Consider the following 72,089-nt stretch of genomic DNA (forward strand, 5'->3'; position numbering starts at 1 on the left):
TTTTGCCTACCAAAAGCCTTTCTGCCAAAAAGCCAATAATTGATTGTCCAAGAATGCCCAGTCTGTGGCTGTTTGGCACATCATACGTGAAGCTACCCAAAGAATAGAGGCTTATAACTCTTTTGCCTGACTATTCCTCATAATCCCATCTTTTATAACAGATTTAGCTTTGAGATAATGTTTTCCTCAGAAACTCTTAATTCTTGCCTCCTTGTCCCGGAGTATTATAATTTCCTATTATGGAAGGGTTGAGGTGCCAAAAATTCCATAATTTCTGATTTTCTATCTTCAAGGCAGTTTTTTAGGATGGATGTTATTCATAAATAGTATTAAGCTAAAATATGGACATGAAAATAAACTTTCATTAGTCTTCAAAGATGTAGCATCATTACATAGTTATGCAGTATCTATGCCTCCCTATATCATACATTAATATACATTAGGAGCTATGGTTAGAATGCAATATTGCAGGCTAACTCTGTCCACAGCCAGGAGTTCAATCCTGACCAGTTTAAGATTGACTTGGCCTTCCATCCTTCCAAGGTCAGATAGTTGTGGGCAATGCGCTGACATTTGTAAACTGCTCAGAGAATGTTGTAAAGCATTATGGAGCTGTATATAAGTCTAAGTGCTATTGCTATACATTCCAAAAGCATTCCACAATATTCTATAAAAAACAACAACAACCACAGAGTGTTTTTAATGTGAAGCTGATTTTGTTTACACCTGAAAGAAAAAGAAAAATATAGTCATGTGTTGTATTGGAATGATAAACCCACATTATTAATTTGTTTCTTGTCTTATTGCCTTAAAACATCTCCTAAAACATCTCCAGACTATTACAGAATTTTAGAACTAAATTATTTCTTTTAAATCCATTTTATTAAAAATGCAATGCAACAAACAAATGGTGTGGAAAGATTTTCCCTTGTTTTCATCTACTGGAAGTCTAGATTTTTGCAGCCCAGATGCAGTAGTCCTATTAAAACATTATTTGGAATGCAGGAGTTCTCAGAATGTCTCTGTCCCAATGCCACATGAGCGGGGGAAAGAGGGATAGGATAATAGAAGCATTAAAACATTTTTTTCAGAGAGGAAGGACTCAATTCATTTTTAAATTCACAAAATAAACCCTCTACTATTAGAACAGTGATATGTAACAGACAGCAGTGAAACAGAGGAACAATTGACATAATTTTTCTCTGCAGAATGGAAAAAGGGTGAATAAATAGTATAAATGAAGACAATGTGGACACTGCAGTTCATACCAACTTTTTTTTAAAAAAATGTTTCCTCTGGTGTAAAGCCACAACAGCATAAACTGGATCAAGAGCACTATGGACAAAGAGGGAGATCCTAATATTTTGCTTAGCCCATTTTTTAAAAAAAAACTCTGAATTTCCCAAAATGGGTATTTAAAATAAAATAAAATTTATAGTTGTAAATACAGGACTTTTAAACCATTCTTGTCTGTCCGTGGGTGAATGAATATATCTGTATGAAAGAGAAGAGTAAAAGAGAAGATAAGGTAATAGAGAAGTGGAAAATGTAACCTTCAGGTCTGCATAAATACAGGTCTATTTATCAGAAAATGGTCACACATTAGAGGTAGTCCTCAACTTATAACCATTTGTCCGATGACAATTTAAAGTTATACCATGTTGAAAAAAGTAACCTATAACCTGTCCTAGCACTTACAATGGTCACATGATCAAAATTCAGGTGCTTGGAAACCAGTGTGTATTTATGATAACTGCAGCATTCTGGGGTCATGGGATTTCTATTTCTGACCTTCCTTAGGAATTTCTGGCAAGCAAAGTCAATGGGAAATGCTGGATTCACTTAACAATCACAGCAAAAAAGATTGTAAAATCAATTGTGTCACTTAATGATCATATTGCTTAACTATGGAAGTTCTTATCTTAATCATGTTCATAAGTTGAGGTCTGCCTTTATTTCAGGCAAAAGATATTCACTTCTCATCAAAGGATTTTGAGAAACTCCTGGGTTTCTTTGCTACATGTATACCCATATTTTGTTTATTTTTATGACAAGGTGTACCTGGCTTTCTCTTTCTCATTCAAAGCTAATAAATAATGGACAGTGACACATGAAACCATTACAAACTAATAAAGTATGAGATGGATTTGAGTCATTACTTCATTCTCTGTTGTTGATACTGATACTTTTGCCAACATGCTGCATTGATAATGGGGGTAGGGGCTATGGATGATGCTAATTTGAACTTGTTCTTTCATGCATAGAATAAAAAAGTTGTGTGAATGTTCATGTGACTCACACAGTCTCAATCAGGGTAGCTTATTTATTTATTTATTTATTTATTTAATTTTATTTATATACCGCCCTTCTCCCGAAGGACTCAGGGCGGTGAACAGGGCAGATATATAAAAATACAAAAATACGAAAGTTAAAAAAGAATTAAACATGTGCCCAGCTAAAAACAATAAATACATATAATAAAATGAGAATAAAAAACCCAAACCATCCCCCATCAGGCCAGGCCGGCTTGTTCAAATAAAAATGTCTTCAGATCGCGACGGAAGGAGCGAAGATCGGGCGCCATCCGGAGCTCAACTGGCAACCGATTCCATAGCTCCGGGGCGCCCACAGAGAAGGACCTCCCCCTGGGGGCCACCAATCGACATTCTCTGATTGGTGGCACCCTGAGGAGGCCCTCTCTGTGGGAGCGCACAGGGCGGAGGGAAGTTGATGCCGGCAGCAGGTGCTCCCTAAGGTACTCCGGACCCATGCCATGTAGGGCCTTAAACACCATTACCAGTAACTTGAATCTCACCCGGAAGACAACTGGCAACCAATGCAGCTCACGGAGCAGAGGTGTAACATGGGAGTATCGGGAGACTCTCAACACAACTCTCGCGGCTGCATTCTGTACCAGTTGGAGCCTCCAAGTGGCCCTCAAGGGCAGCCCCATGCAGCTTGATGGGGATTTGACTTTGGTGTTTATTCAGATTTTCTCTATTGAGATTGTCAATACATACATTTTTGTCAAATGTATGAAAACAATGGCTGCAAGGCATGGTAACCCAGATTTTCGAAGCCATCACAAATCCAGTAACAACTCTTGTATGAAGTCCCTACAAACAGTTGCCACAAGATGACCTTGTAAAATCCCTTGATATTATATCATATCTTTTGATGAAATGTCAACTGTGGATCTGGTATTTATCAACTCAAGACTATTATTATTACTATTTTTAAAAAAAAAGTTCTAGAAAAGTGTTCTACAATAGGTTTCTGAAGACTGCTGCAAAATTATTCTTTAATGCCCTCCCTCTACAAATCATTTTTGTCATTTGTGGGTGTCAGTCCATGATTGATTCCTTATCTGACAGCTCTGTCACCACCTTCTATGTCTTAGATTCATTCCCTGTCAAACTCTGGGCACATCATTTAAATACTTCATAGTTTTTTTTAAGACTGAATAACTGACATCTTTTATATTTCATTTTCAATAGACTATTTTCCCTTGAAACTTAATAATTATTTTTAAAAAAGGAAATAAAATTGGCTGAATAATTTCTTTGATCAGTAATTGATTTTTCGGGGGAAGGAAGAGAAAGATATTAGTCATTCTTCAAAAGACCTGCCATGTACTAAGATTTATTGGTGTTAATATTACTTTCAGGTTTAGTAAAACTTAGCCTGAAGATCTCCAAAAGTTCCAATGACATAAAGCTATCATGGCCACTTGATAATTTTATCAAAAGCACCTCCAGATAAGACGTGCTGAATTGCAGTTGGAGATGCAATTTATGGCCAAAAATGTTAAATTACATTTCTCTCTTTCTTTCTCTACCTCACCATCTACTAGAATTATACATTTTCATGAGATAATAAAAGTTTCAGATGTAATTTAGTTTTGTTTCATCTCTTATGGAAGAGAAAGCAGAGAATTCATAGACCGTTTGTCCTATTTAGAAAATGTTTGGAAGAAAAACACTTATTTTCATTTGAAAAGACATAGTTCAAAGCATTATGAGTAAACATTACAATAGAAATGCAAGTCCATATAAGTTTTAAAAACTTGATTTTACATATAGATCCTTTTTGAACTCTTAGGAGTTTTCTTCAGTACTGATCTTCAGCAATGTCAGTCATTGCATGAAGAAAATACACAAATATATCCTAATAAATAATGACTAGGAAAAAAGGCTCTTTCTCCTTTAGACGTAAGCTGTCTTCCAAGAAGTTTCTTTCAGTACTATGGTGGTTACCATGATTTTACCATTGCAAGATTCACCCAAGAGAAAAAAGTAGATAATGCAGGGGAGAGACATGTTAGTCAGTTTAACCACTTCATACAATTGTTGAAGGGAGCTATATATAGTTCACAATAAATTAAGATTTTTAATAAAATCTGCTAGACTCAAAAGGTGCTACTACACTCCTTCAGATCCAAAGTAAAAAAATATAATATAATAATAATATAATATAATATAATATAATATAATATAATAAATATAATATAATATAATATAATATAATATAATATAATATAATATAATATAATATAATATAATATAATATAATATAATATAATATAATATAATATAATATAATATAATATAATATAATATAATATAATATAATATAATATAATATAATATAATATAATATAATATAAAGTTGGAAGTGACCCTGGAGGTCATCTAGTCCAACCCCCTGCTCAGGCAGGAAACCCTATACCATTTCAGGCAAATGGCTGTCCAGTCTCTTCTTAAAAACCTCCAGTGTTGGAGCATTCACCACCTCTGGAGGCAGGTTGTTCCACTGGTTAATTGTTCTAATTGTCAGGAAGTTTCTTCTTAGTTCTAGGTTGCTTCTCTCCTTGACTAGTTTCCATCCGTTGCTTCTTGTCCTGCTTTCAGGTGCTTTGGAGAATAGCTTCACTCCCTCTTCTTTGTGGTAGCCCCTGAGATATTGGAACACTGCTATCATGTCACCCCTCACCCTTCTCTTCATTAAACTACACATACCCAATTCCAGCAACCGTTCCCTATATGTTTTAGCCTCCAGCCCCCTAATCATCTTGGTTGCTCTTCTCTGTACCCTTTCTAGAGTCTCGACATCTTTTTTACATCGTGGTGACCAAAACTGGATGCAGTATTCCAGGTGTGGCCTTACCAAAGCATTGTAAAGTGGTATTAGTACTTCACTTGATCTTGATTCTATCCCTCTGTTAATGCAGCCTAGCACTGTGTTGGCTTTTTTGGCAGCTGCAGCACACTGCTGGCTCATATTGAAGTGATTGTCTACTAAGACTCCGAGATCCCTCTCACAGTTACTACTATTGAGCAAGGTACCACCTATACTATACCTATGCATTTGATTTTTCCTGCCTAAATGTAGAAGTTTACTTTTTTCACCATTGAATTTCATTTTGTTAGATAGTGCCCAGTGTTCGAGTCTGTCCAGATCCTCCTGTATCTTAAGCCTATCTTATGGAGTATTGGCTATTCCTGCCAGCTTGGTGTCGTCTGCAAATTTGATGAGTTCCCCATCTATCCCCTCATCCAAATGTTGCCCACCCCATCCCATTCCCAACATTTCAGAGGAGATGGCAGGGGAAATATAGATAGATAGTCCTTGACTTACAGCCACAACTGAGCCCAACATTTCTGTTGTTAAGTGAGACATCTGTAAAGCAAGTTTTGCCCCATTTTACAATCTTTTTTGCCACAGTTGTTAACTGAATCATTGCAGTTGTTAAGTTGGTAACACAGTTGTTAAGTGAATGTGACTTCCCCATTGACTTTAGTAGGTCGCAAAAGGTGATCACATGGTCCCAGAATACTGCAATGTTCATAAACATGAATCAAATGCCAAGCATCTGAATTTTGTTCAGTGCTGTTGTAACTTTGAAAGGTCACTAAATGAACTATTGTAAGTCAAGGACTATCTGTATCAAATTGGTTCCTTTCTATTCTTTCAACAGTAAAAGTGTTGGAGCTGTTAAATAGTCTGGTAAAATTCTTAAACAGAATTACTTTTCTAGTAAAATGATTCCCAGGCCATCAAGACTGAATTAATAAGTGGAAGGACAGTTATATTTGTGAATATTATAGGAAGAAGAGACTCTTTACACCTGCTTCCTTCAATTCCCTTAAAAACAACACTCTGTTCAGTACATCAAGCTTTGCTGATTCATAAAAAATGCAAATAAATCATGTTAAAACAAGTGATAACATTACCAATTATTTTATATCAAAAAAATTGAACAAACCAAATGTACAGGCACAGATTAGGTGAAACCAATTGCAGTAACTGTGAGAGGGATCTTGGAGTCCTAGTTGACAATCACTTAAATATAAACTAGTAGTGTGTGGCAGCAGCCAAAAAAGCCAATGCAATCCTAGGCTCAATAACAGAGAGATAGAATCAAGATCATGTGAAGTATTTGTTCCTCTTTATAAAGCCTTAGTAAGACCACAATTAGAACACTGCATCCAGTTTGCTCACCATATTATAAAAAAGATGTCAAGACTCTGGAAAAGGCAGAAAAGAGTAACAAATATAATTAGAGGGTTGGAGGCTAAAACATATGAAGAATGGTTGCAGGAATTGGGTATGTCTAGTTTAGTGAAAAGGACAGTGTTCCAATATTTGAGAGGCTGCTACAAAGAAGAAGAAATCAACCTATTTTCTAAAGCACCAAAAAGCAATACAAGAAACAATAGATGGAAGCTAATCAAAGAGAGAAGCAATCTAGAAGTAAAGAGAAATTTCCTAACAGTGAGAACAATTAACCTGTATAGATTACTGCAACGGTCTCTACATGGGGCTGCCCTTGAAGACCACCCGGAGGCTTCAGCTGGTGCAGAATGCGGCTGCACAGGTTGTGGTGGGAGCATCCCGATACTCCCATATTACACCCCTCCTGCGTGGGCTGCATTGGTTGCCGGTTGCCCTCCGGGTGAGGTTCAAGGTGCTGGTTCTTACCTATAAAGCCCTACATGGCTTAGGCCCGGGATATTTACAGGACCGTCTGCTGCCAGAAATGACTTCCCATCGCCCTGTGTGCTCACACAGGGAGGGTCTCCTCAGGGTGCCGTCGGCCAGACAATGCCGGCTGGCGACCCCCAGGGGGAGGGCCTTCTCTGTGCCTGCCCTTTGGAATCAGCTCCCCCAACAACTTTGGATGGCCCCAGTTCTCCAGTCCTTTCATCGTGGCCTAAAGACATACCTTTTCCAACTGGTCGACCTGGACTGACGACGGGGTTTTTAATTTTGTTTTAATTTTTATTGGTTTCTAGTGGGGCTTTGTAAAATTTAATCTCTTTTAATATTTGTATTTACTGTTTTTATTGTTGTTTTATTGTTGTTAGCCGCCCTGAGTCCTTCAGGAGATAGGGCGGCATACAAGTCCCATAATTAAATTAAATTAAATTAAATTAACCAGTGGAACGGCTTGCCTTCAGAAGTTGTGGATGCTCCATCAGTGGAGACGTTTAAGAAGAGACTGGACAGCCACTTGTCTGGAATGGTATCGGGTCTCCTGCTTGAGCAGGAGGTTGGACTAGAAGACCTCCAACATGCCTTCCAATTCTATTATTCTGGTTGCATGAACCACAGTTTATATTTGAGAGCTAGAGTAAGAGATTGCAATAAGCACATTATAATGAAAATTATATGTCCACACATTTAATCTTTCTTCTCTCTCTGTTAAGGAACATATTTTTCCTGCCTCATAATAATGGACATTTTGGAAACACATCTAGAGAGGGTTCAAGAAAGGGAGGTTCAGGGGCTCCATGCAGTTTAAAGGTCACCTACTATCTGTCTATGTTCTATAATGAATCAAAATATTTTACCTTATTTAAATAATTTTCCTGAAAAGAAAAAAAAGAAAGCACTAAGCTTTCCATCAATCCACTGAGATTTAACAAACTCAGAATTAACTCAGTCACTCATGCTGTTTTATAGGAGCCATTTTCATTTCTATTTTCAAGGAAAGATGGATAAAGCTGCTTTCTCTGGAGCAAGCACAGGTTGCAAGTTGCAAAACAGATTGTGGGACTAATAATTGACAGAAAATTTCATGAAATCCTGAACATATCTCACAAAGTATTTAATTTTTTTAAATTTGAGTTTCAAAGAAGGGAAATATAAAACTACAAGGTGAAGACATCAAATGCATAGGGACATCCCCATTTCAGAAAAACCTTTTTATAAATCAAATGCTGCCTCTCACATTATAGTGTAAAGACAAGGGATTGCTTCCATCACTCTTTGACATGTCCAGAAATGTAATTTCAGGATGATCAATATAGAGCTTGGGAGAAAAAGCACATATAAAGCAAAATTTGTAGAACAGCACAGTAAACCTTGTGCTTCACTCTGAGCTAACCAAATCTTTTTTTTCCTAGTGAAAGGGAGAATTTTGTCCTTAATTTTCTGTATGAAATTAAGAAGAGGAACTTAGAATAGAATAGAATAACAGAGTTGGGAGTGACCTTGGAGGTCTTCTAGTCCAACCCCCTGCTCAGCAAACTAGAAAGCTCTTACTATTTGACCTGGAATGTCAGTAATGTAGGAACCATAGAAATAAAGAAGTGAGACACCAAAAGCTGGGTAAACCAGACCTATAAGTTTATGAATTTGCATCATTGAGATCTGCAAAGGGAAATACCTGTGCTAACATTCTGGAATTAACAAAATTTAATGCCCTTTTGATTATGCTTGTAGAAAAAGCTTTTTTATGCTGGGAAAGATGGAAAAAAAGAGGAAGAACACCAGCAGTAAGTTGGATGGAGTCAATCACAGTGGCAAAGAGGGTGCTGTTAGAAAACCCAAAGAACCATGTTATGGAGAACATCTGTCCATGTGGCTGCTAAACTTGATGGCACATCATAAGTCAGTCTTCTGATTACATGTTTAGAATTCAGAAAGTATCACCTGAGCTACAGTCCCTTATGTAAAAATGGTTTCTTGGAGCTTTTAGGAATTCATTGCTACTTTTATGCCTTATCTGAAATTTCCCTCTAATAGAATAGATTTTCTTAAATTATTCAATCTAAGTAGCTATGGCTTTTTTGTGGGTTTGTGTACATATGTTTCACAGCTGCATTGCAACCCTTTAAATTTAAAGCATTGTAGCAAGTTCTACAAGTTTGCTCATGCACTTTCTGGATTATAGTTTGGTCTTCAAATCCAGATCTCTGTACAACCTAATAATCATGTGGGAATGATCACTCTGGAAATGACTTCAAAGATAGATGTCCAGGCTTCATAGTTTACATCTCTATCTAGAAATTATGTCAAAAAGCTTGTCAAATCCTAGTTCATAATGATCAAAGTAACAAGGTATTATATGTATATATGTGTGTGAGACAGTTCTTTTGGATATGTGTGTATTGCATAATTTCAGACTGTTGCATACAAGACAACAAGAAAAAGACATTTGTGATAGAATCAGATAATCATCACATCTAAGTAATATTGATACACTATTGTCTGTTTTTATGATTCAGTTGCTGTGTTTGTTCTGGGGCACATGCAAACAAAAGACAATACAATTTGTAAAACAAACAAACACATCTTCTACAAGAGTAGTATGTAATTATGACATATGACTGCTCTATATGTGTCATATTATGACAATGGGAATGTGTTTTAACTTTGTATCCTTTAAGAATATTTATAAAGGCATTTACAAATCTTTTAACTTTGCAGATCAGCTTTCCAAGTGTGAACAGAATACAATATGTTAAATAAATGAAGCAATCTGAATAAGAAGAAAATTTATTTGTCTAATTAGTATTTATTTATTTATTTTTATTTTTATTCCATTTATATCCCGCCCTTCTCCGAAGACTCAGGGCGGCTTACAAGCTTAGCAGTAGCCTTCATTCTATGTATATGCCTGCTTATTAGGGCTTTCACACACACCCCAAGCTGCATTATTACAAAGTCAGCTTAATTGCCCCCAACAATCTGGGTCCTCATTTTACCTACCTCGGAAGGATGGAAGGCTGAGTCAACCTTGAGCCTGGTGGGACTCGAACCTGCACTAATTGCAGGCAGCTGGTGTTACTTAAGGAGGCACAGGCTATGGTGAACTAGGCATTGCTGGCTCCAATGAGAGGTTCTGTAAGTCATCTTTCTACAAAATGTACTGTGCCCTACATACATCTCCTAGGAACAACCAATTGGGTAATGCTTTCACTTTCCAGAAGAAAAAATCCATCTCTAGTCTGACTTACTTAGAAGAAAGGGATAATTCTTTTTTCTTCATTGCAGAACATACATTACCATGAAGTCAGTGCCTTTCAGCAGAATGAGTATCACTGAATTAATTTAGAATTCAAGATTTATTGTGCTTATCAAGGTCAAAGAAGTAGGAGGAAGTTTAAAATAAAATTAAAGATGTGTGTGGGGAAAGAAATTGACAATTATTTCTGAATAGGATATTATTATATTATTTCTTCCTCAGCATAGGATTACCTGTAAACCCATATTAGACATACTGTGCAGATTATAATCCTTAAAAAATTAATGCTGTATGGCATTGTAGTTTTCACTATACTTTCCTGATCTTCAACTGAAATTTCTAGCAGTTGAAACTTCCTTTCTTCCCAGCCAGCCCTAGAGGAGAACTGAGAAGAAAAGACAAAATATATAAGGAAAATGGATATAAGACCTTGTCTTTTCAAAGTGTGTCTATGACTATAACTTTCCTATTCCTAATAGATTTCTCAGAGATTCATTTTTGAAGACTTCAGATGACTATCATTTATTTGGATTGGTAGGTCAGGTTTTACTTAAATTCACAGTTTGAATCTCTTAGAATAAATCATTCTACATAAACTTGAAGAATTAAATCGATTTTGATCTGTACTTCCTCTATTTTAAGATGTCAGCCATACAATATTTATAATTTCAGTATCAATTATTTTTTTTTAACCTCTATCAGTACCTGTTCCTTATAATAACATTTTGTGTGATGAAAATATCTGGTTTTCACACATTTTAATGATCTCTAAGCTGGTATTCTTATGCACCGGAATAGCATTTTTGGATCTCCTTTAAATCTTCTTTGTTCTGTCCTATGATCTGCTTTTGTCTATCACTATCTTATGCTCCTTTGCTCATACAACAAAGGTAACACTGTTTCTTGAAAATTCTCTCTTCCTTTTTCCAACTTGTCCTGTGGTCTGCTGGAGACAGGAAGGGAACAGGTACACTAAAAGCAAATGTACAAAACTTTTGTGCAACTGCATCCTTGATTCCTGCATGTTCTTGTTTAGGCCTATTCCAATGGCTTGCTGAAGTTGGGAATAATGCCTTTGTTTTTCGTCAAAAAGCCTTATGGTATCTTATAAAGAAGTTAGCCTATTATCCTTTCACTGTATGCTTGTATTATAGCAAGTTACCATGATTTCTCTAAGAATTCTAGCATATTGATTGACAACTTGTTCAGGCTAGCATGCTGTAAGTAATTACAGTGCTGGGATACTGATATGAGGAGCAAATATGACTTATAGTGATTTGTTTCCACTCTGTTGAATTAGGGGGCGGCCCTGCAGTATTGGAGAATCTGGCTAAAATGCAGGTCCGGTTCGGTGCTGTAAGTAAAGCATCATACTTTCTAGTCCTGTCTACCTATGGCAAAAATTAATAAAAATGGATTTTTTTCCTTTAGAACCTATGTTATAAATTTGCTGACTATGTTGTACCTTAGCTCTTTATTTTTTTGTTAGATTATTATATCCCATTTTATGGAAAAGATATAGTGACCTATCCACTAAACATATTTATAATGTGGATTATTGAATGTGATTTCCTCATTATGGACTTCAACTGTACTAGTGTTCTGCTGGCCATTTCATCTTTCTTCATTTTGCAAGAAAACCATGAGATTTTTATTTAATATTAGTATAAGTTAAGTGTCACCTCTGAATAATATAGGTAGAAAATAGTAAAACTCAGCTGCATTGTTCTTTCAGTCTTAATATAATCTTAACCAAAGACAAAAAAACAAACAAACATTAACCAAGTTAGTTATCATTGTCCCAGGTGAATATGCAATGTTCAAAAGACAGCCTCAGCTTTGCTTATCAGATAATTTTGATCAGAGTTGAGAAAGATAAATGCCACTATTAACTTCAACCCTAAGAGCAGAGCCATTCAGCAAAATGTTTACTTATTGTGGACCAAAGTAAAGTGCTCTTTGCATAGTAGCAGAAAATAAACTGCAATAAAAGAAACTTTTTTGTTCTAGTGAAATGAAGATGCACTTTGTCAATCACAGACTATTGAGCGGCCTGTCCAGCCTTGGCTGCAAATATTTAAAAGAGACTAAGTGGATATTTGATCATGCTGTGTCTTGTATAGACGAGTTGCATACAGAGGCTTTAGAGTTAAACACTAGCAAAACCACCATAGTTACTAAGGAATTCTTCTGTAATTATTACAAAGATGGTTTGTCAGTTTCCATAATCATAGATGCTTTAATTCAGAGTTACAATAGGGTTATCTACAATTGGGAATAAAAAAAGACTTTGAACCTGAAAAGGAGACTTCATATTCTAATAGCCAATGAGTGGATAGAATCATTCCATTTTTGCTCCTAAGCTCTTTATGGAATTACCCCCAGAGCAGCTAGACATCAGTAGCTGCTGATGTTCATACTGTATAATATTATTAACCTAAAAATAGGTTAATAATTTGCTCCCACAGAGAAATGTACATTCTCAAAAGGGTGTAAGAGCAAGAGAACTCTGATGTGTATAAAATTTGTAGATGCAAATCTGTATACACATATGAAGATTTAGAAGTTATTTCAGTTCAAGTGGACATGCAAAGCATAATGATAGAAGGATTCTGTTTTCCCAGTCTATTGTCCCTTCATTACTTCTGTTCTCACTTCTGTTCTCTTTTTTAATTCACATATGGACTGGGATGCCTTTACATAGAAGAAATCTTTAAATGCAGAACTATCCACTAATAGACCATTCAAATAGGCGATTGTGTCTTATACAATAAGATGTACAATCACATTATGAAACTTCACTTGATGTTATTTGAATATCAGTCATTGGATAGAAATGGATGCAGAAGAATAGAATATTTGTCATTAGATCATTTAGGAGGAAGGGAGGAACTGGAAGGACTGCCAAAGGCTGATGATAATATGTGGAGAGTCATGTGTGAAGTTCAGTGCTAGATTAATTTGTTTACTAACTTTTACCATTTTGTTCTAAAATAATACTAATACTAATGTTGGAAGGTATCTGGGAGGTCACCTAGTCCAACCCCCTGATCAGGCAGGAAACCCTATACCATTTCAGACAAATGTCCAGTCTCTTCTTAAAAACTTCCAGTGTTGGAGCATTCACAGCTTCTGGAGGCAGGTTGTTCCACTGATTAATTGTTCTAACTGTCAGGAAATTTCTCCTTAGTTCTAGGTTGCTTCTCTCTTTGGTTAGTTTCCATCTGTTGCTTCTTGCCCTGCCTTCAGGTGCTTTGGAGAATAGCTTGACTCCCTCTTGTTAACATTAATATCACTTAATAAATTTATATGGAATCCTGATGCTTAATACTGTCACACACACACATACACACACAATAAACACAACTGATATACATGCACATATACATTCCAGTTAAAATTATTGCTGCTCATTTTTCTACATTCCCCTTTTTCTATCTGAGAACGTCCTTATCAATCTTCATGCAACAGCTAAAGGACAGTATGGCAAGGCATTTTGGAATAAATACTGCTGGGAAACAGTTTTTAATAAAAAGACATCCCATGAAATTCTGCACACTTTCCCTGGTAAGAATTACTTTTTGGATAGGAGTCACAGGACAAAGGGTCATAAAGTATAAATAGAAAACAAGAACAAACTTACAGAATGCAGTCAGTAAACATGTTGCACTGTTTCACAAATAGTCTTTTTTTTGCACCATCCTTTGAGGCTCCAAATCTCCCCATTTGCAATGGTTTATTGGCTACAAAAGTCCAATAATGGCACCTTGAGATTGCTAGAAATGTAGTTTTGGACAACAGTCAAGAGTTGTAGAATTGGAATACATGTTCATGTCTTTTGGCAAGATAACAACCTTTCTATAAGCAAATGAGCACTGCATACTTAGCAGTTAATTGTACAGTGGAACAGTAAAATGGATGCAGAAAGGACAGCTACATAAAAGCGGAGCATTGCTTCATCCTTTGTGTAATCATCAAAGAAAGATGGTGAGATTTGTGACCAGAGCTAGGAGTATATATCTGATTTCATCTGCTCAGTACTGAATGCAAATGATTCTAGATCAAACTCATTGGCTTTGAGGTATGCAGCATTTTCATGAGGAAATGTAACTCTGTGAATGCACATAAAGATAAGAGGCTGGCATTTCTCAAATTCAGTGTTGATTAACCATTTACAAGCCTAAGGTGAAAAATGGGGAAAAAGCTACCATGAGACTTAGTAATAGAGATAGTTCTAGTTAGCAGATATAGGCTGAAAAAGAAGTTAAGAAGAGAAATAGGTTTCACTTCTGCTTTTATTGGCAGGAAAATGGAGTAGCTTATTTACTTTTCTTATCTCTTTGCAAACAAATATATATCCAAATCTCTGTTCTTTAAACCATTTCTATTTCTGGGCAGGGTAATACATTTCCTGGATTTCCTTTCTGCAACAGTGGCAGCAATAATCTAGTTGTCTGTGAAAACAAGTCTGTTATCTGGAAGCTGATTTTTCTCTATTTTAGGGGAACATTTGTCTCTATTTTCCCCCTTTGAACTAAATTAGATTCCTTTTGTGTTTATATACAGTCACATTTATGAAATTACAAGACATATCATGTAACATGCTTGAGTAAGGAAATGTACATATTTAAATTGCAGTGCTGTGCTTTACTGCAGCTGGAGGAAAAAAGCAGTTATAGTCTCCTATCCAGCTGCCTTATTCTTATTGTTCATCTGAAGGACAGACTACAAATGTAATTATTCCCAGAAAGCAGACATGTCAAACTTGCGATGTCACGTGATGTTGCGTGATGTATCGGGACAGTTTTGCCATAAAGGAATAGACTGAAGTTATTAGGAATTTTACTTAAGATCAAAAGTAGTTTACATGTCAGTGCAAAACCCTTTTTCTAGGCAAGAAGTAGGAAATATTTGACATTTCAGATGTTGCTGAACAGGGCTGTGGGAAATGGACTTGAAGAAAAGACCCACTTGAAACTGCTCTGCAAAGCAACGTGGTCCTTCTGCTTCTGAGAACAAATTGTAACAATATCCATTGGCCTCTCTTTTTCCACAGAGGTTACATTGAAGGAGAAGCCTAGGGTCCCAATTCTAGCTGAACTTTTCTAGATTAGGCAGCTTTTGCAAATGCTTTGGGATTGCCTGAAGTACACACTGAAGATTGCCAGCTTGGATTGCTTCCAGTACTGCTGAAGTATTTCTATGTTGGTCAAATGGAACACATACAATATGGCAGAAGCAGTGGAAAATCCTGAAGCATTTGCCAAAGCTATCAAGCCTGGAAAAACTTTATCTAGCACCAGGGAAGAAGGATCTTCTCAGTCTTTTCACTAAACACAAGATAGCTTGAAAACCTTCCAGGTTGAGCATCTTCCATGCACAGTACAAGCTGTTATAAAGCCACTTCACCTGGAAATACTTTAACTAGGGCTGGAAAATGAAGTTCCCACAGTACTGACCCAAAGTGGTTTAAAGTCATCTAGATTTGAAACAAACTAAGTTGCTGCTTCTCTGTAGTAAAGCAACTCATATTGTTCCCATGGTATAGCTGTTTCATCAAAATGAACCTAAGTGTACTTTATATACCTATTGTTGAGCTTCAATATAGTAGCTCCACTATTCTTAACTATTGGCTATGCCTCCTAGGTATACTAGTCAGATTAAGGAAGACTGAGCAGACTAAAACCTAGCTGTGACAAGGCTAAACATTATATTAATCATTCATCTAGAATATAGGAAGGCACACACTTGAAAAGAGCCAATATATATTTTATCTCTTACCCTGTTTATATCAATATGATTATGATGTTAGTACTCCTAGACTGTTATCTACACTAGAACATGTGTGTATATCATCACGCAATTAATGCAATTAATTTAGATACTGGTAAATGTTATGGAGGAGAGCCACTTTGGAGTAGTGGTTAAGGATATAAGCCAGAAACCAGGAGACTGTAAGTTCTAGTTCTGTCTTAGGCAGAAAGCCATCTGGGTGACCTTGGGCCAGTTACTCTCTTTCAGTCCCAGGAAAAAGGCAAATCACTTCAAAAATCTTGCCAAGAAAGTTGCAGGCAATCACAGTCACCACTGACTTGAAGGTACACACACACACACACACACACACACACACACACACACGTGGAAAAGCTGCCTTAGGCAACAGCAGAAAAATCTACCAAGAAAATTAATTAAATTAAGCTTATACACTGATATTTCTGTCTAATCAATACATTTTTAAAATAAAGATAATATGCCTTTCTTTGCTTCTTTTTTGACTTGACAAGTGGAGTGGTGGGAAAGCTGAGTAAGGAGTCAGATAATAACTATGAAAGCATCTGGCTTTAGGCATCAAGGCTTCCAAGCATCATGGAAGGAACCAGTTAATTCATGACAGAGGTGACAGGAAAAAGCAATGGGTTTTGAACTACTTTGTGGTGAAACCACTGCTGTTGTGGAAAGGGTCCTGAGAGGGCCAGTAAAGAGACATTCCAGCTTAGAATCAGTTTGGGGAGAAAATGTCTGAAGTCAAACCCTTGTATCTTTTCCTTTCCCAAGGGAATATGGATAGTCTGGTGAGATTCTTGTAGTAATCTGCTTGGGTCTATCCACAAGTGGATCTAGTTGCTTGTGTCTGAGATTTTAAGAGTCACTTGTGCATTTGCACTGGAAGTGGTCAGTGATTTGCCTGATTTCATTTTAATCTGCAGTAAGGATCCTAAGCTAGACTTGGTGAGTTACTGCTAAATCAAACTTCAAAGCTGTACTATGTGAGGTAAGTAGAAGCAAATTTGTGATGTTGTTCTGTCCTGGCTGGGGAATCTTGACACCTCTCTCTGTTTTCTTCCTTTAAACTTGCCATTTGTTTTCTTAACAGTCTTTCTTCATGTGCACCTAACCATGACATAAACACACAGGGACAATATCTTTTTTCAGCTGTGTTTCTTGAAGTTGCTTTCATTACATCTCCTTGAATATGAGAGATTTAAGTCAGATATACCTTAGAGGGAACAACAACAACAACAACAATAACAACAACGTTGGAAGGGAACTTTGAGGTCATCTAGTCTCTGCTAACTAGAAATAGAGGCTGTAGAAGCAGGATAGGGATCTGCAAATTTCACAACTGTACTTTTCTGTCACCTCAGAGATGAGTAGGAAGCACTTCAACTCATCAATGGGATAGAAAAGCCAAAGGCAATTCTCTGTTACTGAAACACTCCCTTCTAAAACCTCTTCTTTTTGTTGTTGTCACATTATAAGCCTGAGTCCAAATTGCTTTTTATGGCAAACTAACACATATAACATTAGAACTGCCAGAAACAACAAATATGAAATATTAACTTCTGTATCTGTAGTGGTTGACAGGCTCATTCATCTCCCCCCCCTGCCACACTTTTAGATATTCTGTCCCCCCCCATACTAGAACAAGTAAAGAAAGAAGAAATTAAGTAATGTTGATAGATTATTTTACAATTTTTTTACTTATAGTTGCATAGATGAAATAATGGCAAGTTAACCCCTTGTTAATCTTGATCACCATTCAATTTGACATTTATTTGTTTATTGCAATCACTCAGTCTCTTTCCCTTCTCCAGTGAGATCTGACCTTCTGCTCTTCTCTTTCATGCCCTATGTGGAACTAGAGCAAACAGTCCTTTTTCTTTTATGATGCTGCAGCTCTGACAAGCTGGTGGATAAGTTGCTTTTTTGTTGGCAAACCTACCTTTCCTTGCTTTCTGGTTCTGAATCTCACCATCCTTTTCTTAGACTCTGTCAATAATTACTGCTTAGAATATATTTTTCCTTCTTCCACAGCTATAGCACTATATAATCTGGTTATTAATATTGGGAAAACTCCTGGTTGCTAAATATTGGTATACTGTACTAGCTTTTCACCTTCACCATTTGCAAAAGGTTTCTAAATGTGGGAGGGAAAATAGCCTTATGCTTAGAAAGAATTTGTGCAGATGATCAGATAGCTGCACACAATGCAGCTAAACATGTGAATTGACTTTTTATTTCATCTGTCTTTTGTGTGGCTCAAAGGATGTCAGACATCTCTTGAAGTACGCTACACTGGAAGCAGGTATAAAAATGCACAGCAATCTGATAAGTGGGTTTGTTGCTAATAAAGCTAATACAGATAGCCCTTACTTAACAACTGGTCATATCAGATGCAAGTCCTGTTGATAGTGAATTCAAGATCTAAATTCTCCTGCTTTTTTCCTGCCTGTATTATGCAGTGGACTTGAAAATGCTCATTTCTGGGCAGGAGAGACAGATTTTACTTCTTCTTTTTTCCTAATAAACTACTGTGATTTCAATAGTAATACATAGCCAACTATGGCTTTGCTTGAAAAGCTAACCAAGGCTGGACCTGGATTTGGTTGTGAAACTGTCTGGAAATCCCTACAGCTGAAGGCTGGAGTGGGAAGTTGTTTTTAAAAAAGAAATAATGGACAATGTCAAGTCATTCTGTAGTTTTGCCAGAAACCTACATGAATTAAGGTCATGCAGTTTGCTGTAAGTTGAATTTGACCTGAAGGAGATTTTAAGTTCACTGATCAGGTAGAGACTTTCTTCAGTATTTTGAGGTTGGCCAATGATATAATGAATACACATACAAATCTGCTTTAGAAGTTTTGACAACTGGAATTGCTATTTTGTGGAAATGCCCATATAGTATTGAAGGAAACAGTATCACAAAGGGTACTGGAATCATACTCGTCAAGAACTATAGGAAGTAAATCATGCCTTCCAAGCACCCTTTAGTCTAGACTACCATTGCATCCATCTAGATGGATTCCATTATTCCATCTGGAATAATGAAAAAGAATCAAAGAAAAGAGAGACAAAGGACAAGAGCAAGAAAAGACAGTGAAAGAGGGACAGAATGATATGCTTAGCATCATTGTGCAATTTCAAAGGTTGGCAAATATGGATGTTTACTGTCTCATTTTTAGATATTAGTAACCTCACACAGTCCTATATGACAGGATAACTAATCAAATGCATAGATTAAACACATCTCTTCTGAATGTCGAATCAATGAGCCTTACTTCTAGGAAAATGTGTAGAATATTATAACCTAATAATGCAAGTTGGTCACTGCATAGTCGTAGTAATTTAATTTCTATTTTCCAATGCATTTCAAATTATATCATGTCTGCTTTCTTAGCTTTTATCAGCCAAAGTTAACTGAATATCCAAATTTATTTGTTGTTGTTGTTGTTGTTGTTGTTGTTAGTTGCGAAGTCATTCCTTAATTGTATTACAGGAATATTTGCTTCCAAACTATGTTTCTGTCTTAGTCTTCTGGATATTGAATTTTGATGAATCTGAGGCCTATATTCCTCAGATAACAAAACTATTTTCTTTGATATATTTATAATTTAGTTATTAAATAGGAAATAAAGTTACTATGGGTCTGAGTGGGGTTCCTTCTTTGTGTATCTTGGGCAGATATATTCAAATGCTGTAGTATATCTATACCTACAAATATCAGAATAGTGCAGCCATGATATTCCCTGTGACACTATGGAAGTAAAAGTTGTACTTTAAAGAAGCAAGAAAGGAAGAATGCTGACTTTTTTGTATTGTCTCTCTTTTATTTGTTTATAGTATGAAATACAAAAATACAAAAACAAATAGTAGGAAAGATAGGGGAGGAAAAAGTTTTGGGAGGAATGCAGAAAAGAAGGGGAAAAGAAAGAAAAAGTCGTTGACTTCAGACTCCCTTTGGTGCAGTAAAATAAGATAGTAACATCAAACCTCAACTTTTTACTTTACATAGCAGTATAAACTATATCAATAAATCTATCTAATTGGTAAAACCCAAAATGAAAGTTTCATTTTTTCCCCCACATCAAGCACAAAATCCAGAAGTGGTTTCCAAATAGAAACAAGATACTTATGTATTTTCTTTTCTTTTATCAAAGCAGTCAATTTAGCCATCTCTGCTAACTCCATCAACTTTTGCAGCCATTCGTCCATTGTGGGGATTGAAATGTCCTTCCATTTTTCTGCATAAAGTAATCTTGCTGTCAACATACATAACATCAAAGTTCCAATTTTTTTCCAAGTCTTTTTCCATTAAACCCAAAACAAAAGTTTCTGGCTTTATCTTTATATTCACTTTAAGAATATTCTGTATTAAAATATGAATCCTACTCCAATATTTCTTTGCTTTATCACATGTTCACCACAAATGATAAAAAGTCCCTTCTTCACATTTGCATTTCCAACATTCATTTGAAGTACCTTTATACATTCTTGATAACTAATCTGATGTTAAATACGAATGATACATCATCTTATAAACTTTCAAATTATAATTTAGTATAAATTTTAAACCTTTTGTCCATATGTTATCTCATTGTTTAAGCTTTACATTATATCCAAAGTTCCTTGCCCACTGAATCATACAATGTTTTACATATTCACTTTCCAAATTCAAATTCAATAGCATTTTTTTTTATTCCCATTTATATCCTGCCCTTCTCCGAAGACTCAGGGCGGCTTACAATCTAAGAAGCACAAATCAATGTTCTTAGCAATTTTATAAACCTTAGCAATAATATATTCATCACTCCTTGTTTAACTCACCATTAATAACAGCTTTTGCTTGCTGACTCTTTTGAACTTTGATATTGGAGAAAAGGATACCTTAGATAGCCAAGAAAACAATAAAAGGATACCACAGATAGTCAAGAGAACAATAAATTGATCATCCAACCAATCATCTCAGAATTCTCACTTGAGGCCTAAATGACAAGCCTCAAATTATCCTGCATGTCCTATCTGACACATTATATGAAGAACTAGCTCTCTAGACAAAGCTCTAATGCTGGGAAAGGTCGAAGGAAAGAGGAGAAGAGGGTGACCAGCAGCATGGTGGATAGATCCAGTTACATGATGATGGAGGCACCACTGGAAGAGTTGAAGGATGACATTAATTACAGATCTGCATGGAGAAAATCTAAGTGATCACTGAGTGTCAACGATGACTTGATGTCATATAATCTGTCCTGGAAAGAAAGACAGTGGAATGCCTTGCCTTAAGAAGTTGTGGGAGCCCAAACACTTTTAAGAAGAGACTGGACAACCACTTGTCTGAAATGGTATAGGGTTCCTGCTCAAATAGAGAATTAGACTAGAAGACCTCCAGGTTACTTTCCAACTCTGTTGTTCTATGTTATGTTATGTTATGTTATGTTATGTTATGTTATGTTATGTTATGTTATGTTATGTTATGGGATTAAGACTTTTTATATGCATATATTGCATATAGCTGTATGTTTGCCTGTGATAGAGTGATTTGCATATGTGAAAGGAAAGAAGGCGGATTTTGTAGTAAATTGAGGAGCACTAGGGGTTAGGCGTGGATTTCCAGGCTGCACGTGGCTTATGGGCCATTGATTATGCTTCAATGTGTATTTTTTCAAGAGAAAAGTATCTAATCTTTCTTGAACTGTTTCTGAAGTGAACTATTTGCTGCTCAAAGTATTGAATTTGAAACAGCTTTGGTAGTGAAAGTTCTCAAGACTTACCAGATATTATTCTTTTATTCCCACAGACTTCTTTCTCAGCAAATGAGCAGTGCAATATTTTCAATAGTTTACAAATACTGTGTAGAGCTCTAGATGTATAGTATATATTACTGGATCAAGTCACCCTCTTTCCTCCCATATATACATACCCCACAATTTGTTTATCCTGATAAAGACATTGGAAACATTCAAAATATGGCATCTATTTTTTGTTATTTTTTTTAGAGGGAGAAGGGTATATGTATATCCAGATAAAAACATTTTTACTTCTTTCCAGCCTCTTATAGTTTGACTTTCCTGGGCATGCATACATTATCCAAAATTGGATTCATCTAACAGTAAAACATGCATGCATACACTCACTGACTGTCTTATTAGAAAGATGAAAAAGTAGGGGAGGGGAGAAGGAAATGAGAAAACATCATACACATATTACATGGCAGCATAGCCTTTTGTTTCTCAGAGTACAGGCAATGGTTCAATGCCTTAAATAGGGTGTGAGAAGTTAACAAGGCAGCTAAAACTGATTGCAAGTCAGATTTTTCCATTTGGTGGCCATAAATATGATATATACATGCCAATTTAACTTCTGCTTTTAAAGCTTTAAGTATGCAACATGGAGGAAAGCTGGCTACACTTACATAATGAAATACAATTACTATGCTTTAAAAAAACGATGGGTCAGATTACTGAAGATGCATAGGAAATGAATATGCTTTATGTGAAATGGTAAAAGAGTAAATAAAGATACACAAAATTTTACAAATATTCTTATTTCTTTGTAACAAAGCCAGTAGAATCAGATTAGAGCAAGCACTTTACTGTTTGTCTATGGTATAAGTTCTTTCATTTCAGATAAGTTACTATAGGAATAAAATATTTTAAGTTAATATCATCAAAGCAAGTTTGGAAGATTCGGCGAGACCTGGCCCACAGAATCACCAAGAATCAGACATGACTGAATGGATAGCATCACCGTCAATATCATTTTTATCAGTTCTTATTGTTATTATTTTCACCTCTGATTGTGGGACAGGAAGCTCTTCTCTTAAATTTCTGGTAATTTGGAGCTTGGCTGAGTTTTAGTTTGACATTAAAAAAAGACAAGCTACATCTTCCGAAGTCTTTATGATTTGCTATGTAGATTAGAAGATAAATGACAAATTTTAAAAGATGACAAAAAAGTACTGGATCATTGCCATTACATGACCTGATTGGTTTTTCTTAAAATAAATAATCTCGCATACATAATACCTACTCAATGTTTCCTCTTGATTTTTAAGTAGGGGTAAACTATTGACAAAAGTTAAGAAGCAGAGTTAAGTTTTTATATTTACAGTACAATACTTGTTTCATTTGAGAAAAAAAATAAGTTCGCTTGATATTGACTCTCAGAGTTACCCTGAGGTAAAATGGATGGTCTATAAATTTTATAAATAAATAAATACTTTGCTACTGCAGTCTTAGATTTATTCTTTTGGTTCATCACTGAACATTAATTTAGTTCATTTATAAAGGAATTTTAACTTTAAATATAGGAAAATTATATGTAGCAAACTTTAACATATGCTCATACATAATAAATATGTAAATAATCCAACAAACAATAATCCACTTTCATGTCTAGTTGGTCTGTGATAGATGCTGTAGCTTTGTAGCTGCTGTAGCTGCTGTAGCTTTGTAGAATTTTATCAGAGAAAAGTGCTAATGACATTTGTGATAACTCCAGATAGTAATCTGTATGTTCTTTCAGTGACAAGTGAACATAATCATAGGGTGAATTCTGAAAAGATAGACGTGTGTATTTCACACAGAGGCCTAATTTTTTTTATAAAAGCAATCTTTTCAACCTTGCAATTTCTTCCCTCACAACAATTCTGCTTCAACTGATTTTTCAAATCCCAAAGGAGCTTAATGTTGAGCCTGCTTTTCAAAGCATTTGTTGAGGGTCAGGTTTCCATGTTCCTCTAGCAAAGAATTAAATAACCCCTTAGGGATCCAATATACTATATTTATTCATTAATGTGTTATAATATGGTGGATCTTTTCAACTTTTTCTCTTTACTATTCAACACTCCAATGCTTCAGAGATGCTTATGGTGATCCCTAGCTCATAATCAAGATTCCAGGCCAAGTCCTTGATAATCCTATGAAAGGTGTAGTTAGCAGAAGATCTGAAGGAGATGTACAAATTTCCTAAATCCTTATGGATGCTGTACTTATGGAAGAAATTTTGGATTTCTATTGGAAATTGTAATCTCATTATAATGATTTTGTACTGAAAATTGCTTTGACAATTAACCCTAACCCTTTCAGATATTGAAAGAAAACATCTTTCTACATGTGTATACTTTTTAAAAAAAATCTGCAAAAGGTCTAATTAAAATGCAGGCTAATTTCATTTGTTCAGTTTAGATATTGTACTGGAAAGCAAATCCTAAAACAGTTTATTTTCCCTTTTTGAGCTGATAATTACAGAAAATTGTCTTCTTCTGTGCCACATTTTGCTCCTGTAGTAAAGTTTTGATTTGATACCAGTATGGACAGGAAGGGTTTTTCTTTATCTTCTAATGAAATATCCCAACAGGAATGGTTTAAATCAACAGTAACATCCTTGGGGATTCTATGTATATAAATAATTAATAAATCTTAATTATTTTGTTTTTAGCAACAGTGTACTGAATCTGATATTATGCTACAGTTTCAGAAACCTGAGTTAGTGCAAAGTGTACTTGCTGCATTAGGAATATCACCACCAAAAAGAGCTGTCAAATATTTTTTTTAAAAATGAAGAGACATCTAAATCTGATTAGTATGGTGCAACCATCTAAACATGCATAAGATAGAAATTATATGTGATTACTTCACAGTCTACATTTTAATTGAATGTTTCATGCTTGATTTTTTTAAAAATAAAATCATTTAATTATGGAAATAGGAAAGCAATTTCAAAAGTGAAGTTTAAATAACATGCAACACAAATTAACAAAAAAGAGCTAAAAGGGACGTTCAGACCATCAAGTCCAACCTCCTTCTCAGTGTAGGAATCTAAATTAAAGCCTATTGTCATGGTTTCGACAGATGTTACTCTTCAAAGAACTTCAATAACATGGCATCGACACGTACATGGGCGAAGCCAAAATCTGAATTCTCCTCCCCTAAACACATAATATCAAAGCACAATTCCCTCCTCTAATTAACAGTCATAAATCACATTCTACAATTAGTTTGAAATGCCAACCTTCCTTCCAGTTCTCCGACCCCCATTCCTTATCATCTCTTATTTCAAACAGCCTTGGAAAAAACACTCTACTACGAGATTGTTATGTCTAACTAATTCCCATACACATTCTTCCTCCCCCTCCCCCCCCAGCATCATCTAATTCTAACTGTAAAAGTAACACACCAGTTAAGGGGGAAATGACTGCATTTTCATATATTGTCAAAGCAAGAATATCCGATGTTAGCAGCATTGACAGGTATAGTGAGGTAACCTCTGTTGGGAATGGTCTGATGCTAAACTGCTCTTATAAAATAGTTAAGAATATTTTTCTAACATTAAGTTAGATCTGCTTTTCTGTAATTTAAATCTATTGTTTCATGTTCTATACTCCGGCCTTTGCTTTTCTTTGTGTGATATTTCTTCAGGTATCTGTAGGATTTGAAGTCTCTTCCCTACAGCATATATACTCAGTTCTTTCAATCAATAGGAATTCATTCCTACCACCTTGACCATTTTGACTGCCCTAATTTCTCTGAATATCTTAACTGGGCACAGTATTCAAGGCAGCATCTGGACAAGGAAGGAGAAAATGGAATTATTATTTCCTAATTTGGAAGTAATTTTGAAATTATATTTCAGTTTATCTACTTACTATAAATTTATTGTAAACTTTACTATTTACTACTTATAGTATCTATTTATGGTATGCAATATAAAATGCAACATATTTTCAGAATATAATTATCCCTCCCAATTTTGGCTAATCTGAAGATATGATTAGTGTGTGTGTGTGTGTGTGTGTGTGTGCGTGTGTGTGTGCGTGTGTGTGTGTGTGTGTGTGAACAACAAAAAGAAGTGAGTAGTTTTGCCTTAACCATGTGAGGTCTTAGGTCTTACATTTTACCATCTTCACTGAGTAGCTAATGTTCCATCTTTTTTTTCTTTTTATTTTATTTTGATCATGTTGAAAGAAGCCTTTTTGTTATTGTTCACAATTTTCACCATTCTTAGTTCATTCTAGCTTTTCTTTTCTTGACATCCTCTCTCTATAAAACAAAAATGTAAAGCTGGCCAATAAGGAAATTTACGAGAGCAAAGCCAAACTTGCCTCTATGCTTTCATGTTCTCAGTCAGGCTGTGAAAATGGAAGGTTTATCAGCAAATTTTGAAGTGGTTGGAAAAATAAATGCTTTTAAAAATGAATGCTGTGAGCTTTTTAGAAAAGCAGGAGAGGCCTAGGCTATATTTGAAAAGCTATGCTTTTCCTTAAATCTAATTGCTACATTGCCAAATTGGAATGGAAATTGCAAAAACTGTAATAAAGCTGGGGAATGGATGTCTGTTGAGAAATTCCCTGAAACATAAGAAGGGTTTGTTGAATAAAAATAAAGGATCTTCTAAGTCAAGAATTACATGTATTCTGTAATTTTAAGTTTGGACAGAATTTGTCATAATTTCTCCTTAGTAGCTGATAACATCAGATATAAAGCTTGTGAATAAGATATTCCTTTCTTCCATGCATTAGCCTGTAATGAAGTATTATGAAAGAATTTTATCCTCTGAGCAATAATCTGTTATTGAAAGCTACCATTTTTTAAAAAAAATAGTGGATCCAATACTGGTATTTGGAATCCGGATGATCTTGGCATAGGCTATTCTAACCATATGTACTTGTAATTTAATCTCACTGAGCAGAGGAGACTTTACTTCGAAATAAGTATAACTAGACTATACATATTCTATTAATTTTTCTATTAATTTGTACCATTAATATCTAAAGAGAAAAGAATCTAAGAGAAAAGAACGGATTGTAATAAATGTGTGTGTTTTAGTAAAATATATATGCATACAACCTATAACATATTTTTGTCAATATAATATTTAAATGTAAGAGTGCTTACTTGGAATTTAGTCAAAGTAGGAACTGAAGTTTGGCAAATAGACTTTCATGGAAATTACATTACTATTATATCGTTTAGGTAAGAAACATTTTTGCATTATTCCTCTCCATTAAGTCTTAGTTTGTCAACCCTCTCTTTTATCTTTCTGTATAAAATAGAACTGCTGCAGAATCACCACAACAGCTCCCAAGCCGTCCCATCCAACTGCTTCTTAGTTGCACAACATATTTTTCCCTTTTGACTTAAAAGCAAGGTGATTGTTAACTGAAGCTCTTTACAATTATTGATATCTAAAATTTCCATTAAATGATCATTACACAGAGAAAAAGCTTTTACTGAATTAGTCATTTAATGGGCAATAAAGTTATGACAATAATTGGGACCATTATTATCAGTATAAACAGAATCAAAGCAATGACAAGTAAGTAAAGCATTTCCATCTGCCAATGAATCTTGATTTTTAAGTGGCATATATATATTCAAATCAAATTACACTAAGAACCTTTTAATAGATTATAAATAATCTTCAAAGGCTTTGGATTTATCAGAAGAGGTTTAAGTTTACCTCTCCTTTATTGTCAACATAAGCTGGCATGCTATAAGAGTGGGACTGAAACAAGGCTACTCTTAAAGTGGTGTCAGCTGAGTGTCCACTACTGATGTATTTATGATACTGAGAGCTGCATGTAAATGTATATTCAAGGACATAGTTTGGCACAATAGTCATTAAGTGAAATATAAGCAATTTAGCTTTAAAAGTAGGTGTGACTGAGCCAAAGGTAAGAGTAAAAAAAAAGGCATTTAGACAACTGTAGGAAAAAACAGCCAAATGTTCAAAGGCCCCTTCTCAAATGTTGAGGATCACTAGTTAACAGTATTGCAAAAATGAAAAGAAGAACAAAAAACACTACTGTGACAAGAATTCAGATATTGGAATTTTAAAATGTTTAATTTAGAAATGCCATTAGGATACAAATCTAATATTACTTCCAATTTCTATCAATGTTTTCCAATAGTTTTATGTATACTGAAAGTTCCACTTTTGGGTTTTAAAAGGTATTTCTTCTTTCATTGCCAATGGCTCATGGGATTTGGCTATGTGTTATATGACTTTATGGATAAGTTATGATTCAATTCAACTGTTTACATCTATTTAAAAACAGCTGATTTTATTATCAGGTAAAAAAATCAAATCTGGCAGATTTGATTCAGTTTTCTGTAATCACTGAATCAACTCAAAGTCTTCAAAGTTCTAAGGTTCCAAAGTAATTTGGCTAAAGCAGGGGTGTCAAACTCAATTTCATTGAGGGCCGCATCAGCATTGTGGTTGCCCTCAAGGGGCCAGGTGGGTGTGGCCAGGGTGGGTGTGGCCTATTGGGTTGAGCGTGGTTAGAGTGTGTATGGCCTTCTGGGTGGGCATGGCCAGCTCTACATCGTTCGCATCAAGGGTGCCTATGGGGACCTGGGCAGGAGTGGGACAGATCTGAGGGTCTCTGGCAGAAGGAGGGTCTCTGGGCCAAGGCAGTGGGGGCCATTCCCTCACTGTTTCCAGGATGGCTTCATGGGCCACATGAAACCACTTCGCAGGCCGGATCCGGCCCCCAGGCCTTGTGTTTGACATGTCTGGGCTAAAGTGTTTGACTGAATTGCCTTTGAATCTAATCTATGAAATGGATCTTGATTGATCAGCTTGATTTATCAACTCTATTAGTAAAACCTGCCATTGCTTTCTGTTTGTCAGGAGAAAGAAAAAGGAATCATCTTCCTTGCCTGGGCATTCTGTATTATGCTACATGCTTGCAATTTCATTGTGTGTCATAATTGTGGGGTATAATTTTTGTGTTAATCCAGTTGTGGTTACTAGGATCCTATTTGCCCATATTCTAACCAAGAGCAGTTTAACCATGGGCAGACAACCACAGATGATCTTTGAAGCAATATATACAAGAGTGTTCATTTTCTTCTGTCCAACAGGAATGAAGGATATGCTTACGTTTGGGTAATCAAAAAGAATAATTCCATGCAATATGGTTATTTCATTCTAGCTACTAGCAAAACTACTTTTAACAGACCTAAGACAGCTTGTATTGCTTATTGTTATATGAAGTCTTGCCAGTGGCACTCCTAGCTTACAACAGCTGCCTTTGGCATGATTTATATTTCCTTCAATCCACTAAATGAATATATCAATGGCACAGATATTACTTCAATCTACTTTATGTACTTGAGCCAATGGAACCAGGTTAGTAAAATGGCTAATTTATTATGAATCAAAATGTTATTATGGAATGATTGTCAAACTTGTTTAGAATTCTTGGCTGTGTCTGAACAATGTTTATTCATTAATATTAGATATTCCCAAAATACTTCTGCCACAAGACTGACTCACGCTAATAATAGATGCTAAGTATGAATTTATTGCTCAGTAATCATCACATCATCATTCATTTAAAATAACAAGCACTGTTAGGGTTCTGAATGATTTGCGGCAGAAGTCCAGGTAAAACATTATGTAAGCATATAAAAATATAAACAGGTTATAATTATTATATGATTTGTTTGTTATACATTTGTTTGTTATACATTTTTTAAAATGTATAATATATTTGAAGAATATATTTGAAGAATTGGTTTCAAAGATCCAAGTTCTTTAAAAAAAATAAAACAAATGGGGAAAATATTCCTCGTTATTGTTCAGCCAAAAGTCCATAAATCCATTTATCCTACCTTCACTGTGCAAAAATATCTAGAGTACAGCCAGTAATGACTGAAATGGCGGAAGCAGGTCCAATGCTTCCACTGCTATGCTATTTTTTTTTAACAGGGACAATGTAACTTCTGAATCAGACCTTGATTTCCATTTAAGTGTCCTTGACCAATGATACTAGCCAAAGTTTGTTGAGTAGACATCACATTATCTAAGCACAGAAGACAGTTAAAGGCTTTTTTTCTGTATTGGTGACTTCTATGGAAAGTCTGTAGTGAAAATCTTATCCTATTGAACTGAATATGATCATAAATCTCCAAGGGATTCAGAACCTTGACAGCTGTAATTTAGCTGCACATGTGAGACCAACAATTCTTTGCTTCAGAATTTTAAACCACAAATTTCCTTATCTATATATTAAAAGCAATCAATTCTGTGGTTTGATGTGGGAAAAAATTAAAGTTATATTTAATTCCTGCCTTGAAAAGGAAGGGAGGCCCTAAAATGCTTACTTTCTGATAAGTACTGGTAAAGCTATCAAGGACAGAATACACTGGCTTTAAACAAATATAATATGAAACTAGAATGTTTCACTTTAACTTTCTCAATTTTCTTATTTAACTAAGATAAATTAAATAGACTTATCACAAAGAATTTAAAATCACTAGTAATTTAAGAAAGCCTCTTGTAACAAGAATCACAGAACAAATATATTAGGGTCCAGTAGAGAGATCATATTTGTTCAATTTTTCTACCCTGTTAGGTTTTTATTATATATATGATTTTTACTGTAGATAGCTTTCACTTCAACATTACACTTTTTCTTAGAAGCAGATTAATGCCTATTACAGAGATGGATGGGAGATTGTGTGTGGAGTGCAGCACTGCAATTCTGAACAAGTGACTATTTTTTTTAAATAGAGAGAAAATACAAACATTAGCATGAACTTGTAATAAAAATACGAATGTTGGGCTGCAATCTAACACATACCAGTATTCACTTAAAAATGAAAACCTGCTGAGCTGAGATAAACTTCATTTAAGCAAATGTTCTGTTAAGATGTGTAGACTTCAACTCCCACAATTTCCCAACAGCAAGACTCTTTTAGGACCTTTGTTGCAGCAGGTGCAGTTATATCATGTTTCCATTCTGATGTTTTCCAGATTTATTAGATGCAAATCTAATATGCCAGCTTGCAATTATGGGAACTGAAATTCGGCCCATATAGAGTACTATGGTGAGGCAGCATATTCTTTGTAATTACGTACAATGTCTTTCCCCATTTTTAAATTGAGAGCAGAGGCTCTCTTCGTGTTGTCTTTTCTTTTAAGTAAAACATTATTTTACTTTACTTTACATGAACTATGGTGCTGGAGAAGACTCCTGCGAGTTCCTTGGACTGCAAGGCGATCAAACCGGTCAGTCCTAGAGGAGATCAACCCTGACTGCTCTTTAGAAGGCCAGATCCTGAAGCTAAAACTCAAATACTTTGGCCACCTAATGAGAAGGAAGGACTCACTGGAGAAGAGCCTAATGCTGGGAAAGATTGAGGGCAATAGAAGAAGGGGACGACAGAGAATGAGGTGGCTGGATGGAGTCACTGAAGCAGTAGGCGTGAGCTTAGATGGACTCCAGAAGATGGTAGAGGACAGGAAGGCCTGGAGGAACATTGTCCATAGGGTCGCGATGGGTCGGACACGACTTCGCAACTAACAACAACAAAAACATTTTTATAAGCCATTCAGGCATGAAAACTATAAACTAATCAAAGTTCATTTCTTATCACTTGAATTTTTATATTACTTTATAGGTATCATATTGCATGATAGTCTGATTCAACTATTAGACAACCAACATTAAACTGATTAACGTATGGTCATTATTATACTCAATTGGTAGTATGATCATAATAGAAGAAGAAAAATTATTTCCCCAGAAACAAATAATTTCTGACATCACCTTTGTTGAACAATTCCCTTCCTTCCTTCCTTCCTTCCTTCCTTCCTTCCTTCCTTCCTTCCTTCCTTCCTTCCTTCCTTCCTTCCTTCCTTCCTTCCTTCCTTCGATAATATTTTTTCAGAGATCATGCCTAGTTATACAGTTTCATTCCTTGTGGAAGAGCAAGTGGATGGGGTTCAGGCACTTGGTTTTAGATGTTCATATTTGACTAATACTTTGTATATTTGTATAACCACTGAAGATTATTCCATCTGATTCAGTTACAGATGAAACAAAATATAGGTGTAAGAGGTAAAAAGGAATATAGTTCCCTTACTTCCCTGATTATTAAAACTATTGCTAGAATTAGGCCTGTCCACATTAACTGCAATTTCCATTTAGGATACAATTAACTCTTTAAAAGGAGGAGGAAGAGGAGGAGGAGAAAGGAAAAAGATGGCATGCCTTTAAAATGTGTGAAGTGGTCCTTTGCAATGTAAGATGAACACAACCAACACTTTCTAGAAGTGTTACAGCATGATAACATGCTTTTCTATTTTAAGCTTCACTATCCTTTTAGAAATTAATTCCTTGATCTTTTATGTCATTTTGGTGCCATATGAAATAAATGTTTGTGAGGAAAATCAGTGTTGTTTTATAAAGATGCTACAATTAAATTATATATCAACTTGATTGTATAGCATCTTAATGTGCACATATGATAGAGGAAAAATCCTTGATAATGTACTATCATACAGTAGGCCACCAACTTGGTGTTCTCCAAATATTTTAGAGTGTAATAGTTTTATGCTTCAACTAGCGTAATCAAATGGTAATGCATTCTGAGAATTATAATTAATGTACCAAGAAAAATTGGGTTGGCTATGAACTATGGGGGAATGCATGATGGAATGTTTTCTTTATAAAAAAATGTAGCCTGTCAGGAAAAAAAATATAGATATTTATAGAAAAAGAGCTCACTCATTCTCTTTCCTCCAGAAGCATGAAGGAGTATAAATAAAGACTCGATTTACTATTTTATATATCTTTGTATAAATTCATACTGCTTTTTATCCTTTTTGTATAACTTCTGGATAAAAAAAGAAAGGTAACAACTGTTTTAAAAAATGAAGTCAATTTATGCTCTATTACTGGACCTTTGTTTTCTTGGGTAATAACCAAATTACCAGCAGAGGGTACCCTTGGCACAAATCTCCCAAATTTCCTGTTGCTACAAATACCTTCCACCAAAGTATGCCTTTTAGAATGTGTTTGGAAAAAGTATAGATCCTTCACTTTATAATATTGTAACACATGCTTTACTGCAATACAATGAAGTAATATGTGGTACAATTTTTTTATATATATATATTTTCCAGCACCACCACATTCTGATGGTTAAATCTTTTATTCATGCCTAAATGAAGAATCTGTAGATAATACATACAATTATTTTCCCCCTGGTTGGTGCTGAATTGTCCATACATAGTTGCCAATTGTGCATGTTTAATTGAAACTTTGGACTCATGTTTGCATAGAAATAAACATATGTAAGTCTCTTCTCTACTTCAGCTGAATACCCTGCTTTTCAGGATACCTGATCATGATGACTGAACATTAGTCATGTGATCTGACTTTTCTACTCTTTAAAATTATATATAGAGAAAGGGATTAACTATTTACTATTATCTCTTACATACATGAATTTTATATAAAAATGTCTTATTGTCCCTCAATGTTTATGTGAATTCTCAGTCATCCAAGTCATAGTTGTCCCAAAGGTGCTTTTTCAAAAGGCAACTGGACTTTTTCCTTGAAGACATTCACTTCTCATCCAAGAAGCTTCTTCAGTCCCTCAATAAATTTTTCCCAAAATAGAAATAAACTATCAGGTGGCAACATCTGCTTGGATAAAGGAATGTATACACCTAAGGAATTGGAGACTGTTAGCATTAGAAAGCCACAACATGCAGATAGGGTGGCATGCGATTCTGTGGGATGGGAAACATAAGGCACACCAGTATTTTCAGAAGCATTATATAAGACGGGCACTATTAGATGTGTGGACTAAAATTAAAAAAAATAATTGCATAAAAATTCCCAATTGGATATCGACATTGGAGATATTTATGCACCCAAACTTTATGAATTTAGGAAAGGTAATTACATATAAAGACATTTTAGATGAAAGTGGAGAGTTGAAAACAAGGGAAAAATTATGGCATAGAGCTCGAATGGTAGGCATATCTGCAAATACAATCACAATACAGAAAAGATAAAAAGGAACCCGGGATAAAATTAGAACGCACAGAATTAGATAAAATTCTATTAGGAACAGAAGATAAAATGATAAAAAAGATATATAAATATTTATTAGAGCAAGACATACTAGAAGAACAAGCAAAAGACACAATACTAATTTGGAGCAAAAATTTTGGCTATAGTATCGATCTAGATAATTGTCAATTATTATGGGATAGGAACAGGAGGCTAATGTTAGCCACCACCTATAAAGAAAATCTATATAAGATGATTTACAGATGGCATCTTCCCCCCACAAGACTAGCAAAAATGGATAAAAATACCCTCTTCGATATGTTGGAAATGTAGAAAACTGCCAGGGACCTACTTTCACATGTAGTAGGAGTGCCCAAAAGCTCAAGAATTTTGGCATCTGATAAAAAATTGGCTGGAAGCAAATCGAATTAAAACCAGAAACTTTTTTATTAGGGATTACTAAGGATAAATTCAGTAAAGAATCTTTATAGTGAGTACTGCACATTCTAACTGCAGCAAGACTAGCCTATGTTCAGAAATGGAAGAGAAAAGAAACCTCCACTGAAGAAGAAGTAATAAATAAAATCCTATCCTGCACCGAAATGGATAGGTTAATATTAGAGTTTAAGAACAAAACTGAAACAGACTATTATGAAATTTGGAATGAAGTGTATAAATGGCTAGAGTTAAGGAGGAAGGCTGGGACAAATATTGATTGATAAGTCGATAGCTTAGAAATCTTTATACCAGTATTCTCTATAAGATAGAGTTGAAAGTTACGTAACTATAAAGTACATGATCGAAAGAATATTTACTAGAGAGTTTACAGATTCTATACGTATATTTTGCTATATTGTAAAGAGACCTTTTTCTTTTTCCTTTCACAAGGTAATACTAATAGTATTGTTTAAGCCAGGGAAGTTGTATCATGTCCACTGTGTTTTCTGTTTTTTTTAACTGTATATTCAATAAAATGTTGTTAAATAAATAAATAAATAAATAATATATAAATTTTTCACAAAATAATTTGAATGCTTTTAAGTCTGAAAAAAGAAGATAGACTTATTTCTTGTTAAAAGAGGGACAGTTTGATTCTACAGCCAAAAATCATCTCCACGTGTTCCAATGCTATACTGTGCCAATATAAGAAATAAAGCTTGCTAACATTAATGCATTTATTTTATCCAAAAGCTTTTTCTAATTCATAAATAAGAGTCTACACATTTCTCCCAAACACAAACATTTTGAGAGTTCAAATGGTCATACACATTGAAAAGTTGACAAACTTGTTACCAACTTTCTGCTGTTTAAATATGGTATAGATTTGAGAGACAAAAATTAGATACTCAGATCACAGTAGTAGTCTAAAGGTCAACACAATTTTAGACTGTTTTCTTGATTTCAATGGAATTATCATGTATTAATCCTAAATCATTCATATAATCATCTTAAATAATAATATTTTGTTCTAGGCTAATTAATAAAAGTGGCAACATGGACCAAACTGTAACCCTATAGTGAGAAACTAAAATAATATGCACACATGTGAGACTTGCCACAAAATACTTTAGTGAAGAGTATTTCTGTTCTATATTCTAGCCAGCTAGTTGGGCTCTTTGCCAAGTTTATGTATTCTTTCTCCACTAAAAAGTAGCTATTATGGTATGGCCATTACGTATAAGACAATTTTGGGCATCCCCTTTAACCTTTTTAGAAAACCATGAACCACTCATAACCATTAAATAGGTGTAGTTAAAGAGGCGCTAACATGATGAAGACACCTTTGGTCATTACTTTAATGACAAAGTGGTATTACATAGTTAATCCTATACAAGCTATATTATAACTGGATTCCTTTGAAACAGCTATGTTAGTGGCCTACAAATCTCTTGCATTATATAGTCTTTCATTGGAAACCACATGCAAATACAGATATCAGTGACATATTATTTTCTGCTACAATTATTTAACTGCAATACAAATAAATATCAATATTATTGCTACCTTTAAGTCTTCTGTTATGAAGATAGTGGCATAGAATCAGATGTAGCTACTTAACTCTATAACTAGATCACAGTTTTATAGATTAGTTCCACAACAGGAATGAGAATAGTTCTGATTTTTCACACTGCTGCTTTGCATCTAAATAAATTCTGTCCTTTAAATTCCTTAAAATGAGAAGGGCAAATTTCTTAGTGGCTCACTTTCTCATTAGGTCACAGTATAGCTTAATCTTCAAAACTTATATTTGTATAATATCATTTCATTTTTTTGAAAGTAGCCTTTTCTCAAAGAGTGTACACTCAATTACTAATTTAAAGGGATGGAAAAAGTTGGGATAGAGAAGCATAAATCACGAAGTGTGGAGGAAAAAGGATGGAGGGGGATACAGAAAACATTTCTGCTGTTGTAAAACTAAAATGGGTAATTATGTTCTGCCAAGCACATCACTACTGTCCGGCACAATTAAAGAAATAGCTGATCAGTTCCAGTTATTGATTCTGCTAACATGTTTGTTCATGGTTTCCTCTGTTCTAATTAGCTCTTACCGCCCCTACCTCAATCCATGTCTTCTTTCTCAGTCTGAGAACATACTTTTTAGTCAGATCATTTTACAGACAGTACTATGCACTGGCCATATTTTTGTATTAACAAACACTATACAATTGGTCCTTCTTTTATTCTTGGCAGTAACTGGGGATTCCTTAGAACAAATATAGTCTGTAAATTAGAGACTACATGTCCATGTGGGTGTGGTGGTTGGGTGCTCATGTGTGTCTTTGTGTGTAGCATTTTCTCTGAAGAAAAGATTTTTGGAAGAAACATTTCAGCTTTTTTGAATAGCTCATAATTGGCTATTTCATAACAATGAAAATCAATATGGGTAAATATTGTATAAGATGCTTAAAAATTAAATTCAATAGCCTAAAATAAAGCAATATACTAGAAAAAAATGTAAAAATACAAGAATAAAATGAGCACAATAAAAATGGAATACCAAAGCTAACTTCAATAAGATAGCAACCAAATACTATCCAAAATATTTCAGGTCAAAATATGGGTCTTAATATCATCCAAGAGCATCCATCTAAAATCAGAGTTGTAATTAGGAAAGAGATGAGGATTTGCGTATTTAATTTCAGTATATCCAATTTTCATTATACAAAGCCACACGTATTAATTTGACTCTTAATGTGTTCTAAAATATTTTTTGTTAAAGCTTTGAATAGGAGAATGGCTATCTCTGTTCATAAAAGCTAGAATTTATTTCTGACCCATACTCCACTGAAATTACAGTGTCTCCTTAAATAGCTTTCTCTTTTAAGTGAGGGTTAATCTTTAACCCTCATAAGCCACTAGTCAGTACAGGAATTGTGGCCTAGCATATCTGCATATTCAGTTCCGAGTTAGGAAGAGTTGGATTGAACTTCACCACAGTCCTCAAATGCTTTCCTTCATTTAAAGACAAATTCATCCAGTTTTGCATAAACCTCGAACAAATGATGCCTGAACACATTTGGTTCCCTAACCAAATGTGGAAGTGGCTATAATTTGACTGATGGCACTTCTGTGAGATTTCTGAGAGCTTGTCTTCAAAACTAAGTGTGAGGGGATAAATTTTACCAAACTTAAAACACACTGATGGGAAACAGAGAGACCTTTGAACATGAAGAGCAGGTTGCAAATTCTTTAACATAGAAAGTTGTTGCAAAGTGGGAGCTTAGGTCGGAGGGAGATTTGAGATACTGTAAAGTAATTTTCATTATTTCATTATTTTTATTGGAAAAACTAAACTATACAAAGCCTTGCTTATTAAAAAATTCAACCTCATATCTAAATGATTTGATTATTATATTACATGAAGCAATTAATAATGTCCTAAATATATTGACATGAATTCAATACAAACAATTTTTACTTTATCTGTAATTGTTCCATGTTCATATTATGGGGCAAAAGTGAGCCACTTTGTTAAAAGTTAGATTTTCAGGCAAAAATATGATTGATATTTTAAATGTTAAGTTGGACAAAATTATTTTATATATATTATTTCTCTTTTAATATCATTTTACAACAATTGCTGAGGTTGCATCAAATGATAGTTTAAGATACATAATGTTTATTAATTTATTTGTACTATATAAATCAAATAACATTTTCAAAGGAATCCGATTTACCAGAGAAGAAGAAAGAAGAAAGACAAAAGAAGAAAGAAGAAAAAGAAGAGGAGGAGAAGGAGAAGGAGAAGCAACTCATTACCTTTCCTGGACATCCTGATGGCACAATGGCGAACAAGAAACACAAGTTTACAGAAAAACCACTCACACCAACCAAGTAGTTCACTACAATGCGACAAACCAACCTCCCACAAGGGAAGCTGCCTAAGGACTTTATTTAGACGAGCCCAAACTCACTGCAACAACCCAGAACAGCAGAAAAAGGAAACAGATTATCTATATAACATATTCCAACAAAATGGATATCCACACAACTTTATCAAAAAGTGCCTGTCCACTTAACCTAATACAGCAAACCAACAAAAACCCTAAAAAGAATAACACTGCCATACATCAAGAATATCTAAGAAACCACCAACAGACTACTACAACCACATGGAATCAATATAGACAGAAGTCAACTAAAGTGCTTCAAAGCATCTTAAACAAACCAAAAGACCCAACAGCTCCAAAGTTTTAAAACAAACAAACCAGGAATCATCTACAACGTACAGTATAATGTGTGCAATAAGACAAACAGGCAGAAGACTGGCAGAACGCATCCATGAACATCAACTAGCAGTCAGAAAACATATGGACAGATGTAACCATAGTTTCAATATAATAAGCAGGTTGTCATTCTTGTATGTCTGATAGCAACATTGTAAAGGACAACAGTTCTGGAAAGTGATGTATATGAGAATGAAATTAATATTAAAAGTTCAATTCCCATTTCAACCTGCAATGATCTCTTGCTGGTCTAGGACTGAAATAAAGATTTGATTGACAAATTTTCTTAAAGTATACTGAATTAGCTTCTACATGCTAATTGCTATAATAATATTTATACTTTTTATCAGAAAAGTTATTTAACTCCCACATTGGAAAAATGGTCAACTAAGTTGTAGGTATGTGCTTTGCTATCTAGAATAGATTCATATTTTAAAGTTAAATTTGATATTTAATAATTAAAACTGGAAACCATTAATACATGGATTTGTACCACGTGCTGGTATCTATACTTCAATTTTACAGTATTGAAATGCTGGCTGGCAAATTCTGGGAGTTAAAATCTACACATCTTAAAGTTGCCAAGGTCGAAAAATATTGTACAAAATGGATGGCTTGCTTTTTTGGCACTACATAAGAGGTGAAGCAAAAAAGCTTTCTTAGTCTGTTATACTTGTATTCAGTGGCTATGACAGCTGCCAGGGAATAAGGGGCTGTTGATTTCACGTTGAAAATTTTAAACACTTCAGCAGGGATACAGAATAAAATACATGTGTGTTGTTAAATGCTGCTATTTTCAGACAACTCTTACTCACAGAAGAATTCAAAATAAGGCTTTAATAATTTATCCTCTGTGTCTTACACCTCTAGACAGAGGTATGGGAAATATATATAAAAATGTGTCTTCCTTTCTTCTCTCTCTCTACACACACACACACACACACACACACACACACACACACACACACATTCTTTTTTCATACAGATTTTCAGACTACAAAAATGGCCATTTCCTACTTCACATTCAGCAGATCATCATCAAACTCTATATATCACATATGTCAGTTCACTGCATATTCCTCCTAATTTGTAGAAATAATTTGTAGGAATAATATTGCAAATGGCTCCAGCAGAGATCCTACTTGCATGAAATAGCGTGACCATGCTAATCTGGAGCAAAAAGTTTGGTTACAGTATTGACCTAGATCAGGGGTGTCAAACTCAATTTCATTGAGGGCCGCATCAGCATTGCAGTTGCCCTCAGGGGGGGCAGGTGGGTGTGGCCTGGGTGGGTGTGGCCTATTGGGTGGGTGTGGCTAGAGTGCGTATGGCCTACTGGGTGGGCATGGCCAGCTCTATGTCATTGGGGGCCTGGGCAGGAGTGGGACAGATCTGAGGGTCTCTAGCAGAAGGAGGGTCTCTTGGCCAGGGCCAAGGCAGCGGGGGCCGTTCCCTCACTGTTTCCAGGGTGGCTTCACGGGCCACATGAAACCACTTTGCGGGCCGGATCTGGCCCCCGGGCCTTGTGTTTGACATGTCTGACCTAGATAATTGGCAATCATTATGGGATAGAAACAGGAGGTTAACCGTATTTATTTATTTATTTATTTATTTATTTATTTATTTATTTATTTATTAATGGGATTTATATCCCACCCTATCTCCCAAGGGACTCAGGGCGGCTAACAACAACAAAACTTAAAGGTCTCTGTACAATAAATTAAAAATAAAAATTTGAAATAAATTAAAATAAATTAAAGAATAGAGTTAGAATTGTAAACATAATTAAAATCCCTGTCAGTCTAGGTCAGCCAGGTGGAAAAGGAGTGTTTTGAGGCTGCGGCGAAAGGACTGGAGATCTTGGGCCATCCGAAGCTCAGGGGGGAGCTGGTTCCACAGGGCTGGCGCTCCCACAGAGAAGGCTCTTCCCCTGTGGGTCGCAAGCCGACATTGTCTAGCCGATGGTACCCTGAGGAGGCCTTCTCTGTGTGAGCGTACTGGGCGATGGGAATTCGTTCCCGGCAGCAGATGGTCCTGCAAGTATCCCGGGCCTAAGCCATGTAGGGCTTTAAAGGTAAGAACCAGCACCTTGAATCTCACCCGGAGGGCAACCGGTAGCCAATGCACCCCACATAGGAGGGGTATAATATGGGAGTATTGGGGTGCTCCCATCACTACCCGTGCAGCTGCATTCTGCACCAGTTGAAGCCTCTGGGTGGTCTTCAAGGGCAGCCCCATGTAGAGAGCATTGCAGTAGTCTATACGGGAGGTAACGAGTGCGTGGGTGACTGTACGTAGAGCATCTCAGTCCAGAAAGGGGCGCAACTGGTGTACCAGGCGAATCTGGGCAAATGCCCCCCCTAGCCACGACTCCAATATGATCTTCAAAACTGAGTCGTGAATCCAGGAGGGCGCCCAGGTTGCGTGCTCTATCAATGGGAGGTAATATCTCTTGGACTAAACAAGATGTCGGTATGTAAAGCCACTCAGTTTTGGCTGGGTTGAGCCGGAGCCTGTTTTTTCCCATCCAAATCTGTACCGCTTCCAGGCAATGGGACATCACATCGAGGGCATCACTGGGTTGGTTTGGGGTGGAGATGAACAACTGGGTATCATCTGCATATTGGTGATACCTCACCCCAAAACCACGAATGATTTCACCCAGCGGCTTCATATAGATGTTGAACAGGAGGGGCGAGAGCACCAATCCCTGAGGCACCCCACAACTAAGGGGCCTAGGGGTTGACCTCTGCCCCCCTGCCAACACCGTCTGCGAACGGCCTGAGAGGTAGGAGGAGAACCATTGTAGAACCTACTCCCAACCCCTCAAGACGACGCAGCAAGATACCATGGTCGATAGTATCAAAAGCCGCTGAGAGATCTAATAAGACCAGGATAGAGGAGTAACCCCTATCTCGGGCCCGCCAGAGATCATTCACCAGCGCGACCAATGCCGTCTCCGTGCTATATCTGGGCCTGAAACCCGATTGGTATGGATCCAAATACTCAGTTTCCTCCAGGACCAAAGGGAGTTGCCCTGCCACCACGCTCTCAATGACTTTCTCAAGAAAGCGAAGGTTGGAGACAGGAAGAAAGTTGTTTAAAATAGCTGGATCCAATGCAGTTTTCTTAAGGAGGGGCCTTACTACCACCTCTTTCAAGGCGGCAGGGAAGTACCCTTCACTCAGTGGGGCATTGATAACTGCTAGGATCCAGCCTCGTGTAACCTCTCGAGACGCATACACCAGCCACGAGGGACACGGGTCGAATAAACACATGGCGGCACTTAATTTCCCCATGATCCTGTCCACTTCATCTGGAGTCACAGGATCAAACTCTTCCCAAATGTTCTTGGCCACACTCATCGTTTTCCTCTCGTCAGATACTGCCCAGTCAGAGTCCAGACCAGCCCGAATCTGAGCAATTTTGTCCACCAGATATTTACTAAATTCCTCGGCCCGTCCTCGTAAGGGGTCCTCTCCTGTCCCTTGATTTAAAAGGGAGCAGACCACTCTGAGCAGGGCGGCCGGGCGGTTGTCTGTGGATGCAATGAGGGTGGTGAAGTAAGTGTGCTTTGTCACCTCCATTGCCACAAGATAAGATCTAGAAAAGGATCTTAACTGTGTTTGGTCAGACTCGGACCGACTGGTTCTCCAAATGCTCTCTAGGCTCCTGCTATCCCTATTATGGGATAGAAACAGGAGGTTAACAGTAGCCACCTCCTATAAAGAAAATTTGTACAAGGTGTTTTATAGATGGCACCTTCCCCCTACAAGGCTAGCAAAACTAGATAAAAAAAATCTCACCAACATGCTGGAAATGCAGAAGGCTTCCAGGGGCTTACTAACACATGTGGTGGGAATGTTCAAAAGCGCAAAATTTTTGGCATCGGATAAAAAATTGGTTGGAAGAAATATTATTACAAAAAATGATTTAAAACCAGAAACCTTCTTATTAGGGATTATTAATCATAAACTCAGCAAAGCATCTTTCTACTTACTATTGCATATTTTAACTGCAGCAAGATTGACATATGCCCAAAAACGGAAAAGAAAGGAAACCCCCACTGAAGAAGAAATAATTAATAAAATTTTGTCCTGCGCCAAAATGGACAGGTTAACTCTAGAGATTAAAAATAAAACTGAAACAGAGTATTATGAAATTTGGCAAAATTTGTAGGATTACTTAGAGATAAGGAGGATCACTGAGATGACTATCGATTGATTAGTTGACAACGTAAGGACTTCTTATTAGTACCTATATCAGGACACAACTGAAAGATAGGTAAATACAACGTTGATGACTGAAAGATGGTTTACCAAAAAATTTACAGATGTTATATGTACAGTTTGTTATACTCTGTCCTGTCATAGAATGTATTTTAAATTTCTGTTTTTCTTTCTGTAATATAAGGTAATACTAATAGCAGTGTTGTAGCCAGGGAAGCTGAATCATGTCCACTTTTGTTTTTAAATGTACATTTAATAAAATTTTCTAATAAAAAAAGAAAAATAGTGTGACCATGCTTGGGTAAAACTGGTTGCAAAAATATGCCAAAACTGACCAATAATCTCCTTACTCTTAGCATGTGGCATAGATAAAACTAAAGCTGGTAATTTACTCTATACCAGACATGTCAAACTCGTGATGTCACATAATGTCACGTGACGTATTGGAGCTTTTTCCCCATTGCTGGCAATGGGGTGGGTGCGGTTTTGTTGCGACACGTCCGGCCCGTGGGCTGGCAGTTTGACACCCCTGCTCTATACCTTCACTGTCTTATGGAAAAGCATTATATGAAAGCCTTGACAGCTTAAAACCATGATGTACATCAGAAGTAAATGTATACCTGCCCATCTGGTGATGTTTAAGGTCTGTGGAAGAGCGTGATTTGAAATGTATTGCTAAATGGTAATAATTTTCTTAAATAGACATGTTAATTTCCTATGAATAAGGGGAATGATATTAGAGATCTGATTGAATGTCATCTGAGCTTGTAGAGTGGTATCTATGAATGCATGTAGGAAAATGAAGGTATAGGTTAACTGAATGGAAGAGATAAAACCATGGATTGATGCCATGTAAGCTGTCATGATTGTTTGTGATAGTAGGAATTCATTGATTCATGACAGGTCATATTATGCTGTGGTGAATGGTGAACTCTAACCCTAGCCATAATCATGCAAGAATGAGAAATAAGCAGAAGCAAAAAAACAAAACAAAACAAAAAACCCACCATCTAGCTACCTTAGAGATTCCAAGAACTTGTGTTCTGTGCAAGGCTGCCTAGGAAGAAAGGCAAAAAGAAGCTACCTCAGGTTAGCTGACTTTAGATATCCAGCAGGCAGAATGATAAACAAACAGAGTAAATAAAAAATCCTTAATTCTTTCCCTATACCCTTCATGTCATGTAGTGTGAGCAATGGATTTATACGTGAAAGTGTTTGACCATATCATCTAACTTTCATTGTAATAATTTGGGTTCTCCGTCAAAACCATAGACTACTCTCTAGTCACAATAGCCAACCAACATGTTTTTACATTACCGTAAATAGCCTTATATTTTAAACAACGAATACATTAAATAATTAAGATATTAAATAAGTAAGATAAAGATATTCTTTATCTTACTCGTTGCTCAATGTTAAACCAGTTCCTCAGGCCTGAAAGATGACACTGTTTGATTGAGGAAACCCGGAGCTGAGCCAGCTGTCTGCTCTTACTGGCTGTGCAAAAACACCAGGGGAAATGGAATTCTTCAAAAACCTGTGCCCCATGACAAGCAGGGGCCTTATAAGTAATAACCAAAACCTTGAATATGCACATATTTAAGATGCTGCTTAAAACAAAGTGTGGTGCTCTCATACCAAGAAGAGAAAAAAAGAAAGAAAAGAAAGGTCATTGCTATATGCCATGTTTTTAGTTTTAAAAACTTCTCAATCTAAACACAATTATTGTGGCTATTGGTATAAACAGTTGACAGGCTAAGTAACTAAATGAATCTATCTCCCTGATTGCATAGTGTTTTATTTAATTGTTACATAAACTACATGTTAGGACTGAAAACCAGCACAATGGTTTATAAAATAAATAAACTAATCATGCTGCTGGTAAGAAATATTACTTCAGAGGCAATAATTTAGCTTTCACATGCTTTCTGTTGTGGCTTTATTCCTAAGAACTAAAATATGACTGTATTTTTACTGGATAATCACAGCAAGAAGAATGCAGCTGTAATGGAGGTTTCAAATAAATTATACTCTCCAACACATACTTAGCCAAATATGCTTGTAAATCTGATAAGACCTCTACATTACTGCAGAGTATAACTTCAAAAGGTTTAATATATGCAAGAACGAAAAATTGAATAGGCTTATACAAACCTTGCTGCTCAGTAACAAAGAAGACTTAGCCTGAATTCCATCCTGCATTAGAACCATTTTTAGCAATTGCTGCAGTGAAAGGGAAGGCAGGGGAGAAATTCTTGTATTGTCCTTGTAGTCCTATTTTTAAAAAAATAATTTCTACTTTAAATAATTGACCATTTTTTACCATTCTTTGTGGTAAAAAAGTGAAGCATTTAATTCCCCTATTAAATTTTTTGTCAAAGTTGGCAACTTTAAATTGTGTGGACTTCAACTCCCAGAATCCTGTAAACAGAAGTCCACACATCTTAAAGTTGCCAACGTTGCCCTATAGCTAGCTGTGTTGCTTTTTATTTTAGCACCTTTTATGGTGCTAAACATGAAAATTCCTATACCATCAATGTTCACCAAAGATCCCTATATCCATGTAACAGCAAACTATAGATAATAGTACAAGGGGAATTCACTTCAATCCTCTAATGGTTTGCGAACATAAGGGGAAATTGGTCCTTATTAGCACTGGATGAATATCAAAGGGTACAATGTTTTAAATTGAAGGATTTTTACCTCTTGCGGAATGGGTATGCCAGTATTCAGCAAAATGAGAAGGTAGAAGGGTTCCTTATCACAGGGACAAAAGAGTATTGCAGGACCCATGAAATAATAGGCTTGTACCAGGTAGCTATGATTCATTGCATGTGCTGTGTAGATGTCATTATTGTCCTCATCAAGACACTTTGGGTTATACTGAGGTTCTGGCAGAGTTGTAGCAGCTGGACAAAGCTGCTTCATGGACTATACAGGGGCACTATAGCTTGCTGCCAGAGTCCAGTATACAGTAGTTAGCAAAACTATCCCATGAGACTCAGAGGTTTGCTTTTAGAATTAGATGTGCACTATTTTTGCTAAGCAGTTTCAAAAGTGTGCTTGATATAATTTTTTGTCAAAGGCACCTTTTCAATGCTGTCCAACAATATATCTATGGTAGACCATAAAAAGAACAAAACTAAGTTCTCTTGGGCAGCAGAAGGATAATAATAATAATAATAATAATAATAATAATAATAATAATAATAATAATAATAATAATAATAATAATAATAATAATAATTTTATTTATATACCGCCCTTCTCCCGGAGGACTCAGGGCGGTGAACAGGGCAAGCATAAAAAATACAGAGATACAAAAGTTAAAAGGGATTAAATATATGCCCAACTAAAAACAGTAAATACAAATATTAAAATAACAATAACCCCCCCCCATCCCCCATCAGGCCAGGCCGGCTTGTTCAAATAAGAATGTCTTTAGATCGCGACGGAAGGAGAAAATCAGTGACTGTCATTTTTAGCATTATAAAACAATCTTCAGCCAAACCGAGTTTGAAGGATTAGACTTATATAGGCATAACAAAATCGGAGAGAGCCTGTTTGTTGTAGTTATTAAAGGTACTAAGCTAGAAATCAGGAGTCTTTAGATTAGCCAATCTCTCTCAGCTCTAGGAGGAAGGCAATGTCAACAATGTTATCAATGAAATACATGGACTTGTCTAGATATTTGTCAGGAGTCAAGACTGACTTGAAAATGCACAACACACAGAAACACAGACACAGAAACAGACACACAGACATAGACACACACACGCACACACAAACATATAAATGCACACACACACATGCACACAGAGAGGGGGGAAAAGAGAAATTTTATGTGGATATACCATTGAAATGGCATGGAATATCCTATTTTCTTCTTTCATGGATCAGTTTCCCCTAAGTAGCTAAAAGCACTGAAAAGCACCTTCTGTTGCTATAATACTTGTTATTCTGCCAAGGGCAGAAAGGAAAATAGGAGACCATTGGTCTCTTTTTACATAAATACATTATTTTGGAGAAGACAAATACTATATAGATCTTTGGTAGGAGAATAGACACCATGTCCATTATGGACCTAGTTTATTTATAGTTCATATTTATAAATGTTACATAAAAAGATAAATTATGATAATTTGTCCTGAGTATGCATCTGGAATTCTGTGTTCATATGTAATAGCTATGGAGCAGCATGGGCAATTATGTGTGCCCCTACAAGGATACATTACATCTCTGGTTTCTGAGCTGCATTGGTTAGTAGTTTGCTTCCAGATCCCATTCAAGGTGCTGATTTTGACTTTTAAACCCTACAAAGGGCTATATTATCTGAGAGACAGACTGTTTCTAATTATATCTACCCATCAGGTCAATCAGGAAAAGCATGCTATGGGTCTTGTCTGTGAAAGAGTTCCATCTGAAAGGATCTAGGAAGCAAACCTTTTCTGCCATGGCACATGCCCTCTGGAACATCATCTCTCTCAAGATAATCCCAGTCCTTATGCACTTCTGGAAATCCCTTAAAAATACGTTTTTTCAACAAGACTGGAGATCAACAAGAGTAGTAATTAGTAGCCTCCATGCTGGCTGTTTTACTGTGGTGTTCTCTTGCTTGTGGTCTTGTTTTTATCTATGTTTACTATTTTGATAGTTTCCAATTGGTTTTGTAGTAAGTTTTAATAGTAGGCTTTATTGTATAGTGTTAAGATTTACTTTGTGTGAGATGGGTAGCCATATAAATTTGACAAACAAACAAGCAAAACACACCTACCTACCTACCTACCTACCTACCTACATACATACATACATACAGAAAATAATATTGGATGGCACAATGACTCAGCAGTTAAGATACTGGGCTTGTTGGCTGGAAAGCTGGCAGCATGTTTCAGGACCCAAGCACCACAGGATGGGGTAAGCTCCCATCCTTGCCCCAGTTCCTACCAACCTAGCAGTTCGAAAGCATGCAAATGCAAGTAGATAAATAAGTATCACTTTGTTGGGAAGATAAGAGTGCTGTGTGATGTCATGCTGGCCACATCACTGTGGAAATATCTTCAGACTGTGCTGGCTCAATGCCCTTGAAATGGAGATGGCCACTGCCCCCTATAATCAACAATGACTAGCAGAGTAAAATCCACAGGGTTTTCTTTTATACAATAATATACAAAATATTCACCACTACTTTTTTATGTTGCATGGAGACATTTTTAATCAACAATGATCTATCCCATGTGTTCCAAAGATCTTTCTCAAAACATGCCCAACACTACTATTCATCTATCCATATTTCCATCTATCCATATCTTTTGGAGTGGGTGGCCATAATCAGCAACAACATCAATATCATCATTCAGAAGTATTACATTATAGATAACCTGTATTTTATTATTATTGAGGAAAGGCCTATTTTGATTTGAGTTTGAATCCAATGAGTCCTATTTCTGGGTAGGAGTTTGGAAATGGTCTGCCATTGCTGTCTTCTGATTCTGGCTCACATATGAACATTCTGGTCACACAGTTAGCAAGGCTGATTTTAGTTGCCTCCAGATACATTTCAGAAGAGAGCAGAAAGGAGAAGAAATGTGACAAGAGATTGTTATATGCTGATAACATGTTCATTGTCATAGTTAATTTACCTCAAACTCCTAATGCCATAAAGATTAATATAAAATAATAAAATAAAATAAAATAGGGCTTTGCAACAGGACATCTATTTCATTTCCATTATAAGACACACAAATCAACCAACCAACCAATCCTATTTGTGAGCATAAGTTTTTACATATAAAGTTCCTCTTGAAAAGTTATCTGTATACAAAGCCAAGAACAGCCTTTGTTTTCTTTTGACCTACTTACATAAAATATCCTGATAAGACTGTGGTTTGGGAAGGCTTTACAATCAACACTGAACACTGAGCTGGTTTCTGGGCTATGGACAGCTCACATTCAGTGTAATTCTACACAGGAAATTAAGCAAACAAAGGCAACAGATAAATGAGCAGGAATGGGAATTAGAATGAAGCATAATTTAAAACTTACAAGATACTAAATGTACTTCTAAGTTGCACTTTTCTGGATGGAAAAAAATGTTACATAAATCTATACCAATCTCTGATCCAGGGAATTAACATATTAGTCTGCTTCAGCAGTCATAACAAAAGAATATTGTGGCACCCTGAATACTACCCACAATGCTGTTAATTGTTTTTGTTCTCTATTACGGTAACTCAGATGAACGAGGAGTTAAGGCAAGGTAAGGTGGAGATGAAACAAAGGGTAGATTCCTGTTTGTGGTAGAGATGAGTATGTCTGCCAATTCTGATTTTGTTCATTTTTCCATGTTATGGAAGTTTATTTGCCTTTGTCTAAAAAAAAAGAAGAAAGACTAAAAGTATCTGTAGAAATGTTTGCATGCATGTTGGGATTGCCTCGTTCAATATTTGCATTTTTGTATGCATTTTCATAAGCAATTTTCCTAATCTATGCATTTTACGCAAGTTTTGTGGGAGAGGGTAGCTTTTTAAACTTGAATTGTATTAAAAATATTGAAAAGTGCAAATCTGGGCCTGCGAGGTCATTCAGCATTTCCTACAACTTTAGGAAGTATGGATATAATATTTTTTTATGAAAATCAGGATGAAAATTTATTCATCTCTCGTTTCTCTGGACCTAAAACCAATAAAAGTATTTTTTAAAAATAAAAAACAAAAATCCTCTACAAACATGATTTTATAAATTATAAATCACAGCATATATACTATTGTCAATATGTTCTTTTTATCTTAGATATGCAAAACAGCTTAGTTTTTTTCAGATTATCTCATAAAGATATATGTAAAGCCAGGAAGGTTGCAGAACAATGGATAGATGATCATTATATAGTAAACATTGATACTCACCTCATAAATATTTCAAGAAAACCATACTGTTCCCATGAGAATTTAATAGAAAATTCTTTCTTCATTGAAATAATTTCTGCAGCAAATATCTTTTATGAAATGGAATCAAAATGGATAGAAAAAATGCAAATGATTTTTCTGCTCATCTAATTTTAACTATCTATTCTATTCCAAATAATAGTTTAACTTTACTTATAAACTGCATGAATACAGAGGACTGCATATTTCTTCTTAGCTAAGGTGTTATTAAGGATCTAAATGTATTGAATTATGATAAAAAATGTTTGGGAAGAATAATGTTTTTCCAAAATATTCACCGAGTGAATTTGGAAAGGACAAGCAATCTTTCCATTTTATATCCCAAACCAAAAACAAAATAAAACAAACCTCATATAACAGTGGAAAGGGGATGTTTAGGTTTTCAGAGAGCTAATACAAGTAATGACAATAAGTTGGGTGAACGCCTTGAAAGCAATTCTGTAGGTATTCTGAAATGTTGAACTATGCGAAGGATTTTTCCAGTTGTCTTAACTTTAGATTAAAAATAATATTCCAGAAAATGATCATAAAAATTATGACAATGGCAAGCTGGATCTTGAAGGTTACTGATTACTTTTTATATCTGGCTTTTGCAGAATGATAGCAGAAATAAATTGGTAATCAGATAAAAGTATAAAGGCAAGATTACATTACATTACATTAAAATAAAATACATAGTAATGTCTGACACCTCAGTCCTTACTTTCATGACTGAAACTTCCAAAAAATATGCTTATGTTTGAAATGTAGGCCTGAATTGTCCACATATACATATAATCTCAACAAAATGTAATGTTATTCCTTTTTCATTCCTCTTTCCTTAGTTTTTCTCGTTCATAGACTTTTTCTGGCATTATTGAATAGTAATAGTAGACCTTATGGAAACTGCAAAAGGAACCTGATGGCAGAGGTTAAAGTGCCCAAAGTCAGATTTTCAAGCTTTAATTGGATTCCAAAATCTCAACTATCTGAAAGAATGGTGATGTTCCCTTTGGGCTACACACAATAGAGTGTGTGGGTTGGTGCCATCTGCAGCCTAGAGATGAACAAAAAAGATGTTTGAGGAAGAAGGGAATTTCTCAAAGATATTATAGAATGGGAATTATCTAAAAGTCATCCATCACATCACTGACATAAATCACAACACACAACAGCCCACGGCCTTGGTGTCAGCCATTGCCTGCAGGGTGTCTCATTGGCATCAGCACTTTTGTGCCTTCTGCCCCTGTGTTTTGGACAGGCAATAATTTCATTGGATGAAGTTATCCAAGTCTGCCACAGTGATCAGTGCTCACTAATGTGGTCTTTATGATTGCGCACCCTAACATACACTCGTGATGCATTCATCCTTTGACTCTGAGGGACAATAGATCTTGAGCTGGGTGCTGAATTTGCCAGATGTTGCTCTATCTCGTAATTAAGTTAGCACTATTTTGGTTGCTTAATGATCTTGGGGCAATATAAGCTAACCAAGAGTATAAAAAGTCTCCAAGCTCACTTGATGATTACCTGATTTCTGGCTGATCTTTTAAATCAGAACATTTCATTTTTCAAATGAAACCTTGACTATAAATCAATTTTTCTGGACATTAAATAAAAATAAATAAATAACAAGATGTTGACTGAAAAACAAAATATATACTATCATTAATCAATAAGAAAGAATCAAGTATGCATACAGTATATTTATGTGAGTGTGCGTATGTGTATGTGTGTATATCAACACACATACACATTTGCTGTTTCTCAAAAAGAATAATAAAATCATATCAATTATATGAAAGATCTATTGAAAATATTAGTTAATACAAGGTTTATGTTAGATAAGAACACTGTTTTTAAATATCTGATTTGAATTAAGAGAAACAAACAGAATTAAAGTGGATTTACAGAGAAAATGTAAATATTTACTTAAGAGTAAGATATACTAAAGTCAATGTGATTTACAGGATTATAATACTAGTAATGTTTAATTTTCAGATAAAATAAAATATAAAACACCACTGAATTACCAGATTAATCAAATTATATTTTAAATTGAGTTTGTTACAGTTTATGACAAGAAAGCTGTAAGTCCTCATGAGTCACTCTGTGCTAAGGTAACAATAATAATTCATCTGAGAAGGTTTTTAAATCAGATTTAATATTCCAAATTGGAACAATGCTTCCATCTTAAACTTAAGTATAGACAGCCTGAATGACAAGCCTTTCAATCTTCACAATAAAATAACTATATGTAAATTGCTACTTCTACATTATCCTTTAGCTTGTCAAACTATCAAAATTTGACTAGAGAAGAAGATATTCAGCATGTTTAAGAGTGCAGTGCAATGCTCTGCACATTTATCTAAAACAAAGTCCTTTAGAAATCATAAGTTATAAAAAGTCTTCAAATCTTGGCTTCTAATCCATAAGATCAGCTCACATTTATCAGTTTTAACTTCATAAGCACACAAGTGTTTATGTGTGCTTCTGATATGACTAAACACAAGTTTTAGAAATTTCTGTTCTAGTGCTTTGATTTAGCAATATTCTATTCCTCTCTGCCATTGCTGACACCAATATTGCTTGTTTTGGTTGACCTTTTAGCTGTTAGATGAAAGTGTTGTTTTGGTATTTCTTTAGTGGTGCAAAGAATTTTCAGTGGGAAAAAAAACAAAATTCACTACAAAAATAAGGGTTACAAATATGTGGCTGTTTTTAAAACATAGACTTTGCTCCTCATTTCAACCAAAAGTCTTTAGAAACTTTGTAGATCTTAACTTTTTCAGCTGTGAAGATTGCCTGTATAATGTAAAAATATATATTTGGAGATAAAATCATATTAAGTTGGAGGAAAATTAAATTATGTTCTAGCTAATTTCTAAATTCTCATCATAATAAAGGTGAAAACACATTGATAATAATAGAATCGTGAAGTTAAAAGAGGCCTTGGGAGGTATCTACCCAAATTTCCTGCGCAACTCAGAATCTGTAAGGCAAAAGGTAATTACAACATACCTGACAGATGGCCAGTCATCATTTGTTTATTTTCTCCAGCAAGGAGAATCTACTATGTTACATGGCAGTCTGTTTCACTACTGAACTCTTCGTAATTTTAGGACATTTCTTAAATTTAGTGGAAAATTCATCTCTTACAGTATCCACATATTAATTCTATTTCTGCCTTTTTGTAGCAACAAAGAACAAAGAGTTCCAACTTCTCTGTGGCAGTCTTTTAGATATCACTGCTGACATGTCTCTCATGAAACTTATTTTCTTTTATAGATTAAACATCTGCTGGTTTGTTTTTGTTTTTTTTGTTTTTTTTGCTTTGCTTTTAATGACCCTAACAGAATTTGGTTTCCATATTCCTTTTCACCCAGCTCTTTTCTCTGAACATATTCCAACATTTTATGAAATGACAACTGAACTTTGTCAGAATTATCCTTTATATCTTTTGGCTTTATAAACTCTGACTCTTCCTCCTCCTTGCAATATAAAGTCTGAACTAAGTTCTGCACCTCTCAGTAGATCTTACCAAATCTTAGCATGGAACTAAGTGTGAAGCAACCCTTTCCAATTATTTTCTTTTTTTACAACTATGAAGTCCAACATACATGGATCAAATTATGTTAGTTTCTCTGCCAAGTAAGGCAACAATAGGCAATTAGTGTTTGAATATTTGATTTAGAAAAATAGTTCAAAGGCAATTTAATTGGATCCCTAAATTGGATTGGATTTTTGAATAAAAACAATGATGTAGTCTGAATTATCATACTGAATTGGACATCACAAATGAGATTTGATACAGACAGTTTAGATACATGAGCATGTGTTTTTAATATATGAATTTATTCAAATCTATTTATACATTTAAATCAAATTGGACAAGTTTTCCAACTCAAATCAAGAATTAGAATTACTCTGATTCAACAATCTAAATCATATTGTCAATTTGAATTGTAATAGGTCAAGTAGTACTGATTTTAAATACTGTTTCATTGACTTCTTGTTCCTAATCTTACATAGCTCATACCTAAGGGAAATAATTCAAGTTTCAGAAAAAGCTGTAAATATGCTAAAAACATGTGTAATAGTTTAGTTTAAACCCAGATTTTGCTTTGGAAAATTCTGAGACAAAGAGTCCTAGAAATATATTACTAGCAGTAAGTCTGAACACCTTTTACCCAGTATATTGACTATACAAAAACACTATTTCCCCTCATAACTATTAATTTTATTTTGATTTGTTCTCAAATTCTTGAAACTACTGATTCAGTGACAAACTCAGGTGGGAGTAATTGTCCTTCACTACTTCCATCCTATATCTATTTTCTATTTAGGCTATAAATCTGCGGGATGGACAAATTACTTTAAAGTTCATTTCCAGAGTGCTTTGTTGGAGATGTCATACAAATGATTATAGTTATTTTACTGTTTCTATAAAAACTGATTTGCTTTTTCTATTGAAAAGTACCTTGAAGGAATTTTACCCAATTGGGAAACATTTTAGTTGTGCAGAAATGATCTTATCCAGACAAGAGACTATACCACATTTGCAGAATGATAGAAGACAACTACTGTAATACAACAATTTGATGTCTTGCCTAGAGATACATCTCTGTGTGTGCATGTATATGTACATGCCTGTAGGTCATTAAATTAGGACCCTAGCCTATATTGCAAAACTTTTGAGTTTTGACATATAATCTGTGATATATTGTTCTCTACATGGCTCACTTACCTTTTCAGAAACAAAATATATAGCCATGCAAACATATTAAACTTCTTGAGACTACATGCCCACAGATCCCACTCCTGACTACATCAGCAGCCATATTTGTTATTTCAATAGAATATATTTTTATAATTTTCATGATATATTGTAGTTTCACGTATGTTTTCATTTAGCTTCAATATTTCATCATTATTAAGACAATAAAGGTTAATACTACCTTATTTGTTAAATTTATTTGTTGCCTATCTCACTATAGTGTTACTCTAGGCAGTTTTATATTTATATCTGTGCAAATGAATTTATATATATATATATATATCTATTTACAGTATATTTGTATTTGTATATGTGCATATAGATAACAGGCACAGATTTATTTCATTATCTTATTTTTTAACTCTTATAATTCTTCTGCATATTCTTTGTTTGCTTGTTTCTATAATTTTTTCAAATTATTTTTAATACTCTGTATGCATATGAATTAATTGATAGAATGATTTCCATCCACATGATCACAAAAGAATTTTACTCTTGGGACAGTCTTGTCAAAATAGCTTAATTGAGGTCATAAAAAAGAGAATTAGGATGTAGATGCCTTTTGACTGAAAGAAATGTTTAGTATTTCATACTGAGACTTGGCTTGGATGTAGTTTGATTTGAGTTATCATTGCATAAATCATTTCTAGAGAATCTTTGTCTCCAAACACATAGAGCAAACACAAATTAAAGCTCCACAGCTGTCACATCTGTCATGTTGGTTTTTAAATGAATTTGCCAAAAAAGCAATTTGTTGAAAAGTTTTTTTTTCATAGACACTCTAATGAGCTGATGTTATGGAGTTTGGCAGCTTTACTATATTAACATTTGAGTAGCCCAAAAGCTGATAGCTGCTTATGATGGGCGAGGCAATCAGGATATAACCAAAAGATACAAAAGACTTTTGTTATATTCCATTTCTGAAAAGTCTTTTCATATCCAGTGCTAAAGGCAATTGCCCTTATCAGAGACCTTTGGCACAGGAGGATGGATTCTACTTCTGTACAATGGCTCCTTAAGCAAAGCAGATGGGGTTTTATTAGAAGGGTAATACCTTTCAATAGTAAGATATGGGCCAAGGAAAGAGTAGCCCATATTGACCGAATGCCTGAGCAACATACTGTATAGGGGGAGGGCAGACACCTGAGCTCAGGCTGATCTATTTTAATACCAGGTCTGTTGTGAATAAAGCTCCCCTCATCCATGATTTCATTGAGGAGGAAGACGCAGACCTGGCGTGCATCACGGAAACTTGGTTGGGCCCAGAGGGAGGGGTCCCTCTGATTGATTTATGACTTCCAGGTTTCCGTGTGCTGCATCAACCTCGGGCTCAGGGTAGGGGAGGTGGCGTGGCGGTCGTTATCAGAGAGACCCTCCATCCATGGGAGGCCACTGCCCCTCAGATAGACGGATGTGAATCCCTCCTCTTAAGGTGGGGTTCTGGTGGTCAGTTGGGCCTACTGATGATATACCTCTCTCCAAGCTGCGTAGCAACGGCTCTACCCAGGCTATTTGATGCCCTCTCAGGATTGGCAGTTGAATTTCCAAGACTTATGGTTCTGGGAGACTTTAATCTGCCTTCCCTGGGCAGTGCATCGGAGGTGGCCCGAGAGTTCATGGCTTCCATGACGGCCATGGACCTGACCCAAATTATTCAGGACCCAACTTACGAGAGGGGAAACACGCCTGATCTTATTTTTATTTCTGGGCAGTGGCTTAATGGTCTGGGTGGGGTTACTCCAACATCTCAACCCCTTTCATGGACAGACCATTATCTCCTGCAGTTGGGCCTCTGTTACATCACCCCCCGCTATCAGGAGGCGGAACCGACCAGATGGTTCCACCCCAGGCACCTGATGGACCCAGATAAGTTCCAGATGGCACTTGGATTGATTCCTACCTCCCTCTCCCACAGCCCGCTTGAGTCCTTAGTTAATGCCTGGCAACAGGCTGCTTCGGAGGCTCTCGACCGCGTTGTGCCTTTGCGTCCTCTGACCCGGCGCAGGTCCCGACTCACTCCTTGGTTCTCCAAGGACCTGCGGGAGATGAAGCGCCGGAGAAGGGGCCTAGAGAGCATTTGGAGAACCAGTCGGTCCGAGTCTGACCGAACACAGTTAAGATCCTTTTCTAGATCTTATCTTGTGGCAATGGAGGTGGCAAAGCACACTTACTTCACCACCCTCATTGCCCGGCCGCCCTGTTTAGAGTGGTCTGCTCCCTTTTAAATCAAGGGACAGGAGAGGACCCCTTAGGAGGACGGGCCAAGGAATTTAGTAAATATCTAGTGGACAAAATTGCTCAGATTTGGGCTGGTCTGGACTCTGACTGGGCAGTATCCGATGAGAGGAAAACGATGAGTTTGGCCGAGAACATTTGGGAAGAGTTTGATCCTGTGACTCCAGATGAAGTGGACAGGATCATGGGGAAATTAAGTGCCGCCACGTGTTTGTTGGACCCGTGTCCCTCCTGGCTGGTCTATGTGTCTCGGGAGGTTACACGAGGCTGGCTCTTAGCAGTTATCAATGCCTCACTGAGTGAAGGGTACTTCCCTACCGCCTTGAAAGAGGCGGTGGTAAGGCCCCTCCTTAAGAAGCCTGCATTGGATCCAGCTATTTTAAACAACTTCCGTCCTGTCTCCAACCTTCGCTTTCTTGCGAAGGTCATTGAGAGTGTGGTGGCATGGCAGCTCCCATTAGTCCTGGAGGAAACTGAGTATCTGGATCTGTACCAATCAGGTTTCAGGCCCGGGTACAGCACAGAGATGGCATTGGTCGCACTGGTGAATGATCTTTGGCGGGCCCGAGATAGGGGTTATTCCTCTGTCCTGGTCCTATTAGATCTCTCAGTGGCTTTTGATACCATCGACCATGGTATTTTGCTGTGTCGTCTTGAGGGGTTGGGAGTGGGAGGCACCATTCTGTGGTGGTTCTCCTCCTACCTCTCGGGCCATTCGCAGACGGTGTTGGCAGGTGACGGTGTTAGTTGTGAGGTGCCTCAGGGGTCGGTGCTCTCACCCCTCCTGTTCAACATCTATATGAAGCCACTGGGAGAGATCATCCGTGGCTTCGGGGTGAAGTATCATCAATATGCTGATGATACCCAACTTTTCATCTCCACCCCGAACCAACCCAGTGATGCCCTCGATGTGATGTCCCGTTGCCTGGAAGCGGTACAGATTTGGATGGGAAAGAAGAGGCTCCGGCTCAACCCGGCCAAGACTGAGTGGCTTTACGTACCGACATCTCGTTTAGTGCAAGAGGTTCCATCTTTGACTATAGGAGGAGAGATGTTACCTCCAGTTGATAGAGCACACAATTTGGGCGTCCTCCTGGATTCACGACTCAGTTTTGAAGATCATATCGGAGTGTGGCTAGTGGGGCATTTGCCCAGATTCGCCTGGTATACCAGTTGTGCCCCTTCCTGGGCCGAGATGCCCTACGTACAGTCAGCCATGCACTTGTTACCTCCCGTATAGACTACTGCAATGCTCTCTACATGGGGCTGCCCTTGAAGACCACCCGGAGGCTTCAGCTGGTGCAGAATGCGGCTGCAAGGGTAGTGATGGGAGCACCCCAATACTCCCATATTACACCCCTCCTGCATGAGCTGCATTGGTTACCGGTTGCCCTCTGGGTGAGATTTAAGGTGCTGGTACTTACCTTTAAAGCCCTACATGGCTTAGGCCCGGGATACTTGCAGGACCATCTGCTGCTGGGAACGAATTCCCATCGCCCAGTTCGCTCACACAGAGAAGGCCTCCTCAGGGTACCGTCGGCTAGAGAATGTTGGCTGGCGACCCCCAGGGGAAGGGCCTTCTCTGTAGGAGCGCCAGCTCTGTGGAACCAGCTCCCCCCTGAGCTTCGGATGGCCCAAGATCTCCAGTCCTTTTGCCACGGCCTCAAAACACTCCTTTTCCACCTGGCGGACGTGGACTGATGGGTTTTTAATTATGTTTACAATTTATTTTAATTTAATTTTTTAATTTTAATTTATTGTACAGAGGCCTTTAATTTTAATTTTATCTTAATTTCTGTATTTATTGTATGTTATTGTTGTTAGCTGCCCTGAGTCCTTCGGGAGATAGGGCAGGAAATAAGTCCCATTAATAAATAAATAAATAAATATAACTGGGAGGATGAAGGGAATTTTCCATTCCTAAGAGTAACTTGCTTCTCAAGAAACAGCAGATCTATGTCAAGTAGTGTTGTTGCCTTTAGACTGTTGTTGTTAGATTGAGGCCACTTACAAGAAGTGAGGGTGTTTTCATCATACTGTAAGCATTTCTACAACATTTGTCATTAAGAAAAAATTAGTCAGATCATCTTCTAGAATTTCAGCAATTGTACACATGGTTAGATGTTGGAATGCTTTAACCATTGCCAGCCAGTATTAATAATTCCAACTTGATGGACCAATATTCTACTTCAACAGAAAGTAATCTTTGTTAATTGTTCTGCCTTGATCTCTATAGAGATCTATAAAGTGCCTGTTTCTAGTGTTGCTGTTATTTCTAGCATTTACCCTGCTTGGTTTCAAAGCATATGCAACAAGGAGTTTTATTTCTCAGCCAACTACTCACAAAATTAAATGATGTTTAGGGCTGAGAGGGACTTTTAGATTACCCAGCTGACTAAGGGAGGGTGGGGGAGGAATCAGAGCCTGCTTCAAGTCCATACTCCCAAAGTACCAGTTTCCAATACAAAGTTTAAAAAGAACAGCAGAATAGTAGATTGCAGGGATATTGAATATGCTGTGAAAAACAACAGTCTTGCTAAATCAAAAAATTAACCTGTTAGGGTTCTTTTGACAAGAACAGATAAGAATGACATTATTAGGTCCTGAAAATGTGTTAGCCATTATGAACGTTTGTTATTGATACTTTATATGAACGTCTGGAATACAGAATATAGTTTTATATTCTCTTCCATATTAATATTGTTCTAAAAGTGATACCAACCTTAACTAGGCAATTGTAAAAAATGTTGATGTTTCAGATATGTGTATGTATATAACTGTTTGATGTGGTACCATTCAAAACATGAAGATGTTTGAAATACTAAATATACATTTAAAACTTATCACCTGTGATAAGGGTATAACTTTCATCCAGATAACATTTAAGCCTGGGGAACCATTTTAGGCATGCTTATGAACATATGGAAACATATTTTTTTCATCTAAATAGCAAATTTTGTTAAATCATAGCTTGAGTAGCCTCACAGACACAACCTTATTCACCTGCTGAGGTCCTTATCCCACTTGGCTTTGAAAATAGTATTTTTTTAAAAAAATGGAAAGTGCCATAGTATAGACCAGTGGTTCTCAAATTGTGATCTGGAGACTGCCCAAGGGTAGGTCTGCAAAGTGAACTTTTTTTAAAAATTTATGAGTTTAATGTTTGAGAAACACTGTCATAGAGCAAAATTCTAACTTAAACATATTTTTTACCTCCAAGTATATTTTTCTATGTCCTCGGAACTGCCTATAAGCTTTGATTGAAAATAAAAATGATGGGCAATTACATTCATGTGTTTATTTGGAAAGAACAGGCTGCTCATAAAAATTGCAGGCACCTGTGTTGCCTTCTTCTCGTCTTGTTTGAGCTTTCACCCCAGCATCAGCATGGCAATGTTGCCAATAAAGCTGTAAGCTTGAAACTGGTGGGGGATGACCATATGTGTTTTGGAAGCACCAACAAATAGAGCAGAGCAGACCAATAAAACATGGTGTTTTTCCTTCAAAGAAAGTTAATGGTTCAGAGGAAAAGTTGTATAGAGGCACAGCAAGGAAAAGTGTAAGTAGAAAAAGCACAATGTGGAAAGTTGCAAGTATCCTCATTGCTGGCCAGTAACAGACAGGAAAAAAAGAAAAAAATCCAGAGAGATTTAAGGCTGAATAGTGCTTGGAAGAAGAAAACTTTGTGAGGGAATAATAATACTATACAGTTTTGCATTGTAATAGCAATAGTTATAGAATAACTATTGGGTTATAGAATAGAGACAATAGAAAACATTATTATATATGTTATATACAGTATATATTATAATATATTATATAATTAACATATGTTATCAATTATATATTGGGGATAAATCAATAAGACACAATTTATTAAAGCCTTTAATACAACCATTAGAACAACAACTAAAGTATGAATCCTTTTTTAGCCTGAGGATATCAGTAGAAAACAACCCTTTCCTCGCAGTTCAAATACATAACTGGGGAAAATAGGAGGAAGAAGCATTATATACTTTTTCTGCTTTGAATTATAAAAATAAAGGTGGAATAAAAATAAATAATAAAAATAAACCACTACTAATCTTCAGTCTATCTTTTAAGACCTTATAAAATTGAATTATTGGTTCATTGCACCATCATTTAAAGAAACTAGAATCATAGGTGTCTGGGGCTGTTAAAACATCTGGGTCATACTGTTTATCTGAGCATTTAAGTTATAAATATTATCAATTATAGATTGGAGATTAATCAAGACACAATTTATCAGTCTTTAACAAATTATAAGAAAAACAACTGGTTTAAAGTATGAATCCTTTTTTTAGCCCAAGGATATCAATAGAAATTTTCCTCACCTGATTCAAACATGAGTTATACCACAATATCAATTTCTCATGGGATTCAAGATAAAAATATAACTACTTATATATCAGTAGCCTAAATTAGCAAGTATAATGTTTTCACTCATTTTTTAATTGGGTTCTCTTTATCTAATTTTAGGATATGTACAGAGAACATATCATATTTTACAAATACTGAAAATTCAAAAAAGTTCATAAACTTTTATAAGTTCATAAACATAAGCACCACTTTAATTTAATTAAATTTAATGGGTTAAAATACGTAACTTTAGCCACAGGATGAATATACAAAATTGAAAACTAAGAGAGACCCATATCTACTTAAAACACAATTCATAAATTCAGTCTGCATTATACCAAAGCCTTTTCAGAATTAAGCAGATTCCAGCATATCTGCAACTAAATCCATGATGTCAGTTACCAAACAAATACTATGGGATAATTGTCTATTTTTAATAAATCCAAATTGAGATGCCAGTATTATATATCAGCAGTGCCCAACCTTTCTTGGTCCCTGGACTGGCAGCAGCAGAGTGGCAGTAGCAATGGCGGGAGGAGGGGATGGTTTCATGAGTGTAACTTAGCTCCCGCGCATGTGCAAACAAAGCATGTGCAAACAAAGCTTGTGCACTCACCTGCACAAATACCATATTATATTATGGTATTAACTTCTGTATTATCAGTTAAAGATTGCTATCTTTAGCGACTGTTTGAAGATACAACAGTGCTGAAACAGCAACTTTACAACTGGTCCTCACATTTGCAACTGTTGCAGCATCCTCATGGTCATGTGATTGCCTTTGCCACAGGTGATATTTATGACTGTGACAGTGTCCAATGACTATGTGATCACCAGTCACTTTACAACTGGCTTCCAACAATGGTCAATGAAGAAGCTAGCAGTAAAATTGCAAACTGCAGTCATATTGATCTGCAATTAATGATCAAACAGGGGAGTAACACAAGTCCATTGTGATCACACTTAGTGACACAGTTGCTGGTTCCAATTATAGTCACTAAGCAAGAATTATCTATAATGTTAATATTTTACATTAAAGAAAGATACTAGTCTATAGTTTCCACAACTTGTCAGATATTTCTCAGGCTTGAATATTATTGTAATGTAATCATCTTAGAATGATGGAGGAAATATAGAGAGATTAAATGACTGTTTACAGGAAGTCCTTGACTTACGACCACAATTGAGCCCAAAATTTCTGTTGCTGAGCAAGACAGTTGTTACTTTTGCCCCATTTTACTACCTTTCTTGCCACTATTACATGAATCACTACAGGTGTTAAATTAGCAACAAGGTTGTTAAGTGAATCTGGGTTCCCTATTGACTGCTTGTCAGAAGGTGCTGAATGGAATCACATGATCCCAGGATACTGCAACTGTCATAACTATGAACCAGTTGTGAAACATGAATTTTGATCATGTGATCTTGGAGATATTGCAACAATTGTAAGTGTGAAAAACTGTCATAATTCACTTTTTTGAGTGGCACTGTAACTTTGAACTGTCACTAAACGAACTGTTGTACAACAATACAGGTGCCAATAGTTTGACTGAAGTTCTATAATCATTCAACTGAAAATCAATAGTCTGGGGACTATTGGGAAAATTTCATTGATTGCAATGTCTCTCTGTCTCCTGTGATGTCAATGGTTATACCAGCATAGCTTTATGTTTATAAAAATCTCTCCCATTTCAGAGAATTACTGTCGTAAAAATGAATATATTACCTAAAATCCTATTCCTCTTCCAAAATATTCCTATACAACTTGATCAAAAATTTTTTGGAAACCTGAACAAATTGACATTAAATTTTATAAGGCAAGGGAAAAAACAGGGTTAAAATGAAACATCTGCAGGATGTTAAAGAAAATGGGGGTTTTGGACTACCAGACTGGGAAACATATTATCATGCAGCGGCATTAACCTGGATTAGAGAATGGATAATTTTAAAGAATAAAAGATTATTAACTCTAGAAGGCCATGATCTGCAATTAGGCTGGCACACATTCCTATGGAATGAGAAGCAAGGGCTATATCAACATTTTCAAAACCATCGGATTAGACAAGTGCTACTTAAAATTTGGAATAAAATCAGAAAACAAAATTACATTAAAGTACCAGTCTGGTTGTCCACCCTTGAAGCGACAGTTTACCCAAATTTGTTTAATTTGGAAAACAGTACTACATACAAGGATATCATGAATGAAGTGGGAGAATTGAAATCTAGACAGGAACTAGAACAACAAGGGATAAAATTGGAATGGTGGGACCTACAGATACAAACATGATATGGGAAAGATAAGAAAGAGTGGGGGATAAATATTCAAGAAACTGCATTGGATAAAATTTTATTGGGGCCAGATGAGAAACAAACAAGGAAACTGTATACTTTGCTATTGGGGTATAAAATGTTTGAGGAACAAGTTAAAGAACCAATGCTGATATGGGCTAAAAATTTGGGACATGGCATAGATTTTGATATTTGGCAAACTCTTTGGGAAAGAAATAAAAAGATAATGCTGGCCTCAGCTTATAAAGAAAATTTATATAAAATGTTTTACCGGTGGCATCTCCCCCTAGCACGATTAGCCAAAATGTACAAGACAATATCCCCTAGCTGTTGGAAGTGTACCGAAGAATTAGGCACTTATTTTCATGTTTGGTGGTCCTGTAATAAGATGCAAAAGTATTGGAAAAGGATTCGGATATGGTTAGAAGAAATATCAGGATGGAGTGTAGATTATAGACCAGAATGTTTCCTACTAGGCATAACAACAGAGAAGCATACCAAAGAAGAGTTATATATAAGGATACACATCATCACAGCAGCAAGAATGACGTCCGCCCAGAAATGGAAAAACAGTGAAATACAGGACAAGAGTGAAGTGATAAATAAAATTTGGGCGTGCACAGAAATGGACAAGTTAACTTTGGAAATTAAAAATAAAGATCAGTCAGAATACTACAAAATTTGGAATAGGTTTTACTCATGGTGGGAACAGAAAGGAAGGTCACAACAGAAACACACAGGATGCTGATTTCACGTATTACTAGAATAAGGTGGTTGATAAGATTGAATATTCTATAACTGTATATAAATGATATGTACATAAAGTGTATATATGTATATAAAACACAAAAATGATGTAAGACAAGGAGGATTGTCAGACCGTTAACACCTTGTCCAAAGTTTTAAATAATAAAATTTGCAATAAAATTTAAAAAAAATATCTCTCCCATTTCATATGTTCTAGGAAATTAATAATTCACTATTCTGCTATAGAAATCTCTAACTGATATAAAGTAGCTTAAAAATAATAAAACTGAGCCTTGGTGGAGCAGTGGGCTGATGCCTCCTTAAGTAACACCAGCTGCCTGCAATTAGTGCAGGTTCGAGTCCCACCAGGCTCAAGGTTGACTCAGCCTTCCATCCTTCCCAGGTAGGTAAAATGAGGACCCAGATTGTTGGGGGCAATTAAGCTGACTTTGTAATAATGCCGCTTGGGGTGTGTGTGTGAAAGCCCTAACAAGCAGGCATATACATAGAATGAAGGCTACTGCTAAGCTTGTAAGCCGCCCTGAGTCTTTGGAGAAGGGCGGGATATAAATGGAATTAAAATAAAAATAAATAAATAAAAAATAATAGATTCTGCTTTGTTAGGTAATTGTGCGTGATTAATCTGAACTCCAGATATAAAGTTTCGCTGTTGTTTCAAATGATAAACTTTTCAGCTTTCCCTCCAATTCCCAATATTTCTGGCTAATACATTTCAAATGGTTCTGAATGTGAAGTTCCCAATTTTAACGTTGCTGTTGTATGAGTCGTCTGTGGGGTTTCTGGCATATAACAAAAGTGAGTCTTTAACCATCTGTTCCAACAGTATAAAAATTAGAGTCCCTAAGTCTCTTTTTTTGCTGATGCAAAAGCAATAATGGATTCCCTAATGAATGCTTTAAATGTGTCCCAGAGTGTTACAGTATTAGTTGAACCCTGATTAATTTCAGACAAGTAACAAGTTTCTCTGTTAATATATTAAAAGGAAAAAAAAGAAAAAGAAAGAAATAAGAAAAATGAGGAGTGTCTCTAAGGAGACAGACATTCAAGTACCATCTGGAATTAGCTGATTTATAGTTATTAATTTTCAAAGTTAGAATCATAGGAGTATGATCTGAAATTGCAATAGGGCCTATTGAAGAGTCCATAACTTCATCCACCAAAATAGAGAAGTTATAGAATAATCTAATCCATAGCAATGTTAATATCCTAAAAATACTTTTTAGAAGCAAAATAATGTTTATATTTTGGATGCTATCACTGGGTATAGAAAGTGGAATCAGAGCTGGACTTTTCAGATGTTTAGGTTAGGGTGATAAGATTCTGTTGATATATTTCCCATCCCACTGATAGGCAGTTTCCTTGACTGTCCAGAAAGAGCTGAATTCCAATTTAGTTTTGATATGTGTGGTTTGGTGCAAATCTGATTGTTTTTTATTGCCCACTTTGTAGAACAGATTTGTGTTCTAGTCGATTTATGTTCAGGCTTTTAATAAAAACATCTAGACATAAAATAGCTGGTCCATTAAGGGGAAGAGTTCAGGAATACCTACTTTTGAAAATATATGAGGTGGACAGCACTCTTTACTGTTTCTTTTCACAACAAAATTGCCACACACATCTGCAAAAGTTGCTTTTGCTTTGTAATTTTTCCTGGAAATGCGCTATGTACAATGAACACTGACTGGATATGTGCAATAATCATGGAATATGGATTTACATAATGTGACTCTTCTGTGCTATGGAAAAAGTGAAAATTGAAAATACAAACAGGAAAGGGGTTTAAGCTCTTAGGGACTTCTTAAGTAAAGAACTTTTCACTTTTTCTTTTTACACTTCTCACATATTTGGTAGGTATTGTTATTTATTTATTTATAAAATTTCTGTAAAGTCTACCTATGTGATTCTGGGTGGTTTACAAATAAAACCATAGTAAACCCATCATTAAAACTGAAATTAAAATGGAATTAAAACAAAGTTTTCAAAAATGTTTATAAGTTTTACTTTAATTGTTCTGGGACTCAGGATCAAAACAGAAATATATCATAAAAATGAATAAATATATCCTTTTGATATTTCACCAGCATTTGAATGAAAATGAATCCATGACTATGTGTTAATATTTATGTATTCATTTTAAAATTCACGTAACTACATGTCACCTTTTTTCTTGTATACAAGATGTTTCCCCAATTTATATTTCACTAAGCCAATTTACTTGATTACTGCATTGAAAAAAGTTATTTCCTGGTATTGCTAATATGATATGCTTACTCTATATTTTGCAATTAAAACAGAGTTCCTTAAAAAAATCTGCAGAAAGAGAATAATCTCAACATTTTTTTCCTCAAAGCAAAACTCAAATTGTCCAATTTGCATGTTGCAAAGCAAAGGGCAATGGGTTTCAGAACTAAGAATGCAACCTTAAACTCACTGATTATATATCAGTACTCTAAATGTTTATACCAGTGACTCAAACAAACAAACAAACAAAACTCTATTTTTATCACAGAGGGACTTAATTATACTGATAGTAAATTAACAAGACATATGCATTCTGCTAATTTCTTGATTTCAAGGTCACAAAGAAGTAGGTACGTTTCTCCAAATTGTGTAATTTATCTGTAACAGCCTCATTCATATTTTTAGTAGTTACAACTTTGAATGCCACATAGCATCTGTCATGGTTATCAGAGCTTGGGTGAAAGCACCTACTTTTAAAATTTTCCAGAAGCTAGGCAGACTTCAGCTTGAAAGATAGCAACAGAAAACATAAGGAAACTATCACAGTATAAGTAGATTCATAATAGATCAGACCACATCTATCTAAACAGATTGCTGTTTCCTACAGCGCCTTTCCCTGTAATCATAGTTATCTTTTCTGAGATTTGTGTAAGATTTTTTAAAGCTTCCCATCTTGATGCCACTATTACGTCATGACTATAGCCTTTGGATAAAAGGCAGCTTGAGAATTATTTATACAATTTTAAAAGCTAAGGTTTGATTCTAAATGATAGTATGTAGCTTAATTCTTTTATCAGTTTTGTCTTCATGCTACCTTTGCACAGTGATTTCATTTGTGCAGTCATTAATTTCCTTGACATCTTGAAGCATGCCTTTTTTCTTGGCAGTGCTATTATGCCAATGGAACTCTTGACAAAGACTTTGAAAAAAGTATTTCTTTGCAATAAAAAAAGAGAAAAGAAAGAGAAAGAAAGAAACCAAAATTATTCTTGAATTGCTTCCAAGTGGAAGCTGCAACTAATTTATTAGTAAATTGAAATGCAAGTAAGGAAAGCCTAGCATGTTGAAGATCTTTGGATTAGGAGTAGTTATTTCATGCTAGCTTTTCCTGCTTAAAATGCTCTGTTGTGGATTGTTTCTTGATCTAAAATAAACATGATTATGGAATTCCAAATATGATGTTCTTTCTTTTTTTAAAAAAATCACTTTTAAAGTAGCCATTTATGACTGGAGTCGTGTGAGAGTTTTATAAGAAAACTTGCATTTTTCTGAGAAAACAGTTTCTGAAGAAGCTGAAATCATCCCTTCCTTTGCCCTGTGGGGCTGAATACTAAAGGAAAATTGTGTGTTTCCTTCTTGCCCTCATCTAAATGTAGCGCAAGGCCTCTGGAGGCCCAAGAACTCACAATAGCTGTTACTAAGCTGTTGTTAGACTGACAGCAAAAAGCTTTGGGAAGATGGAGCAATGTATGTAGGTAGACATGGGAAAATACAAGGCTGAAAAGACTAAATAAAATGGGCCCGAGTACTGATTTGATTGTGCTTCACATTCACGCTTACCGATAAGCTTTTCTTTTAAGATTATAAGCCAGTGTAAATAATCACTTGACCTAGGCTTCAGCTTAAAGTCTGGTTGATTTCAGTACGATAACTAAATTTGTTTTGTTTTTTTAAATCACACCCTTTAAAGCATGTCTGATCAAAGTCAGATCCCTACATAGGGCACCCGATGCTTATTTATCTATAAATGCATCCACTGAAAGCAACACAATTTGCTGCAAAGGAAATGTAGACACAAACATTTTTCCAACCTCCAGATGTGTTAGACTACCACACTCTTGGATATACTAATTAGACAGTATGAGAATGTTAATTCAGCGTATCTGGAGGGCTTCAGTGTGAAATGTTAACTAGACCACGTTCTTTGTTGGTTAAATAAACAACCTTCCTATAATATAAAACTAGTTATGATTAATATACAAAGAAGGCTAGAAGATATAGGGATGGTATGGAAAAGCACACTTTCTAGGTCCCACTAGATGACAACATTTGAGGGAAGGAACTTGGAATATGCCCACTCTATCTATCAAGAAGAATGGGGAGATAACCTTAGTTACCCTGAAATTAACCCAACTTGGTGCTACATAGTAGCTTAATGGTAATAATCAGCATACTGAATTGCAATTAGAAAATAACTGGGAATTAGTGCACCTTGCACAGCAACACATTGCAACATGGGCAAACCAAAAGGTGCCCAATACGATGTGAGCAAACTAACCGATCTCTCAACAATATTCCTTTACCAGCTGAGTTATCCAAGAGGGTCACATTCAAATATGGCTTCCTGAAAAATGGACACACTACCCTTCTTCAAAGATGTATCAACCATCACTTGGACCTGACTAAATACCCTTTCCCAGTAAGACTTGACCAGCTAGGAGAGACATGTATCCAAAACATAGTCACAAGGATCCTATCTACTTATTCAAAATCAATCTGTTCATACGTAAGCCTAGATATACGTCATTGACTTCTTAGGGTATGCTCAGTTATTGTCTAGCTATTCAAGTAAACTTAAACAATAGTGTCTGACAGATGCTGACCATATTCTTCATGGTGAACCTGAAAGGTTTCCCTTGGCTTCTCCTTACCCAGAAGGAATCTGGTCACCTGAAACAGGACTGTTGGCCGGGTATTTGTAGATATGATAAGAACAGAGAAGTAATGAATATTAGCCATTCTCACAGACAGAAATACATACATACATATACATATTCATTCATACATATACACACACACACACACACACAGAGAGAGAGAGAGAGAGAGAGAGAGAGAGAGGGAGGGAGGGAGAGAGAGAGAGAGAGAGAGAGTATACACACACACACACACACACACACATATTCTGCTTTATGTTTCTTACAAAAATAAAAAACCAAAAAAGGTAGGAAAAAGAAACTTGGAAGGGGAGACAGGAAAAAGAGAAAAACAGAACTGAACATTTGTCAGAACAGAAAAGCAGATGGTTTATCAAATAAACAAACACACCAATAATAAAAAATTCCACTAAGCTGTAGTTTATTTAACTAAGAATTATTGAAGAAAACATTCACAGTGGGCTTGGTTGCATAAGAAACCCTAAGTCACAAATCAAGAGTTATTAGCATACATATCTTGGAGATGCTTAAGGGAAGAAGTAATAAATGTGCGTCCTGGAATCATATTTCAAATTTTGCTACTTACATACTTACAGAGTGGCACTGTGGCCTAGATGTGAAGATGCTCATCTCCCATGTGGAAGGTTGAGAGTTCCATCCTAGGCAGTGACAGATGTTTCTCTATCAAGGCACAAAGAGAAAATATCCATGCAGGTGTCAGGAAGGGCATCCAGTCAGTAAATGCTTAGGTTCATTCATTCATCCCAACCTAACTCTGAAGCAGGGGATTATAAGGGCCTAAAAAGGAGGAAAAAAAACAACCCATTCTTCATGACACTAGTAGAAAAGGGTGGAAACTTCATTGTGACTTTAGGTCCCTAGATATCACTGAGCTGTAGATAACTGGTTACAAAAGTTGGATCAACATAACATGTTAAGCGAAACTGAACAGATGACAAGGCTGAGTGTGATTGCAAATTAAACAATAAGAAATGAGTTTGCTATAAGTATATTATTGTAGATGGTCACACAGTAAGCCAGATGTTTGGCATTTTTAATCACCTATTGAATCCTTCCCAAGGACTTGGGATTGGGAGACATTGTGTTTGATGCTGTTCAAAGTATCATCACAGGATGTAGGTTGTTCCAAATAAAGCTGTTTTTTGCAATAAACTGATGGTGATTTGTCCATTCTTATGGTGTTCAAGCAATGCTTCTGATGTTTTGGGATTGCACCAGAGACACCCATTACTACTACCATCTTTGTTTTCTTTGCCAAAGTCATTTTACTTCTATTTGCAAATCTTGATATTTTATGATTTTTTTCAGTTCTTTCTCTTCTATTCTGCTGTCTCCAGCACTACAACATCCACTGTCCAGACTGTTTTGTCTTTCTTATCAACAACTGTTACCTTTGGGGTGTTATGTGGGAGATGCTTTTCTGTTTGAATTCTAAAGTCCCGGAGCACTTTAGTTTCTTCATTTTCTATTAACTTTGTCTATTTTGTGGTTTTGCCAGTTCTTGCATGTAGGCAAATGGTATTTCTTGTATTTCAGTACACCATTATTGCTATTTTTTCACACCGTTGTTTGTATTTAGCCTGTGCAATCTTTTTGCAGCAGCTAACCAGGTGGTCAACTGTTTCTTCAGTGTCTTTGCAGAGGCAGCATTTGCTTTTTATTGCTTTCTTCTCAATTCTTGCTTTGTATGCATTTGTTCTGTCTAATTTCCTGCTTTTAGCCATTGCCAGGTCTTGTTGTTACCTGCTTTGCATGCTGTTTTAAGGACTGGCTTTGTAACAGTTTGACTTGCTATGTTTGTTTTCTATTCTTCATTTAGTATTTTTTATGGGCCAGTTTGGTCTCTCCAATACTCAGTAAGTTTCACGGTATACTAGCATCAGTGCATGTTGTTCATTGCCCTTCAGATATTCTTCCAAGCCTTTTTTTCATCAACTGTCTGGTATACTTGCAACATTCCACACCCACCTATTTTATTATCATTTCTTCATTTTAACCAGCTTATGCTACTTCTTTTCAAGCTGGGTAAATTGAACTCTGACCAATTTCTTCCAAAAATATAACTTAAATATAAAACTACAAATAAAACAAGAAAGCAAAAATAAAAATAACTCCTGCCCCCAAGTATAGAATTCCCTACCACATCAAGACAAATATAAACTAATATCAGATATAACTCTAGTTGAAAAGAAGAAAGCGTGTCTAATTGATAGTGTGGCAATAGCAAGGAAGAGTAGAACAGAAGACAAAGAATCAGAGAAAATCACAAAGTATCAAGTTCTGAAAATTGATATTGAAAGATTATGGCATAAACCAGACACAGTGGTCCCAGGGGATATTGACACACTGGGAGCCATACCATAAAATCTTGGATGGCATTTAGAAAATCTGCACATTAAAAACATTTTCATCTGTCAATTGCACAAGGCCACACTGCTTGGATTTGCACATATACTACATTGATACATTACAACATCAAGTTCTTGAGAATAACTCGAACATATGAAGGCCAATTCTAGCTAAAAAACTGCCAGTTGTTCACATTTTTGTGGGCAAATAATAGTAATAATAATATCAAACTTCCACATATGTCTATACCAGGCCCTTGAGAAGGACTCAATTGGTGGATAAAAATGCCAAATCCAGTTTGAACATCTATCTGACTGTGCAATGTTGATAAGAAAGAAAAAAGTTGGGATAGTGGATGTTTCAGTACCTGGAGTCAGCAAAATAGAAATAACTGAAGAAAATCACACAATTTTATTTATTTATTTATTAAATTTCTATGCTGCCCATCTCACTGATACAGTGACTCTGGGCACCTTACAATATAATAAAAGTTAAAAATTGGTAAAACAATTTAAAATTAGAAAACATCATCCTGATTTTTTAACCTTTAATTTTTCTATTTAATTTTTCTGATTTTAAATAGATTTAGCAGTTTTTAACTTTTATTTATTAAATTTCTATGCTGTCCATCTCAAATTTCCTAAT

Source organism: Vipera ursinii (genome assembly GCF_947247035.1).
Source record: "Vipera ursinii genome assembly, chromosome: 5".
NCBI lineage: Eukaryota > Metazoa > Chordata > Lepidosauria > Squamata > Viperidae > Vipera > Vipera ursinii.